Genomic DNA, 69350 nt, shown 5'->3' with positions numbered 1-69350 from the left:
GCTCTCGTTTCAAATGTGAACTGACCAAATGCAGGAAACATTAGATTCAAAGAAAAAGGGGGATTCTGCTTTTTAGCACAAGGACTTTAGAACCACAATTGAGTGTTATTCACAGGTTAAGTTCTTATTGTGGTGCTGTGGTTGGTTGGTTTCTTTTTGCATTCTCTTCTCTTGTAGGGAAATTATACTCATTCCAGATATCAGAATTACTTTCAGAAATAACAAAATATGCTTGTAACATCTTATCTGCTAAGTCTTATAGGAACGAGTGAAATTGGTAGTTCATAAACAGTCGCAAAATTAGTGGATTTGATCCTAGTAAAGCCTTTGTTGCTACTTTATATGTACGAGTTATCCTGCTAACAGTTTCTTCCGCTTGCAGTTCATTGATGTTGGAAACATTGTTTCTCCAACAATTTTGCCTGGCGTGGTTTGTCTTATCTCATGAATGGCATGCCTCAGGAAGCTCTGAACGATGCAACGCAAGCTCAAGTAATTTCCCCAACATGGCACATTGCATCTTATCTTCAGGCTGCTGCCCTTTCTGCCCTTGGAAATGGACAATGAATCACAAGCAGCACTGAAGGAGGGTTCTATGCTTGAAGCCAAAAGGAACTCTGCAGCTGGAAAGAAGTGAAAACCAAGGGTCTGGTACTGAATTTGACACTCTTCAGTTTGGCTCTCAGCACATATAGATGTTGCTCATAAGGTTTCGAACCACGAAAGTCAAAGCTTCACTCAGTTCCATGATATTAAGATTTTGGTCATTTTCCATTAAATGTTTGATTTGATTTCTTGTCCATTAAATGTTTCCAGTATACGAATTACTCTGGAAAAATGGAAAGAAAATAAATGTTGTAAACAACAGTGGGAGGAAAAAAGCCTGTAATTTGTGTACAGAATACATCAAAGATTCCTGGTGTATTATTTCTGAAGAAAAACAGAGGATACCTATTCATAATTGGCTTTCTGCAGAAAATAAAATTCATGGCAACAATTGTTCGGAGAAGTCCTATTCATAATTGCTTACAAACAAGACACACTAACAAATCATTTACCAAGGAAAATTCCCACTACATAAGTGCTCAGAAACAAAGATACAGTAGCAAATCGTTATTAATATTATTTCAAACAAAGCCAATCATTTAAACCAATACTAGAAAACTTGTGCAGATATATCATTGCTTCCATGGCAACTACGCACTCTTCAAGTCAACTGACGCATGGAGGTTGCCTCCGACTCTGAAGATGCTGGAGCTAAAGCTACAAGCAAACAAGCACCCATAAGTTTTGATGAAAACCAAATTAAACAAAAATACCTTAACTCCATACGTTTTGTTTAAAAACAGAAGATTCATGTACTTACAGCTTATCTATTCAGCATATCCTTGACTTGCCGCTTGATCAAAGCTACTCTCACATAAAGCCAATCATTTAAACCATTCAGGAACTTGAAGTATGCGTATCTCCATGACCTCTTGAATATCAAAGTGCCGCAAACTCCCCAAAATCCAGCTGCAAACCCAACCCCCATACTGATGTAAAATCCTAGTGTTATAAGGTCATCCTTATCATCCTCTTGATTCCTCAAGTCAGTTTGCACATGTTGAGCAGCACACATCTTTTTAAGTGGAGCTCCACAGAGTTGAGGATTTCCAGCATAAACAGAGGGATCAAAGCTTTGGAGCTGAGTCCCGATTGGAATTTCGCCAGATAAGTTGTTAAATGACAAGTCCAAGAAACCAAGACGATCTATCCGAGCAAGGCTTGTTGGAATTCGTCCTTCTATCTGGTTTCTTGACAAATCAAGGGCATCCAGTGACTGCAAGTTTCCAATCTCTGGAGTTATTTGACTTGTTAATTGGTTTCTCGACAGGTTTAAAGAAACCAATCCAACAAGATGAGTAATTTCACTTGGAATCTCCCCTGTTAATCTATTACTTGACAAATCAATTGTCTTCACAAGCCTCAAAGTTCTTTTGTATGTCTGCTTTCTTCCCTTCCACATGATGGTTGCATTATCCACATACGGACTTTCCACAGAAGCATAAGCAGCAGGTGGTGAGGCGCCAGTTATTGGGCCGCCAGAGGAGACAGGATGTTCGATGTCCAAACTTGGATTTCCTTTCTGAGCCAGAGTAGCTAAATTGTTGAGGCATTTGGGTATGCTTCCAGAGATGTTGTTCATGGAGAAATCCAAAATTTGAATGTCTGTTAGATGGCATATTTGTGTGGGCAAGCTTCCGTTGAAGTGATTAGACGAAAGCAGCAAGACAACCAAATTCTTTAAGCTAACCCCTAACCATTTAGGTATGGGTCCAGATAATTTATTATCCCCAACATCAACGAGTATTAAACTCCTGCAATTCTTCAACGACGAAGGCAATTGTCCCACAAATCTATTGCTTCTCAATTTGAGTGTTTCAATATGAAATAGGGAGCCTATTGTTGTAGGAATTTTCCCGGACAAAGCATTAAAACTCAAATCAAGCATGACTAAATACTCCACATGTGTCAAGCAATCTGGAACTTGTCCAGAAAAATTGTTGCTTGAGAGGTCAAGAAAGGATAAAGAAATAGCTGCACTTGAACACAAGAACGAAATTGACTCTGAAAGTTTATTATGAGAGAGGTCCAAATATGAGGCTGTTGATAGAACTGAGGGGATTGGACCTTCCAACTTGTTAGAACTCAGACATAGTGCAGGGGAATGTGAAAATTCCAATGTCAAATCTGCAAATGAACCTCTAATTTGGTTGCCTGTGAGATTCATATATTCCACATTACGACACAAACTCCAAAACCAACTTGGAAGGATGTCGGAAATTCCAGCATCAGAAATATCAAGGTATGAGAAATTTTTTTGAGTTTGAAGCCACTTTGGGAAATACGGACCCATCTTGCAAGACGCCAAAATTATACGGTCCAGCTGGAAAGGAGGAATCCAATCAGCATGGATGTCTAAACCTAGTGAGTTAGAAGAGTTTTGAAAAGATAGATCCAAAACCTGTAATTTGGAGAGTTTTGAGAAATGAGTTTCTGAAATCACTCCTTCCAAAGAATTGCTGCCAAAATCAATAGTTGTAAGCTTCGACAATCGCCATATACTTTCAGGTATCCCTCCGCTTAATTTATTGTCATTTAGATTGAAGACTTCCAAAGATGAAAGGTTTGTAAGATCAGGTAATGACCCTGCAAGATCATTCGAAGAGAGATCCAAAAACTGTAATTTGGAGAGTTTTGAGAAATGAGTTTCTGAAATCACTCCTTCCAAAGAATTGCTGCCAAAATCAATAGTTGTAAGCTTCGACAATCGCCATATACTTTCAGGTATCCCTCCGCTTAATTTATTGTCATTTAGATTGAAGACTTCCAAAGATGAAAGGTTTGTAAGATCAGGTAATGACCCTGCAAGATCATTCCAAGAGAGATCCAAAAACTGTAATTTGGAGAGTTTTGAGATATGAGTTCCTGAAATCACTCCTTCCAAAGAATTGCTGCCAAAATCAATAGTTGTAAGCTTCGACAATCGCCATATACTTTCAGGTATCCCTCCGCTTAATTTATTGTCATTTAGATTGAAGACTTCCAAAGATGAAAGGTTTGTAAGATCAGGTAATGACCCTGCAAGATCATTCCAAGAGAGATCCAAAAACTGTAATTTGGAGAGTTTTGAGATATGAGTTCCTGAAATTACTCCGCTGAATTTATTGTCATTTAGATACAAGGCTGCCAAAGATGAAAGGTTTGTAAGATCAGGTAATGACCCTGCAAGATCATTCCCAGAGAGATCCAATGATTGCAAACTACAAAATCTGGAAAAAGAATGCGGGTCCCCTCCTTCAAGTTGGTTGTCCAAGAGATTAAGATGTGCCAGAGAGCTCATGTTTCCCAAAACATCAGGAATTGAACCAGCTAGAAGGTTATTAGAGAGGTCAAGATCAACAAGGCTGGTATTATAGTTGGACAACCATAGAAATATTGAAGAAGTACTCAATTGGTTGGAAGAAAGGTCAACGCTAGCAAGAGATTTAGAAGAGTTTATGTAAGAAATAGTGAAAAAAATTGGAGAAGGAAGATCACAACCAACTAGTGTCAAGTTTGTTAGTTCAGGAAGCTTATTAATGACTTCCGCCCAATTGAAAACATTGTTGAGATTCGTGCCACTCAAGTCCAAATATCTTAATGACGAAAGAAGAGGAAGCCAATCGAGATTTTCTGCATTTGTAAAGTCATTTAAACTCAAGTCCAGATGCTGCAAGTTTGTAAGATTTCCGACCTGACTTGGAAACTTGCCTCCAAAAAGAGTGTTAGACATATCAAGGTATCTTAAATTGGATAGAGAACCAATGAAATCTGGAAATTGTCTCCCATTGAAACTAATCCCACGAAGGTCCAAATGGTGTAAATGCTGCAACTCAATCAGTTTAGGACTAATCATCTTACCTTCCAATAAAGAATTATCCCATGAATGTGCGCCCACAACTTTGTATGAAAGGTCAAGTTGAAGAACATGACCTGTTTGGTTGCTACAAGAGACTCCTATCCATCTGCAACAATCTTGTTTCTGGGCTTCTGAACCCCATGAAGAGAGGAAATTGGACTCATCCACCAGGCCACGTTTGAATGCAAGGAGTGCTTGCCTTTCCTTCTCTATGCACCTCCCGGTCACGTTAGCATCCCTGTGGTTGCGACTAACTTCTCCGCCTTGGACGCACTGTAGCAAAAGCAGCGCAATTGCAAGAAAGAGTTTCAAACACATCCCGTGACCCTGCATGTTAATAGATTCAAATGCGAGATCAACACGATTCAATTAAGAGGCACAACTATTTAGCGTTTATGAATGCAATATTAGGTCGAAGATATAGGGGGAAAAAACGAAGTCTTTCATGACTGGAACTGACTCGAAGTCTTTCAACCCTGTTGCTGTTTGCTTTCGTAGAACGACAAAGCGTGATAAGTGGCTAGAAAACACATGAAAACGTAATAAAGTGGCTCTGGGGGAGCGAAGTCTTCCCTTGACTTGACATGGTGATTAAAAAGCATATCTATAATATTCAGATTTCTTTTAATGTGTCAAGACAGGTGTGTCTATGTCAAACTTTTATCAACATCAGATTTTTAAAAAATGATTTTTTTTTTTTAGTAAAGGATACGATTGAGAGTGTGGGATATTGCAAAAGATGAGCATGTATTAATTTTATTTATGTCTGCCATATTATTATTGGGATGGCTCCTTTTACAGTATGTATCATTTGTACTCTTTCTTACTATTGTTCTAATAAAATTCTCTCTCCTTTTTATAAGATTGAAAAAAAAAACATAGTAAGCTATATAGTCTATGTATAATATTTGAATTGAGGACTAAATGCTTTATTATGTAATTTGTGCATTTCAAATTTTCAATGAGATTTTGACTTGAAAATTCTATAAAAGGAAAGTGCCACCTTAAAATGAAATGATCATACTTATCGATATATCTATATAAAGGCAAAAATAGATAATAGTGAAACATTCAAAATATTAAAAATTGTCCTTGATTAAAGAATTTATTAAGCATTGAAACTTTTCAATAAATAAGAATAATATAGTAAATTAATATTTTTTTTCATGTTAAAAAATTTAAAATCCAAATCAAAATAAGAACATGGGTCTTAATTCAAAATCAAAATAATAATTTTTAATTATTATGCCGTAGTGTAAGTATTGATGACTTGACTTTAAAGACTTGGACTCTTTTTTTCCACCAAAAGCACAGCTTTGAGAAAAAAGAATTGGAATTTTATAATGCAAAATATAAGTGTGTCACCTTGTAATATATCATTCATCTGCTACTTCTAGAAATTAAGATGCAAGTGCCCACTAATTTTCAAGATGCAAGGGCCCACAAATTGACTTGAGACTTCAGTAATTGACTAAATTTTGAAGGTCTTAATTAGATAATCGCATTTTTCTTATTTTATTTTTTATTTTTTATTGGGTATGAATATAAGAAGTTCATTAATTTTGGGATTAATGGACAAGAAGACTTGTGGAAATCAATTTTTATACATGACGAATGAATTTGTGAATGTTATCAGTGGACAAGATTTTGAGACATAAAAATAAGAAAAAGTGATGAATAGCTGAAGATTCAAGTTAATATCAGGCACAATTGTTTGTACCCTAAATGCCCCAAGCAAAGAACACATATTAAGTTTAACAAACAATAAAAAATAAATATTAAAGAGGTTAATATAACACCATTAAGTTTAATAGCTAAGAAAAGGTAGCATGACTGTACACAACTTAAGAGTCAGCAGAAAGAAGTGAATCTTCTAGTGAACTGCAATTTAACTAAGCAAGAAAAAATCATTACGAATTAATGCTTGGAAAATAGCATGAGAAGCCAAAGGGAAAGATCAAATACCCAAATTTAATGTTTTTTTTTTTTTTAAATTTCTACAAGTGTGACTCCAAAGCGAAGCTCGGAACTGTAAATTTCTACAAGTGTGACTCCAAAGCTGTAGGTTTCACTTTTATCTGTAAATTTACTAGATCGGAAATACTCTAAATCCATGTACCCAAAAGTTCCTTGTACTTCTATGGTTAACTGAGTTTTGTCAAGGGGAACTGATTTTGAAGTCCCAAAGTCGGATACTTTAGCACTGTAGTTACGGTCTAGAAGAATGTTAGAAGACTTGAAGATGGGGGATTGAAGATGCAGAGGGCATATATGATACTGCTCTGGCAACTTCACAGGCGATCTTGAAGCGATGTTCCCATGAAAGTGATGGTGTTTCAATGTGCTTCTGCTGGATACAGTATCGCCGTGCGGCTATACTGTATAAACAGAAATTTTAAAAGTATCGCCACGGAATAGAAATTTTAACAGTCGAGCCGCGCGGCTATACTCTATAAATAGAAACTTTTCCCTAAAGCCGGGCAGCTATAATGTATAAATAGAATTTTAGAGTATAGCCGCCCGGCTATACGCTATAAATATAAAAGTAAAGCCGGACGGCGATACCCCATAAACAGAAAATTTTCAAGTAAAGCCGTTATACTCCCTAAATATAATATATTAAGAGTATAGCCGTAAAAATTTTAAAAGTATAACCGCGCGGCTATATACTCTATAAATATAAATTTTACAAATATAACCGCCCGGCTATACACCATAAATAGAAATTATGACAATATAGCCGCCCGACTATACCCGTTAAATACAATATTTTAATAGTGCCGCGCGGCAGTATGCTCTAAATATTTTAAAAGTATATCCGTACAGCTATACTCGTTAAAAGTATAAAATTAGTTTCTTTACTTTTTTCTTTTGCGAGCTTCTGTTATTTAATATATGTAATTTATATTTATTTTTAAATAAAATATCTCCCAACGAAATTTTGTTGGCACAGGTATAAGACTTGCCCCGACGAAATTACCCCTGCCAACGACATTTCATCGTCAGAACTCTAATCCGGCAAATTTTCACCGGGATAGACCTGTGCCGACGAACTTTCGTCAAGAGAGGTTTTCTTGCTTTTATTTATTTTTATTTTTATTTATTTTAAACATGTAAAATTAGTTTTTTTATTTTTATTTTTGGCTAACTTCTTTACCTTAATATATGTAATTAAGTAATATCATAGCCTTTTTTTAATTACTTTAATTGGTAGATATATTTAATTATTATTTCTTTAGTGAATATTTAAATTAAATATTTTGCTCATTTCATAAATTACTTAATGAATAGTAATTAATTATGGACATTGTTTTCACAAAATTAGTTTGGGTAAATCCAAGTCTCGAACCAAAAACCCTAGCTTCCGAAATTGTTCCCAAACCTTTCTTAAGTCTCGAACCCTAACCATAAGCCTACTAAGGAGTATATACTTTCTCTTCTTTTCCAATGTGAGACTCAAGTTCATGTATTTCAATCAAACTCCAACAAGCAGTTGATATTATCGAATCACATTGTGACTTGGATTTAAGTTTCAAGGCTAAAATCCATTTTTGGAATACTAAAATATTTTGGGTACTAAAACTAAATTTCTAGGATTTTTATTAAAATATTTAATGCTAATTATTCACTAAAGAAATAATAATTAAAACGTAATCACTAATGAAGGTATTTAAACAAGGCTAAGATATTATTTAATGAATAAAAAAGAATATTTTAAAAATGATATTTTAATTAGAATATTTAAAAGTATAGCCGCCCGGCTATACCCTTTGAATAGCATAATCTTGATTTCTCTTTTTTAATTACTATTTACTTAGTGAATAATTAATATTTAAATATTTGATTAAATAAAAATAATAATTACTATGTATTAAGTTAATTAAAATATTTAATTATTCACAGAGCCCAGAGTCCCTAAGGCCCAATGCCCATCTTTTGATTAATTAAATATATATTATTTATATATATTAATTAACCATTGACCCAAAGGCCAAATCCACAAACCGCTCAATTGGGCCACTTGCACAGCCCAATCCAACAATTCTAAGAGTATATCTTATAAAGACCTTCAAGGAACTCTAGTTTGCCAATGTGGGACTAATATCAACTCAAACATGTTTTCAATGCCTTACAAAAACCAATAGTAGATATAATGCAGATGTTCCACGCTTACCAAATGAGCACCAATTGGACCAATTAGAGGGCTTTGGAATCTCTAATGATATCTTCACCAAAAGCTGTAACCTGTTTAAACAAAACATTTTCATATTCCTTAAGAACTATAGTTGTTTTTGGTAAAATGGCAGCCTGAGATATAATGCACATGGGCTGCATTTGCATAACTAACACAGAATAGGGTCTGCTGTTTTCTCATGCATCTAAGACCACAAGATCGAGGGTGCCAGGTCTTGTTGGTTTGATTTTGCTGATGCTCCCGATGCTTCATGTCATAATTTTGAATCTAAAAGACCAGCTTGTGATTACACATACATTCAACAAACATAGTATTTAAAATAAGATTAGTTGACAGCCAAATCATCCCCAAAACTTCAAACAACAAGACTTACAAATCTCACCTGCAGACACTGGTTTTTTGGTGTAATTTCCTTGGAAAATAGAGGACTAACTTTATCATTATCTTTGCAGCTGTCACCAACTTCTGAAAATTCAAATGCATCTTTGTGTAACCGTGAAGCATGAGTTTCTACTCTTTCAATTCTCGCAGCTGACATTTCTGGAGGAGACAGTTCATACAATACAGTGGCATTATTTCTGTTGGTAGAATCCAAGGAGTCCCACATAGTTTTTGGCGTAGCCAATTTAGGTTGCTTCTGAGAACTCAAGTTTAAAGTCAACATTGTATTCCACAGTGCCACATGAATCTGCTAGTAAGAATTCTTTTAGATAAAGTATTGTAAGTTAAACACAATGTGAATTGATAACGTTACTGGTTCAAATGCATTCCTAGAAATTAATGAAGTCCTACCAGTGGGGATAACAGACAAGTCCAAATAAGGAAGTGATCTGCCTAAATGAGGGGTTTCTGTTGCCTTAAGATAAGCACTTGATAAAACTTGACCTTCATCTCTTATCAATGCATGGGTTTTTCCTGGTTTACATAGAGTTGCAGCTTCAGAAGAGGAGTCTCTAGTTTCATTACTTTTTCTTAAATGATCCATGCAAAGAACTTCAACATCCATTGCACTTTGAGCACACTGGCCAAGTACTTCTCCAACCTGTTGTAAGGCGTCACTGCCTGTCTTTTCCTCATCATGAAGTTGTTCTTCTTCATGCATCAAACTGTCCCGATGAATGAAGTAAGCAATTAAAATATAAGAAACCAATAAGTTCTGAAGTTAATGTGAACCTACATTTTAGTTCCAGCGGCAGCAGATCCAGCACGAGCATATGTAAAATCAATGATCCGTAGCAAAGAAATTAGATCGGTGATTACAAATTACATATACATAAATGAAGTATCAGGTTAAGAATGCACATAATGGTGGAGTTAGTCAGCCACTCGAGGACAACTAAGCACTAACAATGATGCACCTTTTATTCTGACCTTGTTTTTATAAATATGTATTATTATAGAATACATGTAAATGAGAATGTATTTTCCATGTCGCATTATTTTCTATTTCTCATTTTACATGATTGTGTTTGTGCTCATAGGCAGATACATTATTTCCAAATTGACAAAAGATAGGCTTCAAATTACATACCTCTATGGAGTGCTTCAAATCTGCTTCATGATCTACTGAGCAGTTTTCAAGGGAAGTTTCTTCATAAGAACTGGTATTAGTACAAACAGAATTATTCAATTTGGTTATCAATGAGCAGCTATTTTCCACGGGCAGTGATTTCCTTTGTATATTAGACTCATCCATATCCTTTTTTCTTTTATTCCTTTGGCAGAAAGTAATCAATGGGGTGGTCAACTTGTTTCACGCAAGCTGAATCACCACCTAATTTATCTAACTTATTTCTAGAGAATGAATCAGTGTCTTCTAAGTTTGATGTATTCAATCTTGGCGAGCTACCATCACATTCAGAGCTGCTTTTTCTTTCAAATGCTGCTGCTGCTGATGATGATTTTTATCTTACAAAATCAGCAGTAATTACAGCGGAATTCATCACCAATTGAGAAACTAACCTCCCTCCAACATTATTATCATCAACCAATGCTCCAGCATTAGCATTTGAAGATGAGCCTACTTTCTTGCCACTAGACTTATTCCCATATGCATCCCTTTGGGAAGGAACCTCATCAAGACTTGTCGGAACGGTTTTAATTGGTATTTGTCTTGTGCCAGATACTTCAATGTGTTTGTTGATCGGTTCATAATTGTATATCATTTTGTACCCTTCTAGCTTATGATTTGGTTATGTTATTGAGTTAAACTTGTGCTTTTAATTCATTTTCTATTTTGATAAGTCCATAATTTCATACACTTGCATGCCTTCTTTACTTAGTGATTTTGCTTAGTTTCTCTTTATTTTGAGTCACTTACCTATGTTTGTGTGTTTTGTAGGTTAAGATAGCAAGAGATAACATTTGATGCAATCCATGCATGTTAAGGGCTGATTGGCATATGAGGAATATGAGCTTAAAGACAAACACATTTTGGCTACAACCCCTTTCCAGCCCAATTTCGTAGGTCAACTTCTTGGCCTTGGATCAGCATGCTATGGGGCTCGAATGAGGTGAAGCTCTTCATGAAACTTGTTCCAATGGGTGTCTACTACAACATATCCAATATTCAGCCCAATTGAACATATGTGGAGTCCTTAGCCCGTCCAACACTGAACCATGCTCAGGAGGATTTGCAGCTGCCAGCTTTGAGCCTTGTCTCCTCCTTTAAGCCATGTGCCTCACCCATGCTGCAACTGACTTTGGATCCAACATAATGAGTGAAGTGGGGAGGCATTCCAGCTATGAAATTCTAAAGGAGCAAGTTGGTACATGCTGGAGTTATTATAGAGAAAGCATGTGCATGCATGTAAAGCAAAGAAATGAAATGAAGTCAATTCCAGTCTCTGTTCGGCAGCCAACTTGCAAGGCCAAAAACACACACTTCTAATGCTCCGATGGGAATACTTTCTTCATAGAAGTTGTTCCAATGGGTGTCTAGTATAACATATCCAAATTTGAGCCCCATTGGATACGTTTTGAAACCTCTGGCCTTCCTACACCAAGACTGGTTCAGAAAACTCGTTTTTCAGCAACCAAAAGGCAACCACATGGGTTGGCAGCAAAAGGCAATCACATGGGTTGGCAGCAAAGGGCAGCCACATCTGATCACCTTTGAACCCATGTGAAGAAGCTTAAGGTGCAGCAAAAGATGAAGGATGGTGTGGGAATCCATCATGTTGTTCCTCCCTCTTAGCCCTATAAATAGAGAAGCCTTCAAGCTTCATAAATCACACCCCAAGGGGGGGAGCTCTCAAACACTTCTCTAGAGCTCCCTTCCCTTCTCTCCCTCAAATTCTCTTTGTTTCCTTTCAAATTGTCAATTGTTGTAACAAATTGATTTTACTAAATTTTCTTTCAAGTTTTCTTAGTTCCACTTTACTTTTATTGTAATGTACATTCTTTCTTAAGTATTCAAGTTTAATTAGTTTTCAAGTTTCAATTATGGTTTTTGTTCTTATTCATTATGCTTATAAGTTAATATGCTAGTTTGAATGATTGATCACCATTTAGGCTTGCATGTTAGCTATCTTGGTTTGAATTAAGAGTAGACACCATACTTTAATTCGAATTGAACTATGAATAGGAAGAGTATGTATGGACATTCGACAACAGGGATTAGATACATACTTGGTTGTTTAAAATGTTCTTCTATGCTTAATGGGTTCCTAATGCTTAGTTTTAGGTTAGACAACAAATGATCAAATTAGGGAATTAGGAACACAAGGTTTTGACCAAACACCATGGCTTAATCATACTTTAGCTAGAATCAATCCATTAATCTAATTGAACTTGGGAACTTATTTGCTTGAGTTATTTCTTTTTTTCTTGTTTTATTTATTTTCTTTTTCATTTCTGTTTTATGTAGGGGAAATGAATTGGATCATTCAATCACCAATCCTCGTGGGATCGACCTCGCACTTACATATGCTATACTACCAAACGGCTCGTGCACTTGCGAGTATCACAAGTTGAGGATGCAGCTGAATCTATTTTGGTGCAGCTGAATCGACGCAACAAGTTTTTGGCGCCGTTGCCGGGGATCGGTAACATTGCTTGATTCTATTTGGTTTTCCTATTTTTTTTATTTATAATGTTTAAAGTCTACTTAGTTCTCTATTGTTCATTCCTAATCCTTTTAATTCCATTTCAAGTCTGTGTGTTTGTTTTAGCAATTTATGATAGCTTAATAAAAATGGAGAGAGATGGCAACCTCAATCATAAGAATGGGAAGTGTGGAGCAGTGGGAGAAGTCGACCTCCAAGTGCATCCATGCTCGACCTAATCGCTTCAAGGGGGAGCATTTCAATCCTTTCTCTTCTTTGAATTATGTTTATTTCCGTATTTATTTTTGCCTTTTGGTCCACGTTGAGTTCTTTGTTTCTTTTTTCTTACGAGAATTATATAAAAAAATTATTTTTCATATGAGCTAACTTTTGGTAACTCCACTAAGCACTTCCGTCAATACAGTGTCTAGGAGTTCTTTAGGCGACACCTTCGGTGTCTAAGAAGTTTGGGTTTTAAGCGGGACCATTGTGACCCCTCCAACCTTCCCGGATCCCCTGGCTGTGTTTTCTGAGGCCCTTAACTGGTCATCCGTGAGTTGCTTGTATATTCGTGTGTTTTTAGATTAAGTTTTTTTTTAAATTTTTTTTTTCTTTGTTTTCTTTTCTATTGAGTCTTTGTTTTTGTTTTTGTTTTGTTAAGTTAGTTTATGTATTTATTTACGTGGTATGGTTAGTTAGTTTATTTCTGAGTGTTAAAACACAGTTTTATTTTATTTCAAAACGCTGCTTAAAAACAAAAAAAACAACAACAAAAAAAAAAAAAAAAAAAAAAAACTTCTTCTTCATCTTCATCTTCATCTTCATCATGGCTTGCCTCTATTGTCTTGCACTTGTAGAATCTGCAGCAGCTCTACATGGTCATCATTTTTCCTCTGCAGTGCTTCCACATGCTGAGTGGCACAATAGAGCCGCTTCTGCAAGTCCGCCACCATAGCCTTCATGGCAGCCACCTCAGCCTTCAAGGCAGCCACCTCCTCGCTCAGCGCTGTACACTCCCGTGTCCTTGCCAGTAGGCGCAAGCCCAGATTTGTGGCCGAGACCGCTTGGAGCGCGGTATAAGTGTGGGACTCATCCACTGCCACCTTGTCAGACCTGTGTGCTATATGCCAATGATCTGCCGGTGTGAGCTTGCTGCCAATCATGCCTCCCAGCAGCACTGCTCTGTTCGGCCTTGCCTCAGCAAAGTTCGGTATTGCCTCAGCAAAGTTTGAGGCCGTGCCGTGATGATATGTGGAGTTTGGGAAGACAGAGGTTGGAGGAGCCCTTGTTTGGGCATTCGGAGGTGCAAGTGAGAGCTCAAGGTTTAAATCATCAAGGTGAGTGCATGAGGATGCCATTTGTTTTGCTTCTGAATTTTTTGATGTTTTTCCTTGAGTTTGCAGGAAGAAATGCTGGGTATCATCCGCTTGCAGAGGTGTGGTTTAAATAGACATATGCTGATGAGAGAGAGCCAACACCATTTCGGATTTCCCGGGCATGCTCGACCTAATCGCTTCAAGGGGGAGCACCTTTACTTTCACTTTACTTTTCTTTTTTCCGTGTTTTCTAGTGTTTAATATTTTTGCCTGTTACTTTCATTTTCTAGAGCTTTGTGTTTCTGCTTTTTCCTTTCGGCTATCATCTTTATTTTATTTTAGTTAGGGAACTGTGCTTTCTTTTCCGTTTGTCGTCTTCGTTTGATTTAAGTTTGGGAAGTGTGTTTTCTTTGTCTTTTTCTTTTTCCTTCTGCAACTTTACTTTTTTATTTCTGAAACAAAATAACAAAAACAAAAACAACCAAAAAAATAAAAATAAAAACAACAATTAGCAGTAGAAATCATTTCTTCACAGTGCTCGGTGTCTCGACCATTGGAGCTTTGAGTTTGGCCCTCTGGCTATCCTCTTCCGGGGCTTCACGCACAGCTTCTTGGGGCTCATCACTTGAGCTCCCAAAGATCGCAATCTTAGCTTGAACGTAACTTCTCTCGCGATCTGCCTGCTTGCGTTTACCCGGTCGGTCTAGGTCCTCCAGCTGCTTTCGCATGTCGCGAGAATACAACTCTACCATCTTTGATAGGTTTTTATTCTCGTCCCGCAATACTTCTAGCTGGTGTCGATTCACCTTCACTATCCTTGCCCTCTCCCTTTTCAAGCTTTTTATAGCACTCTGACACTCTTCAACCATACTTCGCTCCGCCGCCAACTGACCCTTTAGCACCTCTACCTCATGGGACTTCGCAAGTAGGCGATGACCCAAACTTGCGACTGTTGCCGTACTCTGCACGCTCAGTGCCAGGGCATCGCTCACGACCCGGTTGTCATCCCTTGTCCCCAGCACACGTATATCTTTAGGAGTCACTAAATTTCTAGCCACTCCAATGGCAACATCGTTGTCCAGGAGTATTGAGTCAGTTACTGTCACAGACCCCCGTGCGGAAGCAAAGTAGGGCATCCATACTGGTGCCGCTGCTTGGCCTCGTGTATGAGTCGGTGGAGCTAGGTTGAGATCCAACGAAAATGGGTAGTTAGAGGCCATTTGATTTCTCAATCTCTTTTCTTCTTTCTTTCTTTTCTGTTTTGTGTGTTTCTGAGTTTGTGTTTTTCACCCGTTCTTTTTACCTTTTTATAGACTTAGTCTGCTAAACCCTAGTCGCTGCGGTTCTGGGTTATGTGCGGCCCTTACGGCTTATCTCTATATATCGCCGCACCCATTTCCCAACCTCCCCTTAATTGCATTTTCACCTTTCACAACCTTCAAAGTGAAAAAGTCGTCCCGCTTCACCCAAGAGGCCAATAATTCTGGCTTGGGGGATGTGAAAGCGGCCTCTGCGCGCCGACACGTCCCTCACCTCTTTTGCCCGTGACCTCACAGGAGCCGAGACATCAGGGACCACACTCTTCCTTTTCAGAAATCCCACTCTTTGCGTTCCAATTCACGTTTCATTAAATTAAAAAAATAAAATAAAATAAAAAACGTGTGGGCTTCGGATTTCATTGTGGGTCGGGTTTTCACCGTTGTATAGGTTTCAAAGTGAGTTAACCTTCTTGTGGGTCGGGTTTTCACCGTTGTTTAGGTTTCAAAGTGGGTTAACCTTCTTTTGGGTTGGGCTTTCAATCGTTTGGGTTTTAGTTTGCGTAAGATTGTTTGTTTAGGACTTTCTGTTTCGAGTGTTTTACTGTTTCGTTTCTTTTATTTGTTTGTTTTGTAATTTTTATTTTGTAATTATTATTTTTTTTTTTTTTTTGTATTTTAATTCTTGTGTGTTTTGTGATTTTTTTTTTTATTTGCTTTAATACCTTCAATTGTTATTTTTGACATTGCTTGTGCCTAAATTTTAAACATTGAGGACAATGTTCATTTCTAGGTTTGGGGGTATTGGAGTTTAGCAAGTAAATTTGGTTTTTCTTTTAAAAAAAAAACAAAAAAAACAACAAATTTAAATTAATTTCTTGCTTGTTTTATTTTGAGTCTTGTTTTGTTTTGAGTCACTTTCCGAACACTTATGATGAGATTGTGATAAATGTTTGCATGACTTAAAATTGGATTTCATTTTATTATTATTATTTAATTATGAAAAAAAATAAAATTTTTAAAAAAATAAAATTTTGGCATCGTTCTAGCATGATATGTTCGTAACCTTCTTTGCACTTGCCATTTGTTTCATAATTTTCCAATTAAAGGATTTGCATGACCCAAAGAATTGTATCAAGCATAAATTAGACTTATATAACCATATAATGTGAGCTTTTGAGCCTTGTGCTTCATTTCATGAGTGTTATACACATACTCTTATTTTCTTGTTATCAAAGTTGTTGTTTGATCTCATTATTCATTGATTTGGTTGAACACTTAAAAGTCATTCATTCTTATGCAATTTGATTTCATGACATTTAAGAAATGATATTAAGGCCCTCTTTGGATCGTTTGTGCCTTTCAAGCTAACCTTATGCATGCTTAAGCATGATTTTCCATTGTTAACCATTTTGAGCCTACATGTAAACCTTTTCTTTCATTTTACCAATTATATTTCCTCGCCTTAGCCCGAAAAACAAATATTTACCTTTCTAAGGAACTCATGAGCTCTAATTCGGATGTGTTTTTCATGCTAAGTTTGGGAAGGGATATTACATCAAGAAAAAAAAAAAAAAAAAAAAAAAAAGAGGAATTCACACAATTGGTGAAAGAAAAGAAAAAAAAAATTGTTGTGATTAAGTGGTGGTTGATTAAAAATTCATTTTTGGGCCTTCAGAATAAATTGGTGTTTGGAAAGGAGTGTGAATCAATGTAAATGAAGGTATAAGGAGTTTTGATCATGTAAAAGAAAAAAATATAATCGTGATGATTCGAAGTCTCGTAAACAATTTTATTTTATGCTCTTACATTTTGAGTTCCTTGGACTTTGTATTATCCATACCTTTCATTTCTTACTCACCTTACACCCTTGGCCCCATTACAACCTATAATAAAGACCTAAATTGATCTTAAATGTCATGTGGTTGAATTGCATGCATTTTCTTACTTTTAAGTGTTTGGCATCCTTCTTGAGATCATATTAATGCAAGTTCTTCATCTTCCTATTTTGAGTTAACTCCTTTATGATTTAACTCTAATCTCATGTTTATAACTGAGTGTTGCATTGTAGCCCTCTTCTGAGTAATTCATTTGTGAGAGGACAACTTTGGTGAGATTTGAAGTTGCATTTGTGCTTGGTATGATTTTTGAAATTGTGTGAAAACTAAGATTGGGGAATTTGTTGCATTTGGCTATCACACTACTACACTTTGAGCATGTTGTGTTTTGAACTTTGCCGCCTTGTAAATAATATCTAAAATTGAGCTTTTATTGTTAAAACTTTTGAGTTATGTGCATGAGTCATCCCTCTTCAGAAAATGTTCGGAAAGATTGTTTTGAGTTTACTTTTTACTTTATTTATTTATTTATTTATTTTGGTTTTGTAATTATTTTTATTTTGGTTTTTGTGTTTATTTTATTTTGCTTAAGGACTAACAAATCTAATAAGTTTTCTAACCACCTTGTTTTGTAGAGTTAGTAAAACGTTTGTGGGTATCGTTTCTGTTAAACCCTCAGGAGACACAACTCCTCCTACTAGGGATGCCTAGAGGTTTAAAGGCTTGTTGCATACACTCAATGCAATCGAGTTACCTACGAAAGTGGTCTAGTTAACTTCTTATTTTGTTTTTAACTTTGTTTTGTGTTGTTTTGCTCGAGGACTAGCAAAATCTAGGTTTGGGGGTATTTGATCGGTTCATAATTGTATATCATTTTGTACCCTTCTAGCTTATGATTTGGTTATGTTATTGAGTTAAACTTGTGCTTTTAATTCATTTTCTATTTTGATAAGTCCATAATTTCATACACTTGCATGCCTTCTTTACTTAGTGATTTTGCTTAGTTTCTCTTTATTTTGAGTCACTTACCTATGTTTGTGTGTTTTGTAGGTTAAGATAGCAAGAGATAACATTTGATGCAATCCATGCATGTTAAGGGCTGATTGGCATATGAGGAATATGAGCTTAAAGACAAACACATTTTGGCTACAACCCCTTTCCAGCCCAATTTCGTAGGTCAACTTCTTGGCCTTGGATCAGCATGCTATGGGGCTCGAATGAGGTGAAGCTCTTCATGAAACTTGTTCCAATGGGTGTCTACTACAACATATCCAAAATTCAGCCCAATTGAACATATGTGGAGTCCTTAGCCCGTCCAACACTGAACCATGCTCAGGAGGATTTGCAGCTGCCAGCTTTGAGCCTTGTCTCCTCCTTTAAGCCATGTGCCTCACCCATGCTGCAACTGACTTTGGATCCAACATAATGAGTGAAGTGGGGAGGCATTCCAGCTATGAAATTCTAAAGGAGCAAGTTGGTACATGCTGGAGTTATTATAGAGAAAGCATGTGCATGCATGTAAAGCAAAGAAATGAAATGAAGTCAATTCCAGTCTCTGTTCGGCAGCCAACTTGCAAGGCCCAAAACACACACTTCTACTGCTCCGATGGGAATACTTTCTTCATAGAAGTTGTTCCAATGGGTGTCTATTATAACATATCCAAATTTGAGCCCCATTGGATACGTTTTGAAACCTCTGGCCTTCCTACACCAAGACTGGTTCAGAAAACTCGTTTTTCAGCAACCAAAAGGCAACCACATGGGTTGGCAGCAAAAGGCAATCACATGGGTTGGCAGCAAAGGGCAGCCACATCTGATCACCTTTGAACCCATGTGAAGAAGCTTAAGGTGCAGCAAAAGATGAAGGATGGTGTGGGAATCCATCATGTTGTTCCTCCCTCTTAGCCCTATAAATAGAGAAGCCTTCAAGCTTCATAAATCACACCCCAAGGGGGGGAGCTCTCAAACACTTCTCTAGAGCTCCCTTCCCTTCTCTCCCTCAAATTCTCTTAGTTTCCTTTCAAGTTGTCAATTGTTGTAACAAATTGATTTTACTAAATTTTCTTTCAAGTTTTCTTAGTTCCACTTTACTTTTATTGTAATGTACATTCTTTCTTAAGTATTCAAGTTTAATTAGTTTTCAAGTTTCAATTATGGTTTTTGTTCTTATTCATTATGCTTATAAGTTAATATGCTAGTTTGAATGATTGATCACCATTTAGGCTTGCATGTTAGCTATCTTGGTTTGAATTAAGAGTAGACACCATACTTTAATTCGAATTGAACTATGAATAGGAAGAGTATGTATGGACATTCGACAACAGGGATTAGATACATACTTGGTTGTTTAAAATGTTCTTCTATGCTTAATGGGTTCCTAATGCTTAGTTTTAGGTTAGACAACAAATGATCAAATTAGGGAATTAGGAACACAAGGTTTTGACCAAACACCATGGCTTAATCATACTTTAGCTAGAATCAATCCATTAATCTAATTGAACTTGGGAACTTATTTGCTTGAGTTATTTCTTTTTTTCTTGTTTTATTTATTTTCTTTTTCATTTCTGTTTTATGTAGGGGAAATGAATTGGATCATTCAATCACCAATCCTCGTGGGATCGACCTCGCACTTACATATGCTATACTACCAAACGGCTCGTGCACTTGCGAGTATCACAAGTTGAGGATGCAGCTGAATCTATTTTGGTGCAGCTGAATCGACGCAACATTTGTTTTCCTTATGGGGCTTATCTAGGCATTGGAGATGATACGACTGAAGGCATTTTCCACAGTGCTTCAGGTTACCCCCAACACAGCACACAAAACATACATGGCATACCTGCAAGAAAAAGAGGCTGGTGAGACAGAATATAGCGATGACCTTAAAAATAAATTAAAGGTCTAAGACAACTAAGAGAAGATCTTCATAGAAACCTAAATGTTCATCTCAACTAGATACGCTTTCAAGGGTCGGTTGAATAGGGCACATTCTGGTGGTATCTGGTAATCCCTTAAAACCTTTTTCTTTTCAGTATATTTTTCAAGAAAAAAATTAATTGAGGAAAAATAGGGAAGGATAGATTTAAACTAAAAAAAATGAACAGGTTCCAACTTTCTAAAATCTCACCGCAGAATTTCTGTTGTAATGTTCTGATGAACGCTTATCAATCAAATGAACTTGCAAGTCTGGTGGTTTGCTTAAAGAAGTATCATCGGGAGCAACAAAAAGTGAATTACGGCACTCATGTCCTTGTATAGGATCTGTTCTTGATTGCCGCTTTCGCTTATACGTTAGCAACACTATGCCTTCCTGACATTTAAGCTTTCAAAAAGAAACCTTGCTGCAATTCCAAACACTTGGACCGCATTTTTCACATGAAATTTGTATTTATTCCACTATGTTCAGTCTCATTTCAACACAGAAAAACCTGCATATGTTAAGGAAGAATATCCAATTATCATGACTCATATAGTTAATACAGTTATGAGTAGCAACACAATGATAGCTGAAGGGCAAAAGACGGATTTCGACTACTCTGAAATAGTGAATCACTATTACGAGGAATGCGGCAAACAAAAATTGTACTAGCATTCTCCATCTAAAACACAGGCGGTCGCTAGGCGGCTAGGCGGCTAGGCGGTCGCTAGGCGGGTGCTAGGCGGCTAGGCGGGTGCTAGGCGGCTAGGTAGTAGCTAGGCGGGCGCCTAGGTGGGTTGGGTCTTTTTTCGGTGCAGAACCCGGAGGACGAAGCAGAGACGGCGAGAGAAAGTTCCGTCCTCTGCAAATGCAAGCTTCGTGTTTGTTCGAATATATTTAAATGGTATAGTCGGTCGGCTATACTTTTCAAATATTCGAATGTCATTAGACAGTATAGCCGTGCGGCTGTACGTTTATAATTTCTATTTATAGAGTCAAGCCTTGCGGCTATAATGCTAAAATATTGTATTTAAAGCTGATCGGCTATACTGTTAACATATTATATTTAGAAAGTATAGCCGCGCGGCTATACTGTTATAATTTCTATTTGTGCATGTGTTAAAATAAATAAATAAAAGGTGTGATACTAATAATAAGATCCAGAAAAATAAATTATTCTTTCTTCATCTTTTTTTTCTGCCTGGATCAACGAAAACTATGAGTGTTCGTCATTCTTAAAATGCTCCAGTCCTTCAAACTTGCGATCAAGTTCAACCTGTTCAACATGTAATAAGTGGTTAACAGTGAAAGCAGAGCATAACACTCCTTACATGATTGACATTGAAGAATTATAAAAAAAATTGAAACTAGTTCATCTTGCTATGATAAACCACATTGGCGGTTGCTCTATAAGAATTTAAATGTCAAAAAAAGATTTTATCCTTTTAGATTATATTTAATATTGCATCCCTTTCAAATTATACCCACATGGTCCTTATAATCCATTTACCTGACACCTTAAGGATCTTCAAAAACTATCCCAATAAGTTCACACATTTCCCAATTGCCACTCACATAGCTAGTATAATTTCGGATGATCGTATTCTTAACTACTCTGCTTAATAGTAACCTATTTCCATTGTTTCTTGAATTATTATTATTATTATTATTTCCCCTTTAGAAAGCCACTGTTTCTATTTTAGACGTGTAAAATCAAACTTCTAATGATTACTGCATCAATACAGATCCTAGTTTTTTAGTACAGTAGTATATTTATTTTTCACTTAAGTCATGTTTTGTTGATAAATTTTATCTTTTTGAACCAGAGCAATATCATTAACTCCAAAACTAAAAACAATATAAGATCGAGAAAAGAAATGGCACATATACTCCAAAGGAAACGTATCATACAAAAGAAGATGGAATATAAACGTATACCAATTTTGAGCTGTTGTTGCTGTGTCCTTTCGAGAATGAACGAATACCTTTGCATGTTAACCTTGCCTGACTGAGTCAACAACCTGGCAGAAAAAATATCAATCAGTTAAATAATCATTCAAATACATACATTACACAAAGGAGAGCCTAAGGAAAAAGAAACCTTCTTGTAGCATATACCATTCTGCAGTTCAATACGCGGGCTGTAAAATTCTGCTCACTAATACATCGGTGATAACTAGAATCAAACAAGAAGAGTCATAAAATTCTGCTCACTAATACATCGGTGATAACTAGAATCAAACAAGAAGAGTCATACTTCTGGATTCACTCTCAGAAACTGTAATTTAAATAGTATAGCCTTTTAAATATTAATGTTTAAAATTCTAAAGTGCATTTTTAGGAATTTGTGCGTAGGATTCTTTTCTGAAAACGAGTTTGAGAGAAGAAATGAATTGGGGGTGTAACTGGTAGGAAAATAGAGTAAAAATACAGATAAAATAGTTCACAAAAACAATAACCTCAGTCTCATTCATGTGGCGTCTCAACATTTCATTGTGTGTTTCAACACTTGAGCATTGAATATAAAAGTGGCTTGCAATTCGACCAATTTCTGTACAATAGAAGTTGCTACTTTTCTCATCAAAGCGCATCATTTTTGCTTTGTCCAGGGCACGTGCAGCATCTGCTATGAGAGCTCTTTGCTTTAAACTCAAGGAAGGATGCAAAATGCAGAAAGGACGCTCTGATACCACTTGATGCAGTTCAAGTATGAACTCGCAGAGCTTGTTACTATTTTTTTCCTTGTGGATTTCCTTACTACTCTGCACCTTGTTTCGTACTTGTTTTGCACTTTAAAGTATGTTGATAATCTCGTTGGCTAAAAATGTATGTGAATAATTTCACAATCTACTGTCTACTAGATCCCTCCACTAGTTTATGAATCTTCGAGGTAATTTATTTCATTAAAAGTAAACTAAAGTCATAATTTCATTTAATATGGAGAAAGAGTACCAGAAGATGCCTTCTGCCATTACTCAGACTATTTTTTTTAAAATTTTTTTGCTGAAGATATGATAGAGATACATGGTCATTTCAGAATCCTCATGGTGGTTTTGGATTATTAAGCATATCTTATTACATGGGCTTCTTCTTGTTCTAGCAATAGTATGCTGATAATATTGCAGAAGCCTCAGGAATATGATTTGATGTGGTAGAAATAGACCAGCTTGACCAAATGAGAAAACAGTATGCTGATTATTTGGCAGATTGGGGACCGAAGGTTGATGTTGTTGTTTTTTGTTTTCTTGACCTTGCTTCAAATTATGGACCCTCAGATTCACTTGCGGAGTGGCTTGAAGCTGGTGAACAGCCTATCTATATTGGATTTGATACCCTTGTGAGTTTGTTGCAGCTTTCTCTACTCATGTTTAATATTCTTTTCCCAGTTCTATCTGTCAAATTTTCCAGGTTAACGGGCCGAGGGCCCACTCCAACAACACCGATACTGTCCCCACTTTACCACCTGCACAATCCTCAGGTGTGGGGTTTTATCACAAAAGGCCTCGGTATCAGTTGGAGTGAGGTAATTCTATTTAAAGTACTCTTTCTCCTTCCCTCTCTCCGATGTGGGACACAATTGGTTTCAACACTCCCCCGCACGTGAGACCCCATTTTGTGGGTCACACGTGGAGATCCACACATCGGCAACCACGTGGAGCCATGTAGGGACTCACCTATCGCGCGGGGCCAAACGGGGACCCACCCATCACGTGGCACCTTTGGCCTACATGGAGCCAAATGGGGACTCACCCATCGCGCGGGGCCAAACGGGGACCCACCCATCACGTGGCAAGTACGGGCCCGCAACCTGGCTCTGATACCATGTCAAATTTTCCAAGTTAACGGGCCGAGGGCCCACTCCAACAACACCGATACTGTCCCCACTTTACCACCTGCACAATCCTCAGGTGTAGGGTTTTATCACAAAAGGCCTCGGTATTAGTTGGAGTGGGGTAATTCTATTTAAAGTACTCTTTCTCCTTCCCTCTCTCCGATGTGGGACACAATTGGTTTTAACACTATCCCAGAGTAGCTCTGTTTGTCCTTACCCTAAAAAAATTACTTGTTCCTTCCCAATTAAAACAATCAACCAAAGCCACAATCTCCGAAGAGTGGCCACCTTCACGTTGGTCCCCAACGAACAGGTTGTGGAGGTCTATTCATGACAGATGACAAATCGACCCTTTGGTTGTTCAATATCTAATTTGACTGTGGCATGTCTAATACATGCAGAGTATACCTCTGAATTGCATAGTTAAGGTTACTTGATTGTACATTTGATTGAAATGGTAAATTGTCTTGCTTGCCAAATTTTTTTAGAATTATAACTAATAATGCATTTTTAGATCATTTTCATTCTAACCAAGTAAAATCTATGAAAACACAAAAAGGAGAAGCACGGGAGACGCACGGGAAGAAGAAGAAGAAGAAAGAAAAAGGAAGAAAAAGTCTGCAGCCATCACATGTGAACAGTAATGAACAGTTATTTTATTTTATTTTTTATTCAGCTACCACGTGTCACTCTCCTATTATCCAACTTTATAAGTTCCTTGAAAATTCATCAGAATTCCGGAAGTTACAACATGCTCGTAGCGAGGTATACTATTTTTCCATCCAAAAATCAATTTCTTGAACGTCCTTTGAAAAATCATTAAATTGAATGTAAGGGCATTTTAGTCCAAATTGATATTAAACACATTTAATCCAATCATTTCCACACCAAATCAACTTCATAAATTGCCCCACACATTTAATTAACCTTGTATGATTTTTTAGAATATTAATAACAAAAAAAATCCATTTTTGAGGTTATTACAACTTTACGTGGTAAAGGTAAAAATATTTGCATATAGTTGTCATCTATACTACCGCAATAAAGGTTACAGAATTACAAGCTACTTGTTAGTTGTTAGGTGTTACCCTTGAGAGCAAAATTTAACAAACAATTAAAAAGAATTAAAAATAAATATTAAAGAGGTTAATATCACACCATTAAGTTTAATAGCTAAGAAAAAGTAGCATGACTGTACACAATGCTAGAGCCTTCTAGATAGTCTGCTTCTCTATTCATTTTGTACCTGTGGTTGTCACTGAACTTCTCAGTTGCATATGTTCTGTTGCAACTGTCTGTTGAGTTTCTTGCCACTTTTATGGATCTTTTAAGTCCTTCTCCTGTGGATATTCCGAATACTGGACCAATATTTTCTCTCCAATGTCAAATCTATCCCAATGAAAAATAAAACAGCCCGGAGGAATATAAATATTAAATATTATAATAGATTAACATTACATAACAACAAGAAACAACTTCATATGGAGCCTTAATCAATCACATTATCCAAATTCACATAAAACTTCTCTACACTTAGGGCTGGTTTGGGGTTGCTTAACTTAAAAAATAAGCAGCTTTAAAAAAAATATTTGGAGCAAAATTTAACAAACAATTAAAAAAATAAAAATAAAAAAATAACACTTTTGTATTATGCCCTTTTTGGTCATTATACACTCTCACAGCACTTCTAAAAAAAAGTTTACCAAACGCTATGACACTGCTTTTTTTACTCACAGCACTTTTACAAATACGAATTACCAAACACCTAGCTGCTTCACTTTACAGCTGTTTATTCTCGCAGCACAGCAGAAGCAGTTTTTTTAAAAAGCACAGCAATACCAAACTAAGCCTTAGACCAATATACCCTTCTGAACACATTATCTCTTCTCCTATCACTGCAAATGACCAAAATACCCTCCCACATCACGCACCTTCACTTCTTTGCATTGTACATAGACTCCACCTTGCCATCATTCCCTCCCAGCAACAAATACTTGTCCTTCCTCGTCAATCCAGTGCGCTCAAACCCCAGCACATTCCCCAACACCTTCTGCACATAATTGGCCACCTCAATCGCCGACTTCCCAGCCTTGCACGACATGTCACTCGGCAACCGGTCCAGAAACGTCGCCTCGTAAGTGGGCCTCGGGTTCATGAAGAAGAAATACGGGTCCCAGAACTTGACCCCGCGCACCGTGGTCCCGTAGAACATGTTCTGCTTGCAGTTGACCGCCACGGGAACGATCCTATCACTCATCTCTGCGAACAGAGCACTGAATCGCAGCAAGAAGGGCTCGCGACACGTTGTGCCCTCAGGGCACACCACGAGGTCGCCCTTTTGGAGAAGCGCTGATAGGCGGGCAGCGTCAGCCTCACGATCGCGGGTCAAAGCAATGGTTGGGATTGGCGATAGAAACCTCGAGAGCCGGCTTACGCTGTACGACACACACGAGACTTTGCGTCCGAGCGCAATGGCGATGATGATTGGGTCGAGCGCTGAACGGTGATTGCACACGTAGAGGTTGCCGGGGGTACCGGGGGAGGGCGGTGGGGGCCGGTTGCCGCGGATCACGAGCTTGATCCCCAGCATTGCGTAGGTGTACGGTACGATGCGCTCGGGGAGAGGGAGGTTGATGTACACACGCATTATACTGAGGATGAAGCCAAATGGCAGCCAGAGATACGTTATGATGGCGTTGAGTGGGTCCGGGCGCTGCACTAGGCGTCCATCATGGAAAATTATTTGGTTTTTGAGACGGTTTTTGGAGACTGGACGGGCTGATTTGCTTGGGTGCACCATGTAGCCCTCCTGCTCAACATTTGATTAGCCACACCACAGTCAGCAAAAATTCACATGAAACAGCTGAATAAATTAAAGGAGCCAATCTTATTTCAAATTAAAAATAAGATATAAATTCCACCAACCAACACAAGGTATTTATGATATAATTTAATTATAATATAATATAATTTTTAAACTTAAAAAGTACTAGCCTCTCTGTACGCGCTTCTGCACTTGCGAGATGCTTTTTTTTTAAAAATTTAAATTTATTTTAGAATTTAAAAAGACAATGGGTAGTTGTGTTCCATAAAAATATGATCCATTATCTGATTTTTCTTTTAATTTTAATTTTTTTAAATATGAAAAAGTGTGAATTTACCATATTATCCTCATTTAATTAATAATTTCAATTCTTAATGTTTGCATTAACCATGGGCATTTTCTGGTATTTTGAATGTTTCACCATTCTCTGCCTTTTGCTTTATATATATATATTATACAGCCGTGACGGATCTTATAACCATAAGAATCAAACTTAACAAGAAAGCTCATATCAGGAGCAGGAAGATGATGAAACCAAATATAAGTATTATTATTCAACTGCCGCTTCTTAGCCTAAGAATTGAAAACCATATTAGCTAATTTATAAATTTGTTAAATAGATATCTGATCATAATTATGGAACAAGTTTCAAATGTCTTAGAATAATTATCCGCAGTGAATTCAACATGGTATATAGGCATACTTGTAACTAGAGTTTTATTATTATTCTTTTTTAGACTTGACGACAAGATTCCTTTGCTTAAAATGTTTCAAGGAGATGTGGTCGGTTATGATCATTTAATGGTTGCATTTCTAAATTATGCATTCACAATAATTGACTTAATGATTTTCTTACCGTCACAATTCCATTGAATGGGCAGCATACATTTTTAGCTGGCAAGTAGTTGGGGAAGTTAAATTATGTGGGTCCCATGCTTTTACTATAACAAATTAGAAAGAAAAAAAAAACAAATAAATGAAATAATTAAGCAAAAATGAGAAGTAGCAGAAGTGCTAGTACTGAACCTTGCAAAGTGACATGTAATCATGGTCGGAGCTCCGATCTCCGATCCCAAGATCCGGAACTTCGTCGCCGAACTCCTTCAGAACCGCCAAACGCTTCAATTTCCCCACTAAAACCCCTGGCTTCTTCACGAACCCGGTAGCCTTCTTCGTCTTGGGGTTCACCTCGATCTCGGTGCCCAGCACCTTATCGCCGCCCAAAAAATCCTTCACGAACGGCTCCACCATCACCGTCGGATTCGCCGTCACCACCACCTTCCTCTTGCACTTGTCGAACACTTCGAAACTCTCCGCCCTCACGTCCGCCGCATAAAACCTGATCAATTCAAAAAATTAAATCAAAAATGTCAAATTTAAATGCTTATATTCAAATGAAATTGTTTTTTATTTGATTTTTGTGTACCGGGGGAGGACGGCGCGGGAGGCGAGCTCGATGTCGCGGATTTTGAGGCCGGAGAAGGAGATGAAGATGAGGATTTGGATGCCGAGAGCTTCGGAGAAGAAGAAGTAGGAGATGATGATGAGAGGGAGGGAGAGGAGGAGGACGAGGCCCCGGAGGAGACTGCCGGCTTCAATGGCGACGAGCATGAAGTAAGGGAACGAGCTCCGGGAGATCAGGAGCGTGCCATCGAGGTCGGCCGCGATCGACTCGTACGACGCAGTTTCGCTCGTGTCGCACGCCGTAATGGACGGGAAGCTCCGCCGTTGCTTCTGCGACGACATCCTTTGGGAAACTGAAGCGTCTCTTTTTCTCTCTCTTTTTTCTGTGTCTGCCTTTTGAGTGAGGGATGGTGTGTGGCGGGGGTTTTAAATGAGGGAGTTGGGGTTGAAATTACTGTGCTGTCCCTGCTTGCTGGGTCTACAAATTAATTAAGGCGGGGGAGTATTTTTCTTGTTTTAGCTGGAAATGTGGTTGGGGTTGAAAATGTGCATGAGAATATTGCACATTTGCTGGCTTTACTGCTCCCATTGATGGTCATGGGTCTACATAAAATGCCCATTTATTTAATTATTTGCATAATTTAATCAACACTACTTGAATTCTTTTTACGTATAAATTACAGTCTAACACATATACGTACGAAAAATACATTTTAAATATAAATATAAAATTGTAATTCGTAAGTACGGAGATTTAGCCAATTAGTTGTTTATTATTTCTGTATGGGTTAAAGATGGTACACCAATTGCTTTCATGTTTTTCATGTGCTAGATGAATCACATGCACTCTATGTTTAGAATGAGACCATATTTAGTAACAAAACAATAATGATATAAGACAGTTCATGTTGACGATCACTTCTCTAAGCGGCCCGTACTCACGTAGTAGCATATACAGGATTTATCTTTATTAGAGAGGGTATCAGTAATGTAAGCAGTAAATGTGGTATAAATAGTAATAATCTAATAACATACGACGTATATATCAGACATTTTAGTGATGGTAATTAGTAATTATTCCAATTGTCGATACAATAACTCACCTACAGCTGACTGCAAGGATGAATTAATTGTTCAAACCAAGCAGGTCGAATTCAAAGTGAGCATTAAATAGTCTCACCAGAAAATGGCCATGAGACTAGATTTGGAATAATTGGGCTGGATTTAATTTGGTTCAATCTTTAACGTGAAAAAAAGAAAAGAAGAGAGTGTGTTATAACTTATATAAAACACATATGCATTAATGTTTGGACTTTGTTATCTGGGTTGATTTTTCAGAAAAACATTCACATGATGTACTCACGTGATGAGAGAGATAAAAACATAATTGTATACCGATAAGGACAAGGAAGTTTTTCTCCATCACTTAGACTTTGTCATTTGAAAATTGCAAGACTGATTTGCGGTGAAGAAAATTGTAGCAAAACTTCAATACATGAAGGCAGGGGACGTTGAGGACTGGTTGGAGGTTAGATCATCTTCCGAGCATAGTAGATAATAATTTCTATGGGGGTTGGTTGGAGTAGGTGAAGCCTTGAAGAGTTAAATGATTTTATCACTGCTTTTATTGGTGGCCATACTTTAATCTGGTGTAGGTCTAGACAATTGCAGCTATCTTATCTAAATTTGTGTTTCAACTTTCAGATTACGTGCAAGAAATTAGTGTTAGGACTTGCTTGGTTGCCTAGAAAACTTCCAATTTTAGATTAGGTATAAGAAAACATTACTTAGCTATCTATTCTATCATTCTATCAATACATCAAACAAACTTAAGATCAGCTGCAATTCTTGGTGGGAATTGATTAAGGCTGATGTCGACAGAACCTAAGTACTCTGACTATAAACAACTCTTTTTTATAGTCCTTTAATATCAAATGCAATTATCACATCTACACCTTAATCATAATCAACCGCGGAGATGACTTTTGAGACCGATTGATGCACACAACAACCCGACAGTTGCACACGTGGCAGCGAGCAACCATTGCTCTCTTGTTGATGCATATAAATTTCACTTTGCATCAACGATTAAAAGTCGTCCACTAGCAAAATCAAAGCATAGAAGCTCTCACAAGTTTATTAGTTAGTTTGTTCTCCTTTAACCATATTCGCCATGCTCAACTGTCGACTGTAAATTCGTTTGACATCATAACGGTTAAAAACAGTAGTTTCTGTCGGGGATTCAGTCTATGAAATGATAGATTTGTTGATAGGATACAGTGGACCACCCTGCAATAAATTTCAAGTCGAATCTTTCAAAGCTGTGACAAAAGATTTTATGGAAGGCTGAGAAGCCTTTTACCTGGAAATGCATACATTCAATAGACGCATTAAATACTAGTTGAATTATGTATGTCATTGCCAGCCAGCCTAGCCATTTAGACCTCATTAAATGAGAGATGTTGGATTGAATTGAACCAACCTCTTGATCACATTGTAAACCACAATATCCACTAGTCATGCATAAAAACTTGTGTGAAACGGTGATAGCAATCATGGAATGTAACAAGTGTTTCTCACTAGCCATGAGCCCTGCTACTATTAGTGATGTGTTCTACATTGTCCTTTATTATATACCTGCACACAAAATCTACTCTTCTAAAAATTGTTTGGTAGCAGTCTGAAACCTGAAGCCTAATGACAATTCAATTGCCATACTGCAACTTGGCTTGGAAAGCAATGGGACTTGAAAAAGTAGACTCATATCAAATCCCTAAACCAAGAGGTTAAACCTTCCAAATCCAAACACTCGCAATATGTATTGTTGAGTAGGGGTTAGGAAAAGAGTTGAACACGCACGACACAGTGTAACCTCCATATAATGCCAATTTCACAAATGTATAGCATTTCTCTAACCTTCGAGAAAAGGGTGCGAAAGAAAAATATTTGAAAAGAATACTTTCAACACACTTGTCTAATACCTGATCAAAAGCTAAAGTCAATATAACAAATCTCGGGAGGCTAACTAACCAAAATTATTATTAAAGGATGGCACATTAAGTTATCAGGAACCTCCTTCCCCTCGGAGTCTGTCCTGCCTCTCGGCTGCATGCTCCTCTTGCAATTTCCTCAAAATTTGCCTAATCCTGGGATTGAAAAAACGGTCGCGAACATACTTCTTTTCCTCAGCTTGTATCTCCTTGACGGCGCTGGGATATGGGTTGGGAGGAGGCTTCTTCCCTTGAAGGCGTGCAATTTTCTTCAAGCGAGAATATGCCATTTTCTTTCCTTTTCTCTCCATACAGTATTCCATCTAGAAGACGACATGAAAAAACAGTTAGAAACAACTTAGAAACGCGAATACAGTCAGGGACAGGAAACGCGAATACATACATCAGCTACTGCCATTGCCTCCTGCTCAGAAACCCCTTGGTCTTTCAACTCAAGCACCCTCAAACCAAATATACGGGCTGGAGGAGGATCAAAAGCAGAAAACCTGTTCAAACATAATTGCTATGTTACTATGTCGTGTGTTTTCTGATAACAAGTTAATATGTCTTTCTGATTCACACAACATATTCAATTCTGAAATACTAATCACATTTGTCTGCCAAGGATAAATTATGAAAACACCCCATTTGTAATGAGACCAGAACTCATTTGCTCACACACTAAGAGACTGATAGCACATGAAATGAAGAGGAACATGAACACCGAGTACTGCAACAAAAAACAAAGATAAACCATACTTGATGGCATCCTCATGTTTGGAATCTGGATGCTTTTTGAAAAACTTCTTTATGTAGACATCCTCTGGGAGTGTGATTTTCTGAATTGCATCTGCTCGAGGAAATGTTACAGGCGGTACCCTGAGAAATTCCCAAAACATTATGTTTTCAAAAATTAAATAAAAAATATAAGAAAATGCATTCCAAGAATCACAGAATGTTGAGAAAGAGAGGGACAAACCGTTCCATGGCTTTGAGCCAAACAGGCTCAGCCTTGGCCAGGCCCTTCACCAGCTTTCTGGTTCTTGTAAGTAAATCTCCTTTCATGAACGACATAGTTGCCTTCCTTCAGTTCTCCAGCTATGATTTATTTCTACCTAGAAACTAGAAAGCAGTAGATGAACTCAGCCATGCACTACGCTGTTTAGTTGACTTAGAAGATTAGGGTTTTTGTTTAGTGTTTCCATATTAAAATTATTTGTATTAACAACCGAAAGAAAAAACACAAACCTCTACTGTAATAGGCGCGCTTTTCCTATAATATGTACATAAAATTATGTAAGGCAATTTATAAAAATTTCTCATAAACCGTTATAAGAGAAAGTATGAGCTCTTCCTAGTGATAGAAACTCAGAAAATGACAAGACAAAAATATTCTGGAATCAAGATAACAACCAAGTATTTGAACAAAAGAAATATTCAAAAGTGTACCAATGCGAATCTGTTGCCCAAAAACAAAAAAAGGAGGAAGATTGCGTGATAATATAAGCAAACGCTTCAGAAGAAAACTGGAGATTGAATTAAAAGCACAACCGAAATATTAAAACAAGAATTCATCTTTGGAACTTGGATGACTTAACAATACTACAGCACAAAGAGACTTCCACGACACACAGCCTTCCATTGTCTAATAAAACCCCATTTAAACTACCCCCGGTATCATCACCAATTCAACTACCCCGGAATCATCATTTTTTTAAAAAAATTACCAAACCACTTGAGAGATATTCCAAAGATAAACTAACTACAAAAACCAGCAAAAACCCATCCAAAATCCATCAATACTCATCCGGATTATTTAGAAAAAACTGGCAGACAATCAATTGATAACAGATTTAATCAAAACCCACTAATCCCACATCCAAAGTTCAAATCTTTCAGTAAATTTTAGGAGAACAGTACCTACCCACTTCACCAAATTGCTCTTAGGAGCTAGCAGATTAAAAAGAAAACATTTTTAAGACTGTAACTCAAGGAAAAATCGAAGCTTTACATGGGTACAATTTACTTATCAGAGAAAGGCATCCCAGCACAAGATCAACAATTATAAAGCAAGGTCCATTTCCGAGAATTGAATATGCATCAGGAAGAATGAAACCAAATGACAGAAACATATAATTACGTTATTAGAAAACCGAGACAGTGAATTTGAAAGGCTGTCGAAGGAGGAGTTGCTATTACCTGCTAGTGGTGGCGTGAGGTTGAGAGATGGAGAAATATCGAACGAGAAAAGTTGCAAACGACTGTCAGTAGGCTAAAGTTCAAGGTGGAGTTTGGAGTTTGGGCTTGGGTCAGCTAAACATCAGAAAATTTGAAAGGCCCACGTTAGGAAAATGAAAACTATTTTAATTTTTTGTTTATATTCTATATACTTTTTCTCATCCTTTCTTCACCCCTTCTAACATTTGCTCTGAATTTCCTCTCCTTTTTTTTTATTCCAAATAAATCCATTTTCAGAAAATTGGGCCAACTTTTGCTCTCTTTTGATTTTTCCTGTCTTTTGTCGATCATTTTATGTACATTTTATAAATTGCCTTACATAATTTTATGTACTTGGTTGTTATCTTGATTCCAGAATATTTTTGTCTTGTCATTTTCTGAGTTTCTATCACTAGGAAGAGCTCATACTTTCTCTTATAACGGTTTATGAGAAATTTTTATAAATTGCCTTACATAACTTTCTCTTATACTTTCTCTTATACCAAAATAATCTGAAACTGGCTTTCCAATATCTTCATTATCCGTTTGCACATATACAAAGATAAGCTGCAAGTAACCACACATAAATTTAAGAGAACATATACATATAAGACTAAAGAATTTGGATTAAATTCTGTCTTCATTATAATACTGCATGTACAAAGATCAGAACAAACAAAACAACGTCACTGGAAATTAATAGACAATGGCAAATCTACTTGAAGGGCAATGTTGCTGAAATAAGACTGCATTTATTTATTTTTCTTATTACTTTTATATGAAACAATATTTCATCAATATGAAGAGCTGAATACAAACTGAAATACAAAAGTTCCAGAGGCACATCCAACCCCCCACCCCCCTTCTCTTCCCTAATGTTGTCAAAAATCTAATATCTGATATGGACAAGTGCGGACAATTTCGCGAACAAGAGAAGAAGGATAATTGATATCATCACAAACAAACCACAAATCATCATAAAACTTAAATTATTACTCAATATCTAACATAAATAATTTCTGTGTGTAAACTACAAATAAAAAAGCAACCACAAATAACAAATAAAACTACCACCAAAAATAACAAATAAAACAACAACTGAAAACCACAAATAAATCAAACAGCAACAAAAAAATCACTTCTGTCCCAAAATCAATTCTATGATCCTAGATATTACCAGAAATTACAACAACACCATAAATAAATCAAACAACAACAGAGTCAGATCAGAGAAATTACCTAGAGCAAGCCAATCGTTTCCTATGATCCCAAAATCGATTCTGTCCACCAAAAATCACAACAAAGTCAGATCAGATAAATAGAATTAACAAAAATTGTCAAATCCCTAAATTTTTTAATTAGGGTTTACACATATTAATACCTCAAACTGAGAGAGCAAGAGAGAGCAGCTGAGAGAGATCGAGTGAGGAAAATCTGGAAAAAAAAAAAGAGGAACTGAGAGGCAGAGGCGAAAGAGACGAGTGATGAAAGAGAGTGGGTGACTGAGAGATCGTGTGAGGAAAAATCAAGTGAGGAAAACTCGAAGAAGAGAGCGTGACAACTGAGAGAGAGTAAGAGTGACAGAGAGAGAGAGCGAAAGAGGGTGCGAGTCACTGAGAGAGAGAGAGCGCGAGATTGGCTGAGAGAGAGAGAGCGAGCGTGACAGAGAGAGAGAGAGCGAGCGGGACAGAGAGAGAGCCACGAAGAAGAAGAGAGGCAAGCGTGGAAGAAGAAGACATGCGAGGGTGGAAGAAGAAGTCGACGATTTGGTTTGGGGAGAGATGGTTGAGTGAGAGGTCGATCTGGTGTTAGGTTAGGGTTTGGCGACTCGAAGAAGAAGACAGACTCGAAGAAGAAGAGAGGAGAGTAGAGAGCGAAGTGAAAAAAAAAATTGAGCGGCTGAAGTGAAATGTTAGGGGCCGTTTGGTTCATGGGAAAGGAGGCATAGGAATGGGAATTCAATTGCTTTCCCATGTTTGGTAAGTCCGGGAATGGGAAACGGATTCCTGACACATGGGAAAGTAGGGGGGAAAGTGATGCCCCCCTCTTAACTTGGGTTTTGCTTTCCCTCCTCATGGGAAAGTTTGGGAAAATGTGCCAACATTCAATGCACAATTTTCATGACTATTTTGTCCCTATGAACAATTTATAATTACAACGTATCATTAAATGCATTATTTTTTTATTTGATTTAATATGGGTATAATTGGAAAATTATACAAATTTTGTTTTCCATTCCTACTCAAAACAAATATGGGAAAGGAAACAAAGTGAAATCTCCCGATTACTTTCCCAACATTACCAAACGTGGGAAAGGAATCTTTCATTCCCATTCCTTGGGAAATGACATGGGAATTGATTTCCCCTCAAATCCATTCCGTGAACCAAACGGGGCCTTAGGGTTTCGCGAGATCGGGTGTGGCAAGGCTTACGGTTGGGATAAAATGGACGAATCAGGCGCTGCCATGTGTATTATTTAAAAAAATAATAATATAATTAAAAAAGTTCGGCCCGGTCCGGTTTTCGCCGATTTGGAGAAAATTAAACCGACTCAACCCGGTTCCTGGCCGGTTCGGCCGGTTTTTTTACCGATTCTTGCATTTTTAACTATAAAAACCGAACCAAACCACTTAAAGCAATCCGGTTCGGGCGGGTTTTCGGTAATAATGCCCACCCCTATGTCTTTGTGTCACATTACAAGTTAACCTTCTGTGTTTTTATTATTTCCCATGATCTAAGATCTTATTCTGATGATTAAACCATTAAAAGGCGAGTTTACAGTGACTAATCTAATTCCAGGGTTGTTTAACATCTTATAAATCAGGAAGCATACAACTTCAAGCTAGCTTGCCCTTCTCTTTCTTTTTTTCTTTTTCTCTGGTCAGCCACCCCGGCTAAACCTTACGGTATCAAGGAGATGAACTTGGTGAAGACTAATTAATGCAACAAGGATTACCACAATGAAAGTATAAATTAAATAAAGCTCTCCATTAATGTAACAAGGCAAATAACTTATGCACAATAACACCCCAAATATTCCACTCTCCACATCTGAACATAGTGAAAGCAATAATATAATCGTTGCTGCATAAGACACAAGGCTGAACGGCGAGACACAAGACAACTTCTCAATCCCTGGTCTTGAATGGGATGGCTCTGATGACTATCTGATGGTAGAGTGCAGCAAGTGCAGCTCCAATGAATGGTCCCACCCAGAAGATCCACTGAAACACAAGAAAATCATCCCAGGTTTAAGACATATAATCTCAACCACACGTTTAGATGTAACTTCAAATGATGTTTAACAGGTTTACTCACATGATCATTCCATGCATGGTCCTTGTTGTAGATGATGGCAGCCCCAAGGCTCCTAGCAGGGTTGATGCCGGTTCCGGTGATGGGGATGGTTGCCAAGTGCACCAAGAACACTGCAAACCCGATGGGAAGTGGAGCCAAGATCTGCATTTTAATTCGTTGGTTTAGTAATCAGCTGCAAAAAATAATACCACTTGCAACTTCATGCAAGAATTTCATTATGCAACATAAAATTAAACTCAAGAAATCACTAGATTGAGGAGGTGTGGATACGATACTAGTTGATCAATATGTATATAGTAAAAATCACAAGAAAGAAGATTTTAACTATCTGATTTTTTTGGAATCATAACAGTTTGTGACCCCAAGTACTCCCACAATCAAGTGTGGGGAGTGTGAATAGTGTCGCACCCCCACAAATCCATAAGGAGGTCAGATTCATGAACCACACTGCATTAGTTTTAAATAGAAACCCACTTTTGACTAAAACTTTAGTGCAAAAGGGCCAACTTGCATACAACTTTCAAACAAGGACTTTGATTGAAAGTAATGATGAAGATTAAGAGTGCACTGAAAGTTTAATCCATAAAAAAGTCAGATTCATCAGGCTTATGACATTAGCTTTAAATAGAAAATACTTTATGTTCTACTAAAAATTCAGTGTAAATGAGTCAACCTGCATTGGACTTTCAACCAAATAAGACTTTAAAATTAACAGTGGCTAAGGGTTATCAAAATGGTTAGTTTTACAATAATCTCGCTCCAATTGGGATTATGCCCAGTACTATAGCATTGCAATGAGAATATACGTAGACAGGTATAAAATTGTATCCATGTCACATAGAATCATAAGAGGACAGTGTCGAAACAAGTGGGTAATCAAAAAACCAGGTAAGAAAAGAAAAGGTGAGGTATACTTACAGGGACATGAGAGTCTCTAGCATTTCTCTTGGCATCAGTGGCAGAGAAAACAGTGTACACAAGAACGAAAGTGCCAACAATCTCAGCACCAAGGCCGTCACCCTTGGTATAGCCATGGTTCACCACATTAGCTCCACCTCCCCGCAACTCATACTGGTTCTTTTGGAACCCCTTCACCACCCCAGCACCAGCAATTGCCCCTAGGGTTTGCATGACTATATAGAATACAGCTCTGGTCAGGGAGAGCTTCCTTGCTAGGAAGAGACCAAATGTCACAGCTGGGTTTATGTGACCACCTGACCAAATGATCAACAAAGCAAGGTTAATATAATCTTATAACGAATATGATAATTAGTGAGGAAACGAGTATGAGGATATATATATATTCCTTATACTGTAAACGAGCATCAAGGGGATCAGGAACAAAGCTTGCACCTTTAACAAATCCCATTTTTTCACTCTACCATTCTCAGTTTTAGCTGTAATCATACTAACCAAACAGGAATTTAGAGAAATAAGCCTCTGAAATTTCAGATGATCACAATATCTAAACACAAGATCACTTCTTTTTTATTTTTTCTCTTTTAGTAAGTGGTTTCTTTATTTTTCATCAGCAAGCATACAAATGTAAAGTATGGCCAGTAAAACTTTCAGTTACCCAACCAAAACAGAAAATCCACACACAAACATGTCTCCTCCTCTATTTGATTCTCTCTCAGAAAGCAAAAGTAAAAGACGAACTTTTTTTCTTTCTCCATTCTTATTTTTCCTTCCCTCACTTTCCTAGGAACCAAACATAAATTTAAAAAACAACTCAAAATCTTTTTTTTTTTTTGTATATATCATCAACTTATTTTTTTGTAAGACAAAAACAATAAAAGAAAGGAAGCCTGCCAAGTACTAGATCAAACCAAAAGAAAGAAAAATATGAGAGAAAAATAAAGAAATATACCTGAGATACCAGCAGTGCAGTAAACAAGGGCAAAGATGCTACCACCAAAGGCCCAAGCAATTCCCTGAATACCCACAGTAGTACACTTGCTGGGAGATCTAGAAACACCCATGACAGTCAAGACAGTGATGTAGAGGAACAAGAAGGTGGCAATGAACTCAGCAATTCCAGCCCTCCAAAAAGACCAGGACTTGAGCTCACCAGGCTCAAACAGAGGTGCTGGTGGTGGCTCCTTGTAGTCCTTGTCTGTCTGTGCAGATGTCCCTATGGGCTGCCTCTCTGAGAATTTGTTGGCTCCCAGCTTCACATCTTCTTCTTTCCCTTCCATTTCTCTGTTTTCTCTCTCTCTCTCTCTCTCTCTCTCTAGAACTCTGGTTTTGGCCTTCTCTCTCTACAAAGTTGAAAGCTTTGGTTTTTGGAGTGATGATTTGGTTGAGTGAGCAATGGAGTGAGGTTTATAAAGGGAAACAAATATTATGAGTGTGAGCTGTTAAAGCATGTTAAAGAAATGATGAAAAAGCATTTTATTTTTAATTAACCTAAAAATAAAATAAAACTCATTTGCACTTTTTGAGTTGTATTTGCAGAATTGATTAATATATATTCCAGCATAAAACAGAAAATCACTGACACGGGCTCTTTGGTTGGTGAATTATTTGGAACTATTCTGTAATTCTCAAAAGTGGAAGCTTAATTCTTAATCTTAACCATTACTTTAATTCCATGGTAAATAAAAATATTAGTGATAATGGAAATTTCTGGGGGTTTAATCAAGAGATGTTTCTGGAAAGTGCAGAAAAGATGAGGACAGTTGCTGTCTGTCACTATGTCAGGGATGGTGGGGTATCTTTATCTTCCTTGCAGACTCTTTTGGATAAATTAATCTTATTCACTCCACCTTTATGTCTCTTTCCTCCTTGGCTTTTAATCCACTTCTTCAATATTTTAAAGTTTTCATTTTTCTTGGTCTGAAGTATTTTAAACCTCAAGTAACAAATCTGTGGTTAAATTGCTGTCTAAACAATACCATATAAGGGCCTTGTACCACAGTTGCTCAAGAGTATTTATCTCAATGTTTTAGGTTTGATTTCCTTTAGTAATACAAAAATATTTGTACTCACCACTTTAATCTAAGGTGTAAGTTCACTATTTTTTTTAATACTTGACATGCGTTCATAGATATATACATGATTAACTTTTTACTTTAATTTATATAACTATAGTTATGTTTATAAACACATGTCAAGTGTTGAGAAATATAGTGAATATACACATTAAATTAAAGTAGTGAGCAAAAATACTCTCAGTATCACTTTGTATTTTAAAAAAATGATACCATGTGTGGCACCCAATTAGGATCAGAGGGTGTGGTGGATAATAATGACAGGTCTAAAAAGAAGCAAAAGTTGAAACCTTTGGCCAAGGCAATTCATTGTTTATAAAGTAAAGGCAACTTCTTCTGGTGCAGTGTGATTGAAGAACACAAACCCAGAGAAAGAAAGAAAAAGAAGAAGTTGTAAAAATTTTAATGGTCAGGACCGTTGAGAAAAGGACGGCAGCCTAAAAAGCATCAAACTTGTGGACGTTTGTCAAGAATGGGTCTAAATAAAGAAATGGAATATCACGCAACAACATGGAGGACAACAACGGCTACATACTTTACTTAACTTTCATGAAATTAAAAAGTTCCATTGTCCTTTTTTATTCTTTTTTTTTTCAGATAAAATTGAAGTGCTATATCCTTTTCCTAAGCAAAACCTCTCTTATCTTAATTGCCTGCGCTATATAAATAAAATTAAAATTTTGAGATAAAGGTTGTCAAAAATATTGGAGATTTTAAAACTATTATCAGAGATATCTAACTTTCAAATTCTAAGTTTTAAACATCGATTATATAATCAATAATTTAATTTCTCGTTTTGAAATAACGATCATATCCTTCTAAGTGATCAACATTTTCCGATCAAAATAAACACTATCCAAACAATTCAAAGGACATCATTCCAACAACACCACTTTGCACCAATTCTTCCTACAATTTTATGTATCCATTTATTTTCTTTTCCCAAAGTTTGATATCTTATACACAAGAATATTAATATGAATTGGTGATTAAGCAAAGGGTTAATCATTGATCAAAATAATTCTTATCTAGATGTATCAACATTACCCATGCCCTAAATATAATACACACGCAAGAAATGATTGCTAGAAAACATTAATAAGTGGGTAGGACCGAGGGGACCTCACCATGACCTACTCATTCCCCACAGAAAACTGAAAAATCCTTTTGTCATGAGAATTGGTCGGTCGTTCAAAATCCAACTCACACAATTGCTTTGCTCTTGTGGTATGGGCCCCATCTCAATCACTTCGAATCTGTACCCTTCATTTTTATAATCTTCAAAGTTTTCAACCACCACACACTTCACATCGAACCGTCCAAGCAACACCCTGGATCCACGCGGCAGCCATCCGATGTCATGCACTCGCATGTTTTCTTCTTCCACCCAACAAAGCTCAGCCGACCAAACACAAAAACATCATCTGTCTGTCTGTCTGTCTAAACCTGTGAAATGGGGAGCAAAAACTATGCAAAGCTGCAAAATATAGATAGATGCCTGCATTTATGGATGAATTGAGAAAACATGGAGGCAACTAAAACTAGCTGAAATATTTTGTGTTTGTCGATTTGAGTTAAAAAGCTTATGGGCTTAACTACACAAATTGGAAACTGGGGTTCTTCATGGCCCAAATGAAATCATAGAACGTGGGTAATACGAACTCATCCACAACCAAATCCCACCGGCAAAGTAGTTGGTTTGAGGCTCGACAGACGATGAGCATAGTTAGCCAACTGTTCATCTATATAGACCTCGTATAGAGTCCATCGCGATAAAATGATCATTAGGTCTCTTTTGGTGGGTTGGTAGGAACAAAATGATTCCAATTAAAGACAACTAGTGTCCTAACCCATGTTTGGTGCACCAATAAGAATTGTGGATTAGACTCGGATGTTGGACTAATCCAATGTCTGAGTACCGAGTACCGACACAAAATAAAATATAAGTTGATCTCAAGTACCAAGAAGAGAAGAAAAAGGTGGGGGAAGTTGGGAGGGAAAGAAGAGTGCCTGATAAGGTAATTGGCGTAAGTATAAAAGAGTTTCAAAATTATAATTTTGAATCCAATTTCTTTTTTCAAAAATCAAAATTGTCCCTAAAAAAGTTTCAATAATTGTGTTTCGACCCCAATTTTGAAAAATCAATTTCAAAATTGCCCATGCTGTGTCTTGACCATGTTAGGGAGTGTCTTGACTGTGTTCAAGTCCGTTTATTATGTCCAACGCATGTCCGACACTCCTAGAGATGGTAGAAATCCTCGTCGGGTTTAAATGTTGTATATCTTAATAACATAGTGCTGATCAACCAGTTTTTTTTTTTTAATTAGGCTACATTTTATTTGTATAGATACATGTTTCTATTTACTCGACTAACATTAAGAACATATTTAGTGTTGTATATGTGAATTGGTTGTTCTACAAATAAATAAGGGATTTGGGATAGGTTTGATAGAGAATCCCTCGACAGGTACATGGATTCCTCAAAAAAAATTATCAGGGATGGGGGCGGTGACGGGACGGGGATGGAGAGCGGGGACAGGGATGGTATTGTCATACCTGACCCCAAACAGGCCCGTTGCTATTCCTAAACATTCTGTCATTTTAACTAATTAAAGTGTCCGTACAACATAGGTGATACATTGTATGTAAGTTTCTTTCTCGTAATACGTTGTATTGTATATAAGCTTTTCTTTCTTGATATGTTACATGTAAGTTTTTCTCTATTGATAGGATTCACTTCAATTAATGGCTTAAAGTTAACTAAACACTTATAAATGAGTATGAGCCGTAGATTAAAAACATGAATAAACAATCAAACATAAATGACAGAGGTCAGGAAACCCTAACGAAGGCTGACGTGTGAGTGGCAGACGTTTGTATTTTGACGCATTTTCAGACACAAATAAAGTTTTTTTTTCTTTTTTTTTCTTTTCAAATGCATAAATTAAATCGCTTTTTATCCATTTTGGGGTTCGCCGACAACCGCCAAATCTCTGCAATTCAAAGCTCTCGCTATCTGCAATCCGTACTTTAAGTATGTCTCCTTTTTGTGTTAATTGGTTTGTCTGTCTTTTTGCTTTGCTATATGTATTGGTTCTTCTATATATACTTGTTTGGTTGCCGAGAAAGTGCAGGAAAAAGAAATTGGTTGAAAATAACAAAAATTGCGATTAACGCATTAATTCGGAGCTCAGTGTACTGAAATCTTCAGTAAAATGAGTCTTCAATCATCTATCAGTTATAATATTTATCATAATCGATAAACTCAGCTCAGGTACCTAAAAATTGTAAGTTTTATCACATGATTTAGGGAAATATAATAATCAACATCCTATTTCGTTAACTTTGGAAATGAAGGAAATAAGTATGAAGTACAGATTTTGTTAAAAAATATTGGAAATGGTTGTTTCATGGCATGTAAGAGCTGTGTTGTTTAATTTGTGTTAGATAAAAATTTGGGCAAGTTTTACACAGAAGGGCTGCTGATGATAATGTTGTTTGACTTGACAGGAAATAACGGTGGACAAGTTAAATTAGTTTGCATATGAGCCTCATTGCTTAAGAAGCATAAAGTTATTTTCTTTTGCCTGATGCACTCCAGTTTTTAAGTCTCAGAACTTGGCTTTGTACAAATGTCAGAAGGTGACATGGCTGTTATTAAACCTGAGGTAGAATAACTCTGTCATTGTGTGTTTTTCCTGCTTCTGTTTGCCCCTCCCCCCCTATTTTCCGATTAAGTTATGTCCTCTTTGTCTAGTGTTTAGTAGATCAATGAATTTTATTTATTTTTCGTTCCAAAAAAAAAAAAAATTTTATTTATTTTCTTCAAGCCATAGTTCTATCAATTGTTTCCTATATATTTTCCCATTTGAATGCTTGTAGCTGCCTTCACTTGTGGGGTGTTAGTTTGTTTTCTTTTTTTGTTTCTTTCTTTGGAGGGGGAGGTGAGGGTGGGCGGGTTGTGTATATGTTTGCTGCTTTTATTTTTCTTTGTAATGTTGAGACTTAAAAGCTATTCTGAAGTCACACTGGTGCCAACTGATTCTCAGATGATGAAGTCTTATATCTGGCTTCAGACTGCTGATGGTTCAATCCAACAAGTGGAACAAGAGGTTGCCATGTTTTGCCCCATGATATGTCAAGAGAATATACAAAAAGGGATGGGATCTTCCAAGAACCATGCAATATCTCTTCCGGAAAGAGTCAATACTTCCATGTTGAGCCTAATTATTGATTACTGCAGGTTTCATCAAGTACCAGGTCGCTCGAACAAGGTTCTACATGTTGTTGGAATGTCATTTTCTTTTTTCCGAGTCTATGTTCTTTCCTTGCTCTTGCCTACGGCTACTGTACATGAATTTGAGCTACTGAAGACAATTATCTTCCACCTGCAGTGGATTAAATGTTTCCTCTGATGCTGGTGTAAAGTTCACATGGTCTTATGACTTGGGGCCATTGGTTTGTGTAGGAATGCAAGGCTTTTGATGAAAAATACATCCGAATGGACACAAAAAAGCTCTGTGAGCTGACTTCAGCTGCTGACAGCCTCCAATTAAAGCCGTTGGTTGATCTTACCAGTCGTGCTCTTGCACGAATAATTGAAGGGAAAACACCTGAGGAGATACGTGAGATATTTCATCTGCCTGATGATCTTACAGAGGTCTCTGGTGCTTGAGATATCTGTGTATGCTTAGAAAAACTTGCTTCTTCTTTGTTGTTTTTAACAAAATTAAGAAATCATCCAGGAAGAGAAGTTGGAGCCTTTGAAAAATTCAACTGACGATCCACGTATCCGGCTTTTGAATCGACTATATGCACGAAAGAGAAGAGAACTTCAGGAAAGAGAGAAATTGAAGGTGAATTTGGTGTTCGATAAATTTGCATTGAAAGGCTTTACGTAATGTAATTGCTGGATTTATACTATGCTAAACAATTCATCCTTCTTGATAGTAGTCATGATTGAACCTTCCATACTTTTCAGAATGCTGAGCTTGAAGAAGAGCGAAGCGATGACCGTTCAGTTGATGATCTCTTGTCCTTCATTAATGGAGAAATTGGAGGTATACTTGAGTAATTGCTTTCTTGTGCCTTCACTGCTTACTTATTGCGTTTCTATTTTTCAATAAATGAGGACATTTTACCACTTTTTGACTAGTTGGAACTAACATTGAACGACCTTGTAGTTCCAAGGTACCCAATTGCACTCCTATGGAGACATACTTGATACTAATATTTTCAGGATTGATTTGCCCACATTATACTGTACTTGGAGTACTTAAGATTCCATTGAAATGGGATTTGAAGTCTAGTGTCTTAGTCGTCTATTTTCTACTTTATTTCCTTTTGAAGGCCTCATTGGAGGTAAGGAAATTCTGTTTCACAGATTCCAAGGGGATTAAAACTTCCAAGAACAAAAAGAAGAATCGTAGAAGAAAAGATCAACAAAAAAACACTTGTCTATATGAGGCTAATGAAATCCATGAGGTTCGAATCACTAATTTTCTCTTCAACTTCTTATGCATTTCCGCTTGAGTTGTTAGGTAGCCGAATTTTTTTATAATTCTTTGTCCTTTCCCCCGAATGTTGTAGGAGTCGAGCAATCTTAAGTTTGCTTGCCCCGGTGATGAAGTCAACAAATTTAGAGCCAGTCCTAGTTTGACATTAAAGCTACAAGATCTAAATGATGACAGCCTGGAGGATATGGTTGAGTTTGATGATGGTGATATTGATGATGAGATTGATCCTGCGTTAAAGGAAAAAATTGATAGGTTTGTCTGCAACTATCTTGGGTTATTAAATGGTTATACCAAAAACAATACTTTTTTCTATTCAAATATCAGTTGATGAAAATTATTACATCGAACAATATGAGGAAAAAAAAAGTACTTAATTGACCTGAGTGGCTATAACTTTGTCAATGCTGAGTTTAGTTAAAGAAAGCTTAAGGAAACGGAATGCTGCAATTCGTTAGACTTATAGTGCAACTTCCTTACATTTTTATGGACACCATGAAGATATGCAATGAGAAGATGAAATTTGATACCTGCGAAATAGTTTCAAATTGTCATCTGTTTTTCAGTGTTCCAAAATTTTCTTAAAAACCAACTAGCTATTAGTCTAGTGGTATTTCTCTCCACTTTGTTGGAAAATATCCCAAGTTTGAATCCTCTCTCACCCAAATAAAAAAAATAAAAAATTTGCTTAAGAAAGTTTCACTGTTAAAGAAATGAGTAAACTTTGTAGACAATGTACTGCATTTTTCTGTTTCTTATATTACTGTTTGTAGATTATTGTAAATGAATTCCTATATATAATGCTGTTCTGAAAAGATCTTGGTTTGTGGGTATCTGAGCATGATAGTTGTGTGGACATTTTAAATATATTTCTGCTACGTTTCTCATAAAAAATTAGCTCTCATTTTGGTTGTCAACATTAAATATATATTTTAGCAGTTGTGAAACATGCTTCAGGACTGCCTGCAAGCCTTTGTCAATATGTCAGTTTTATTTCATGTCCTAAAGAGTAAGTTGTATTAACTGGAAATTTCAAGTTGCGTCTTCCACCATGGTTGTGCATGTAAAACATAGAGCGAAAGAGAGAGAGTTCTGCCTTGTTCCTACTGTTACATATTCTCTTGTATCTTTTGGTTCAGGGAGGTTGAAGATTTTGCTAGGAGATTAAATTCAGACTGGCCTCAAAGGATACAAGAGATTCTTGCTTTGGGTCAGGAAAGGAGGCGGGTACCAGTTTCCATTAACGGAAGGGATTCTATAAGAAGATATGCTTGTATGTTCTGTTTCCTTTTTCACTTTTTTCTCCCTTTTCTGAAGCTTTTACAGTTGTTTTTTCCTCTATATACTCTTGTTACACAAGTAATCAATCTGTGCTAAGATATTTTCCTGCTTTTGTTTTGTTAGTATAAGTTTACAAATGCAATAGTTTTATGTATGTTTGAGACTTACATGTTTATCCTTTCAAATAGCCTTTGAACCTAATGAAACGTTCTCTGGATGAGTGCTGCGGTTCAGTCCCTGGCGGGTTTCTGAAATTTGCACTTACCCAGAAAAAAATTGGTTTTTGTGTTTCATCTTTGTTATATTATAATTATATCTATAAAAGTAAAATAGTTTTGGAGCTGAAAGTTGGAAAAATATTATCTATTTCCTTATTGCCTACATGCTGTTTACCAAATCACTCACGTTTTCTTGGGCTGATGCTTTTTTATAGAATCTCTTTTATCATTCTGGCTGTTCATGTTTGGGAGCTGTTTTTCTGTCAAATCCTAAATGATTGATCAATATTTCAATATGTTTTATAAACTCTCTTTTTTGGAACTCCTGAGTGGATATCTGTTTTATCTGCTTCTGAGTTGTGTGTTCTTCACTGAGTGCATATCTGTTTTAGAGCTGTTACTCATTTAACGTTGTGTTCCGGATAACTCATCTTTTTCCTCTTGTGCATACAGGAGGACATCCAGAGCGGAAATGGTTCTTATAAACAGAATATCCCTATATCGGCCAGTGGCTGGAACAATTTTGACCAGATGCTAACAGGCTTCTAAGAGTTACTATTCTCATTTATTTGGCTCCAAACATGACTTTTTTCTTCGGTTGTTGGGGTAATTAGGCTGCAATTGGATTCTGGGGCAACTGTTTGTACTTTTAGGGGAACAAATAAATCAAAAGTAGTAATTTGTTGTCTTGTCATGAGCTAAATTTGCTCGGTTATCAAAAGCTTGTATGAGGTTATTGGTTGTCTACCCTCGTTGAATAATTATTCTATCTTATTTTATTTTCGCAACAGCTCAGAATAAGTTTTGAGGCATGCCCTCCCTTTAGCATGAGTGAACAGAGATTGTAACTGCATGGATGATGAGCGTGTTCAAGCCAGATGATTATCTTGCAATGCGACATATTTCAGCTCCGGGTTTACTTGCAAACTCTACAGTGTTGATATGTTCATTGCAGTCTTTACCGGAATCTTCTCCTTCACCGCGAAGCAGCTGCTGTTGTACAAGTTTTAACTTGGTCATGAAAAAGAAAACTAGGGTTCTACAAAACTGAATAGCGTAATAACAATGTTGGATGTCATAAGTATTCCCTGTTATATATCAGTTGGTCCTTGAAAAATCATCTTATGAACAACCTTGTAAATGTTTGATGCTCTCCTACAGCTATGACAAGTAAAGAGGTTTTTCTGAGTTACTACTGTACTAACTGCCACACTATTACTTTGTCCTACTACTTCTATTGAGAGGATTGGAGATGGACGTGCGGGCATGGCCTCTCTGGTTCTCCTCTTGTCCACAGAACTTTAAGGTCCCCTCTCATCTGTGCCAAAGTCAGTAGAGTACCTGCAGAATGTAACTAGCTTATGTCATTGCTGCTCACGACGAACGTTTAGTGCAAAACCGAATTCTACGAATGTTCGAGATAGATGTTAGTGCAGATTACAAAAGCTGTTGCATCTTACCGAGTGTGAAGGGAACTATGTACAACAAAGCAGGTTGGCCATGACCGTCCATCAAGTTCAAAGCCACATATGTGATGAGGAGACCTGCAATTGCAAATCGCCAAAGCAAATCATTCATAGGTGAAACACTTATCATTAGTGACAGTGACATGATCTACAAAATAAAATACTTGTTACAGTAGAGCATTAGACTTTCTACATATTAATAGTAGCAATTTCCAACAAGAAAAAAGCATAGCTCTCTTAGCCACTAGGGAGAGGAGACAGTAAAGGGCCTGCTCCCTCAGTGGCCTCCCCCAATTTTACTCAAATTTCTTTTGCAGGCAAGTTAATTTTTCCCTGTGGTGATATATGCTTTAAAATGTAGGTATTCTACACATTGCCAAGGAACAATAATGCCATTTTCTGCTAAAATTATTCCTCCTTTTTCAGGAGATATTTGTCAAATAGGTCATATCATGCGCAAAATCATTGACTCACAGAAAACACGGTGCCTGCATGTGAGCCACACATAAGTTTTTTAAGTCACCTAAAATTCTGAAACTAGCTCAACCAGATGCATTTTCTCGATATAGAAAAAAGAAAAGAAGTGCAAAATGCCCCAAATTTTAGCACATTCATACCTAAACCATAAGCGGTCATTGCCCACACAAAGTAACCAGCTCGAAGCTTCTTATTTGCCAACCAATCATACCTGCAAAATTACCCACAAATTGTCCGATTAATGAACTGTTGAGACAATGCCAATGTTATAAACCCTCATTTGTAGTAATAACTAAAAGTTCAGAGTATCTCAGATGTTGCTGTCATATTGTTATTTGTGAGTCCCATGGTTTTTCTCATTAATTGATCCGAATTTCATGGTTAACAGAGTAACTCCTGAAATACCTAAATGTCAGCATGTTTTCACTTTTATTCTCATGTTATAGAATTCCAAAACAAGCCCTGTAGTACACAAATATTTGGAAACCAATGCACATAACAGAAGCAAAAACACAGTTTCTGAAACAGTGACAGTCCAGGTTCAATTGTAGGGACTTAAAAGGGATTGTCAAAGATATATTTGGCTTCTGCTTTCAGACCTTAGTGAAAAGGCTACAACCAATCCTGGTATGATGATATCACCAAATCCGATGATGCTGTAGCCACCCCAAGGATCAAACAACCGTGGGATTTTCAGTAGCATTGGTATACCATCCTCTCCACTTTTATCACCACGAGCCACCTATACAGAAGAGGAAAGATTAATATCTAAATCTCTCTCACTTGCAGGACAGGTGTAACAACCTCTATATAGGGTGCCAGTAAGGAAGAGAGTTTTTCTGATTTACTCACCACTATCATTACACTCTCATGGAACCACCATTTAGAAACAAATACCCAGAAGATATCATATAAAAAGGCACAACTGAGAAGAATTGTTCCAACCTGATTAGAGAGAGAGAGAGACGGAGAGATTATTGAATAATGAAGAAAGCATATGTTATGAATCAGAGCCAGACATGCTTGGCAAGTGAAATCTCTAGATAAATAAATAAAAAATATTCATGGTGCAATTTTTTTCCCAACTAAATATGTATATGATAAGGATTTAAGCAATGTAATATTATTTAACCCCTAGGATCAGTGTAAACACTAGAAATTCATACTCTGCCCAAAAGTAATCAGAAAAAGGCAGGTTTTGAATTATCACCTTGAGATTCGGTACTCGAACAAGTTGAAGAACTGTGATTATCAGTGCAATACCCTGATTTTTCATGAGCGTAAGTTAGTGTCTACCAAACATTTTACAGATTACAAAAATCACTTTGCACAGCTATTACTATCCAGGGTTGACAAAAGAAAATAGGGAAAATATAATAGCATGATAAAAGTGGGCAGTCCAAATACAGGATCTTTGACAACTCATGAATTCAAGTATAAGGGTTTTATTTTTATTTTTAATCAGAGCATTACCAGCTTGACTCTGGTACTCAAAGTCAAAAACAAAGATGAACCAAAAAAGAGCTGGATTAGGGAGATACAAAAGCAAAGTTGCAATTGATTAGGTTTGGATGTAAAAATTCCAGTGGTACTCTATAGCCACATCAACATTAAGACCAAATAAAAAAAGAATTTATTTCTTACAAGGATATCTTGACCTATCCAAGCAAATGAGACGCGGCGATACACTGCCCAAACAACAGCAAATGCTATGCAGAAGGGAGCAACGGCTAGCGTCAGATATGAAACAGCTCCAAAGAAGGGCACTTTAACATATGATTCTCCAGCATGTTTAAATCGTCTGAAACTATATTTGGTTAATTGTCAGCTTCATATTAGGAGACTTCACCAAAAAGAATATATATATATACACACACACATAAAATTAAAACTTTCAACAAGGGTCTTTTTTTATTTTAAAAAATTATTTAATACTGATCCTTGCAAACATTCTTACCTTACAAATCAGCCCTTATGGAAACAGGGTTAAGCCGCTGAAATTTATATTTAATCAATGCTCACTAGGAAACATGATATTCACTGTCAATTTGGCCAAGCTGCTTTTTAACTATTTTTCCACCCTACTAAATAAATTTCTATATATCCATAAGGAAGGAGATGTATCAAGATCAGAACTTGGTTCTTATTTAACCTTGAATTTTTATTTTCAGGGTGACAATTTATAACAGGACACTATTAACATCACTTGATGCCCAACACGAAATTAGCGGGTCAAGGTTTACCATTATTTGACATAAATCTATAAATGACACAACTTGTGAACGCTAATAATAAACAGATCAGGTTAACTTCAAACACAATAACCGGATTATGACATGGTAAACCTATTTAACCAATAATGTACGAAGAAAATGATTATTGTTTTCTATTTTTCAGTTTCTTGATAATCCTTGTACAATTATAATATTCTGTTTCTTGGTTTAGGCTGCATCTAGATCAGGTAGATGTTTATTTTACGAGTGTATGAGTCATAGCTTTTTAGAACCAAACAGATTCTAATCTTAAGTTCGTAGTTGATATATGGATTGACACGGACACGATACAATTAATAAACAGGTTGCGTTGGGAATTAAGTCCTCTGACATAATTTACTAAATAGGATGGGTTAGGGTTGACAAATACTCAACAGGAATCCAAATTAACATGACATGACTAAATTGCCACCCCTGCTTTTATCTATGATGCATTCCCATAAAATGTCCAAACTAGCATGGCAAAGGAACAATGAAATTCAAACAAAAGTTTCTTGACCAACAGGAAATAGGGTGCATTCCCATAAAATGTCTAACAAAAGGAAGAAAAGAGATATACCATGATAGCAAAGTCACCAAACAAGTCTGCAGGCCCTGTGGACAGAAAGAGAAGGTTCAGCATTAACCTCAAAGGACACATGAATAATAGTGTCTTAATTAAGAAGTTGTAATCATAGTGGCAAAGTCTGCATAGAACAAATGGCAATACCTCTATCCCACCAATGCAGAACAAAACCACCAGAATCTCCACAAACCAGAATGACATAAGTTTGTAAAACATAACCAAGAAGCATGAAGCAATCACAACAAACAGGATTGCTGCTGTGGTGCTAATCTCCACTAAAGCATTGGAACGATCAACTTCCATATGCAAAGAATCATCAGAGGCATCCTGCGCACATAGCACCAAACCATATAGAAATTGATAGAATAAGTGAATTACACAGAAATAATTCAAGCCCCATGACTGCTAAAAGTTACAAAATAGCTGCTGAAAGTACAATATAACCTTTAATAGCTTGTCATGCTCAATAGCTGCTTCTCTTGCACTCCATGCAGACCAATAAGAAGCAAATATGATGGTACCAACAGCCATAAGCCACAAAAACACTTCTGCAATATCGACCACTGGACGCAATGGAGAGTACAGCTGCACAGAAACTGAATAAAGGGATATCAGAGGCAACAGTACAAGCAAAAGAAGACCGCTTAGAAAGAATAAAATAATGTATTTCCACGCAAGAAAACTATTTTTTTAAACAAGAAATAATCCAGAGTATGGTGATGCATGGCCAATTGTTAATATATGCAGAAAAAAAAAACACATACCTTTGGATTTGTTCATTAAATCATTTTCTAAGATTGCACCAACATCTTGAGGAAGCATAACAGCTGGTATGCCTATCTCAACATCAGGTTCATCGTCTTCACAAACCATCTTGAAAAGTTCTGTAAGACAGACAGCAGAATTTTTTGTAACAGCAACTTATTTTCACTTAATCAATCTTCTTAACCACTGGTTTTTTTTAATATAACCTGAGCAGCCATTATAACAATAGAGATCTTTTTATGTACTTGTTATTGTTTTTTCCCGCTTATAACCCGTACAGTTGTACTGAACATTGTTACTCAGGGAGAAAACTAAGAAGAGGACTTTAGGGATGAAGAGCTTTGTAGACCAACAAGAAAAGAAAAAAGTGCATGCAAATACCTGTACGGTTGTTTATAATGAGGATGGCTGAAGCATTAGCAGCTTCAGCATTATTTGCCTTCGCTGTGAAACTGCAATTGCCTCGGTGCACCAAAATGACCTCTTGTGAAAGCTACAAAAGAGCCATACACTCCACAATATGAATCCACAAAATGCATGAGCATATCTTACAACTTTAATAAGGAAGATGCTTATATTTCATGGCTGTGAAACTCTATAATGTAAATTGAGGATATGGAATTGAAAGGTTGAGTGTACCTTATTCTTGGGTTTCATACAAAAGTCAGGGGGGTCCGCGAGAACCACTCTCGTATTGGTGGCATGTTTTTCCTTTGATTCCAAGGTAGGTCCAAATCGAGCACCAACACCAACATACTCATTGTCTTCTACACCATTGACCCAAGTTGGGACCTTAACCTATAAAACAAAATACATTTAAATGTAACACCAAAGCTATATTCAAATTTTATGTTGAAAAAAGTGAAGAAAACAAGGTGCAATGCCTCCACTACAATCTTAGGGTATGTTTAACTGCCAAGTAACTGTGTTAGGTAAAAAGACAAAACAAATTCAAGTATTCCAATATACTATATAAAATAATTAGCTTAATCGAATCCCACAATGAGAGAAATAGATAATAAGTTTTCTTCAGTTATATATTCTCTGATTTTCATTTTTCCACTGTATTTCTGGCAACTAAACAAAGCTTAATAAAAAAAATTAAAGAAAAAGATCTTAAATTACTTCACAAGACAAGACATTCAGAAGAAGCACCAGGAAAAAAATTTCAAATGCTTCATTGTTTGATTGAAGATTAAGACTTTTCCAGGAAGCATTTGAAACAAATAATAATTGCATAGAAAAATTCTTTATTAAATATGAACAAAATGAAAGGTTTTCACATGCTTAAATAAATTTTCCATTTTATGATTGACCGAGTCTGGTATAAGACTTTATTTGATTAACTGAAGTAGAAATTTATAATCTTCAAGGAACCTAGATGATCATTTTGCCCATTTTCTCAGCAACCAGACAAAGAACAAGATAAAACAATATGGAAATTTTAATAACTCAGAGGTATTGCCTAAAGTCTTACTGCCCATCTGGTAGTGTTTATGTTTTTTTTTCCTTTCAAATTAAGGAGAGTCAGACAGATGAGAGAGGGAGATGAGAAAGGGAAAAGAAATGAGAGATGCGAGGAAAATACGAGGAAGAAAACATAGAATTACTTACAAAATAAAAACCAAAAACTAAATCTAGGAACAATTTTTTTCCTGAACTAGGGATTTATAGGCTGCACTGCATGAAAGTGTAACAAGCTTCAGAGAACAAAAGTATGAAATTTGTCAGCTTAGTTTTTCTTTATTTAGAAGTTTAGAACCAATTACATAAATAATGTCTATATCATGTACTGGATCACCATGCCACTCAAATTGAAGCTAAATTCTCATTTCCAACTGCCAAACAGTTGTAAATTCGCAATTAATTTCTTATTCACTAATTTAGCGCAATTTTCTCAATAACTAAACAAAAAGATTGAGCTTCTTAGTCCCGAAATCATCACAAAGTATTGAATTTTAATTTTTCATAAGCAAAAAATTCTATCTTTTCCTTCCCCTCACTCATCTCTTCCTTCTCCAGTTTTCTCAGCACCCAAACAGAAACTCAAGATCAAATAAATAAGGTGAAAAGTAAATTAACTTGGAAAATCAAATTTCAAAAAGTTAGTGAATTTACCAGAACGAAGTTGTTTTCACAACCAGGCCTCTTCGGAGCAATATTATCATGGTGAACAATGTCTCCAGCTGAGCTCAAACTCAGACTCAGCACCAACACACCGACCACTATCCTCACGCCTCTCCAAAAATCCATTTATTCACAGCAAAAAAGGAAAAAAAAAAAAATTCAACCAGGAATTGAAGAAGGGGGTTTAGGGTTTTCAGAGAGGAAAAAGGAGCCAACCAAGAAGTGGAGGAAGAAGATGATGATGAAAAATGTGAATGAATGGGAAAAAGGAGGGAGAGAAATATCGCGGAGTGCATTTTCCTTTTTCTTTCTTCCGCGTTTTACTTTTCGCGCGTTGTCGTTTTGGCCGTGGCTTTGTTGTTGTGTAACCGTTGAACTGGCTTTGCTTTTTGCGCTTGCGGTGTAGAAGTTGGACTTACTTACCGGCACCTTAAACGCGTGTGGAGCACGTCCCTTCTGAGGACTGGCGTAAGTATTTGTAGAACTTTTTTTAGTAAAAGTCGTCAGGTCAGGTCGGCTGGTCAGTGTCTGGATTTAATGTTTTGACTGGGATTGTGTTAGTTTAGGGTTATTTGTTGTAAATGATTTATAATTGAGAGCTTCTAGTTTATATTAAGTTTTTTTAACCCAACAAAATAAGTATATCACATTATTCACTCTCAAAACAAGTGATCATTTGTTTTATGTGATAATAAAGGGAGGCTACATCTATATACCACAAATATAAAGTCACAAGCGATGCATATAATCTTCAATTAGATAAAATCATTAACTGACATGACATGTACACATCACTTACCGTATCATGTAATATGCATTTCCCTGGCATTCTTGATTTTAAATTAAAATTATTTTATTGTCAAACTCTCTGACAACATAAGTATCTTATCTTATGATACCAAATACAAATGGCTTATTGATTAAGTTGATTTTTTTATATATAAACATGTGATTTAAAGTCATTAGGAAAACTTAGGTGGGGACTTATTTGGCACATGAGGACGATTCCCAATTAAAACATACTATTTACTACATAACTAAAATCATAAATATAATATCGTAACACATGTTATGCTTTTCACTCATCTTTGTTGCATGGCATTGAAGTCTCTATTCATTTTTTTTTCTTCTAAATTCACAAAGAAACAATGCACATTTATTGACATCATAAATACAAAAGTAGAAAATTACCCGTTTAAAGAAGCCTTACAAATATAGCATTATCCTTGTTTTAACATGGAAATCTTTCTCCATGTAAAACACCAAAAGTAACAAAAAAATGTAATGTCATACCCATAATTTTGGCAAAATTTTAAATCCAAATCACACACATTCACACCTGACTTTAGGGAAGCGTTTTTTCTTTGGTCTGAATGACTTTAGGGAAGCTTGAAATTTGAAAGACTGGAAAAGCGCGTGGGACAGCATCTGAACTTTTTTTTACAGGTTACCGGCTACTGCCCGAACAGGTTTTACGCTGCCGTATGGACCGTACAGATAAAGACGGCTGAATAAATTATTACCCCCCCTTATGATCACCTACCTGCAAGCTCACGCGAACGGAGAGACGTGTCAGAATGTAAGGGGGCATGTGATCCCAGTCAGCCAAACAATTTTATTCCTTTTGTCCTTTTGGTCATCCAACCCCAATGGCATGGGAACACGTGTGGAGTTACGTGGGCTTCAGCTCACAGGAGCACTGAGTTTCGTTAAACAGACGGCACTAAAGCCATAAAGTAGGGCCCTCACATGGATGCACTTTTCTGTGGTCAGCTATCCACACAAGCAACCGTACTTAATGGGGGAATCACACGTGCAGTTGGAGCAACCTCAGTCACATGTGTGGGGCCCAACTGAAGTTTTAGCTGCATCATGATCGGATGGGCTCTAGCCCAGTGGGCCTGTACTCTGAATCGACCCATTTGATTTGGCGTTTCATGTCTAGAGCAAAGCCGGTGGGTGACTGTCAGTCGTAGATGAGCGTGAATCCGACGGTGGAGACACACTCAGTAACAGCCGATGGTAGTCTAAGCGTCTGATGGGTTCTAGCTGAATGGACCTAAGCATGGAACCCACAACCATGGAGAGTTGATAGTCACCCATAAGCGCGTAGCTACTGTCTAAAAAAACTCTTCATATTTATCATTCCTACCAATGTTTTAAAGTAGAGAGGGATTCCTGATATTTCCAAGGTTTCATCATGTAATTCAAGAATCAATCATCATCTTGCAGTATATTTCATCATCTATGTCAAGCATACTTTATAAAGCATGGGTAAATCATTCAAAGAAGCATGAAAAACAAGTTGGAGCGAATGAGGAAAGTCTTCTGTACATTAATATGGCATGTAAACACATAATTTGTTTGTATGGCCACATAGGTTCAAGGAAGAAACCAACATATCAGAAACAGAAGAAATCTAACTTGGTACATTATACATGGGTGTGAATATATGTATGTAGTTATACATAACTATGTGGAACAAAACTATCCAAACAATTGGATAAGGATATCAATGCTGTTGCAGCCACTCCTGAATTGCAGAACGAAGAGCATGGTTGGGGACAAGATTCTTGTGTTCAAGCTTAAGATTTGTCATGGGTGAAGTATCATGACCACTGTCCAGCCATCCTCTCAAAGCTTCTGCTTCATAAGTAAATCCGTCTGCCGCAACATGCGGATCTTGCATGACTTCCTGCAAGTTTGAAAATAAGAGGAACTTTATTTTAAGGCACTTTCAATTGGGTAAAGCATTCGACCAAAAATTTTTTGAGTAAAGCAGACCTTGGCATAAAGAAAATCTTCACATGAACAAAAACATATATGAAGCTATATTAGATCGATAAAATGCATGTGTGTGCGTGACACAGAAAAACCAGTACACATCAAGTATCCGTCAATGGAGAATGTGGTGACCATGGAAATGTCAATTCAAGATATACAATAAATGATGAACAAAATTTACCTGGAAAATGGGACAAATAAAATAGGAAGGAGGTTGGAAATGCTCTTCAGTACCCAGACGGAATGACGATGAGCATCCACATGAAGCCCTCATAGGTTCAAGTACCCTCCAGACATCCGATACAAGGTCTGCCCTGCACTTCCGGCTCATCTCACAACACCTCATTGCCAAGCGAGCTAACTGTTCAGCCTGAACAAATGGCCAGTCTCCAGCCAAAGGATCCAATAGTGTTTCCAACTTTCCCGAATCTAATGCATATTGCACTTCCTTCGTTATCCCCAAAGCTGGTCTCCCAGTCAGCAGTCGTAGTAGTATAATTCCAAATGAATAAACATCTGACTTTGGTGTAAGCTCTCCTGATAAGACGAACTCAGGATCCATGTATGCAAAAGTTCCCTTTGGGCCAGTTATGCAACAGAGTGTTGTGTTGTTGCTTGAACCCTCCCCACGAGACAATAGCCGACAGATTCCAAAGTCACTAAGTTTGCTAACAAAGTTACCATCAAGGAGAATATTCGCAGGTTTCAAATCACCATGTACTATGCCGTGAGGTTTACTGGAATGGAGAAATATAAGGACAGAGCACAACTCTGTGGCAATGCGTATTCGAGTTTGCCATGACAATGGAGGAGTATTGTCCTTGCAGCTGAGTCGATCTTCAAGGCTTCCATTTGGAAGATACTCATAAATGAGAGTCCAAGATTCTGGACAGGCACCAATGAGTGTGACAAGATTGGAGTGCCTCAACTTACTCAATACATCCACCTGAGATGCAAAAACTAATTTGATAAATGGCAAACATGTCAATTAAATTTCTTCTGGAACAGCTTTTTTTTTCCCAAATTTTTTAGTTTGCAAATAAAATGGTTAAGTTAAAAATATTGCAAACAATGCAACAGCTTCAGCTTCTCCAAGGCCGGAAAATTTAAAAGGTTTCACATAGAAAACTTTCTTTATACTCACTTTTTAATTTCTCAATGCCAACACAGAACTTAAAGGCTGTTAAAGTGTCATGTATGAACATAATAAAAGCATAATAAGAGCTTATTTGGCTTTTGAAATAAAAACTAGAAGCTATTCGAAATTGTTTTTAGTTTTTCGTTCTATGTACCTCCCTCATAATAAATTAATCCTGTAAGCTCAATGCTTCTATGAATCAACGGATTGTTAAAGTGTAAACGATGATCAGGTTATCCTACCTCTTGCTGGAACTCAGAGGGACCTTGCATGCTGTGAGCGTGTAGCAACTTTATAGCCACCTGGGTGTGACGTAATGAGCCTTTAAAAATGCTCCCATATCCCCCTTCTCCAATCTTCAGTGATGGATCAAAGTTACGAGTTGCTTCCTCAATCTCTGTAAATGAGAACTCAGTGAAGAACTGAGGCAAGTGTGAGCTTGAGGCCTCTCCTTGTTTTCTCCTCAGCTCCTCAGCTTCTCTAAGCGCATTGTCACGCTCCACATGCAACTCATCCCGTTCTTTTTTGTAATTTTGTAAAAGTTCCACAGCTGAGATTATCTTCTCCTCCAAGCTCACAACCATCTGATCAGACTCGGCAATTTGGCTCTCAAGTAGTGACTTCTGATCTAGGGCAGCCCTTAATTCTTCCATGACTTCATCTCGTTGCTTCTTCATCTTTTCGAGTTCTTCTCTCTCTCTTGCTAGTGCTTCTTCAATTTCTTTCCTTTGTCTCAACTCCTCATTATATAAGAGCTCCGATGCTTTAGCCTGCAAATGGAGTGATTTCCAATTTTTTGTTTATGGAGTTTTCACCTCAGTGAGAACAAATATTATAGTAGTATGTTTACTTTTTCAAAAAATCTCAAATTACATATTACCAACACCCCCCCCCCCCCCCCCCCCTCCTAAGATTCACCACCATAGAAGAACAGGATTCACAACAAGGTAATTAATAATTTCCATGCAAATGATCTTGTTCATCTTAGATGATCAAGTAATATGATGGTAAATAAACAAATTACTATCTACACTGTCTACTGAAAGTACTGGAGAAAAGAAGAGAGGAAAAATGAAAGATATCATCTCCACAAATGGAGAAGGTAAAATGAAATGCCAACTAGAAACAAATTTTACCCTCCGTATGGCATCAATGGCATCCTTTTCAGCTTTCCCACGCCTGATTCCCTCCTGAAATGCCTCTCGCTTTGCATTTTCAGCCTCTGCCATTGCTTGTTCAAGATGATCATACAGACTATCATCTATATTTCCATCCTGCACCACCAAGGGATTTAAATTCAAACATTTTCAAATAATTTGGCAACTGAATTGACTCAGTTGATTTCTGCTAAGGTGGCAGGTGAAGTGCTAATTAATAATTTCAAAGTCTAAATTCACAACGTAAAACATGCAGAAGGTTCATGAAATAATTATCCGAACCGCACACATGATATTTTTTCACTTACCAATACACTGGGAGGGGATGAATGATTAAGTTCTTTCAAATGAGAAAGAGCAAGTGATTCAGTTGACCCATTTTCACTTCCCTCAATTGTCTCACACTGAACCAGAGCTAAATCGCCCAATGCAGAAGAGCATGATGAATATCCTGAAACACTCCTCCTTGATACCCTATCCCAGTCATCAGGACTCCCTCCTGCTTCGTACCTACTTGGAGTTGACAGCCCTTCAGTACCATCTGAGGAAGTAGCCTCAGTTATGCTCCCTCCATATTTCTCCATATTTGCCGATCTTACCCTGCGGTACAAATCTTGAGCTGGATTGGTGAGTTTTGCTCGATTATTCTGCCCAAGTGTAACAGATCTTGATCTAAAGCGGTGCGGTGATTGTTCAGGATCAGTGTTTGGACTTGGTTGCAGCAATGGAACGTCTGTTTCAACTCCATCTGAATTACCTTCCCTATTTTTTAATGGTATATGCATTAGTAGGCATGATTATCAAAATCAAGTTTGTACAGCAGATCACCAATAAATCATTATTAAACAATTAAAAACCATATGATTGCTTTGAAGCTTAGACAGTTTTCTCTTTGTGGAGTTATTCACATATCTTCCCTATATAAAGAAATAACAGAAGTTTCAAGAAAACCTTTTTCTTTTCTTTTTATATTTTATTTGCAAAGAAGGTTCAAGTAAAACCTGGTGTGTATAAGGTGCCCCTTGCAAATAAATTGTATGTGACAGGAAACAGGTGCTTGTTGGTGCACGTATATGGCTTTCTTTGACTTGAGGTCCATCATTTTCCTGCAAAATTAATCTGTGAGCAAGCAACCTCAGTGCAAAAGATGCCATATAATATACTCATAAAATGAACCCCCCGAAGTGAGAATAACTAACTTGTAACAAACTAAATATTCTCCTTCACGCAGACAAAAGCTGCACAAAAACTAACCTCTTCTATTGGGAACGCCATAAAAAAGATTATATAAAAAAATCATCCGTTGGGAAGGGAACTGGAATGTAATAACCAGCCAATTATTTGATGCGGAGGCATTAGTGAAAGACATTTCAATGAAAAACAGGTCTGTATAATTGCTGGTGCCTTCTCACGTTTTTTACCATACTTTTTCTTTTATTTTTCAGTCAATTAATTATCAAAGTGCCACTATAATATTGTTTCCGATCTCCTTCATGACTGATTATTAGCCCTCTCTGAATTAACAATGTATCCTACAGCATGCACAGTCAGGACCCATGTATCCATGCTGGATGAACAAAGAACCAAAAACAAAAATGATAAACAGGCATATGAGAAGAATACTTATGTAATACCTTGAATGGTATTTGTCTGCTGCTGCTCCCATTACAAGCTTCCTTATTCCATGCTGAGAGATGAGTTCCACAATTCCCTTCTCAATACAGTCCATTTCAATATGTAGTTTTTCAGCCCGAACCTACATTAAACAATCATCAGCCAAATATATCAGAAATCTTAGCAAATTTTATAAAACTTTTCAAAACTTCAAATCCTGTTATCTTGTTATTCACAAAACTTTTAGATAAACTACTTTGTATTGTAAAAGAAAGTTTTTACAAAAACCCAAAAAATAAAAAAGGAACAGAAAGGAAGAAACCGAAGAAGGAACAATACCCCCATTTGACGGCAAATACGAAGGTAATCCTCCAGGATCTTATTCATGTTTTGCCTCTCAATTTCTCGGTATGCTCTGACTTCCTCGTCCTTCAGTGAGCTAGCTGGGAACCACCCCCCCACTGCAAATCATGGAAACAGTGGAATATTAAATCCATTCGGAAGCTCGGAGATGGTAAGGCAGAAAGGCAACTTTGGTATATGAACATCTCAGCTTAAATGTAAGATCGTAAACTTTTCCAGATACACAGTACAATGACTTTGATATCCTAGCCAAATTCATAAAATATTTCATTGGCTAATTTTCCTGAGTTTTCTAAGTATTTACAAACTTCTCTATTTTTCTTCAATGTTTGTCCACATATTATCTGGTTCACGAGTCTGAGTCTGAATTCATATTTATTGAATGGCTCATACTGCCTATCAGATCCTAAAACCATGGTCCTATAGAGGCAAAGCATGATCCAGTTAGTAACTGGAAGTTGAACAAATTTTGTCCACAGGGTAATTCTAATTAATTTTCAATACAAAACACTCAATAATTCAGTTACAAAAGTCATATTACAACATCATAAAATAGAACATGAACTGTGCAAATTTCCTACACACACACACATATGTTGCAGACTTACTGCAGGGAATCTTCTGTGCAGGCTGGTGAACATGAGCTAAGCAAATTTTCTTCCCTCCTGAGTTATGGACTGCCCATACCAGAGTTGATTTGCTGTCTTTGACATCTTTTGCCACTGCAACATATATCATATCTTCAATCATGCGTGCCACAGGCTCTTCCACAATCTCTCCACCATGAGCCATGTTTGGAGAAATAACAGGATACCTTACCCGCTCTACAGGTTGAATTGCAGGCATAGAACTCACTACAGCCATGGAAAAACCTCAAAACCTCATACCAAGCTATCAAATCCTCTCTCTATCTCTCTCCAAAACAGTACATGCTTTCTTCTCTAAAACCCTGTTTTTCCTGAATTTCTTTTAGAACTTGATCAACAAATTCTCACACCAGGCTCTCTCTTTACAACTCAAACTACCAAATTCAACTCACTTTTGCTCCCCTTCAATTAGAAAAACGATTTATCGAGATCACACTCTACCCAATTCAACTTGATTTCTCAAGACATTAAATATAGAAGGGGAAAGCAAACTCAACTCTTAAAACCCACATCTTCAATAAAGAAAATTATCAAAATCTCAGCCAACCCAAGTCAGCTTTTTCCCTCTAGACCTCAAATTCAACAGATTCAACAAATAAATCGCCACCCAATCTAACAAATTGATCTTCCCCAATTGAAAAAGCTCTAGCATCAAACTCTCGCACCCAGAAAAGAAATCAACTTTCTCTCGCTATCTCTTTCTCCCTCTCTCTAACAGACTGTGTTTCCAGCTTTCCAAGACTTTCCACTCCATAAAGTGAATCAAAAAGGACCAGAGAGAAAAGGATGGGCTTGCAAAAAGATGAACGGAAAACCACAAAGGAGGTGATGCTTGAGGTCTCTATAGATATGATTAGGTCGTCTAAAAGAGATTGCTTGTCTTGCGCTTGAATGATTGTAGAGCAGAAACAGACTCTGACTTTATCTTACAGTATATTTTCTATCAAATTCAGGAAGTTACTTAAACAATTCCATGGCGGGCTCCATTTTGCTCAAGTATACTCACTGCCTCGGCTCTAAGCCCTCTCTCTCTCTGTCTGCTGACTCTGCTCGACTAGGTTCCTTGAAGGTGAAGCGGCGTGGGGTCCAGTGTTTAAAATTCTCGTCTTCATCGAAATTACGGGGCAATGGTTTTTTTTTTTTTTTTTTTAAACAAATCATCTTCTTTGTTTTTTGAGATATTATGGGTTTTGCATTTATAATTCAGTCAAAAAAGTCACTAACCATAAAATGTCAATATAATTAATTATAAAGGGTCATTATAATAATGGAGCAATCTAACATTAAATTTAAGACAATTTGATGCCTCTTCTTCACTAACTAAAATTGAAGAAACTCTGACATAGACATTCCAATTAAAATTGCAAACTCAGAACAATAAAAAAAATTAAAAAAACAAAAAAAAACCAAGCCATAAAATAATTAATATTCTAATTCTAAACTACTTTAATATACGTAAAAGTAAGCACACTCTCTCATCAATTTTTATTTGAGCATAATCTTATTTATTCATAATAATAATAAAAATCATTACATCAATTTGTGTAATAAATTAATATCTTTAATATTTTTGTTACACTTTTGTTAGTGGGTTGTGTTGGGGTCATTGTATCAATTTTCTATACAATGTCGATATTAATTATTTGAGCTATAAGGCCTTTCAAAATCAAACTTATAACTTGTAATTACTTATATAATACATATTAAGAAATGTGAAAAATATTATTTTCTTCATCTAATACTAGTTTATTTAGTGAAAATTGGGGTTACTTGTGTTTGATACTAATTTGACCCGTTCATTATTTGTGTTAGCATGCCTTGTCATATAGGGGCCGTTTGGTTCATGGGAAATGAGGCATGGGAATGGGAATTCAATTGCTTCCCATGTTTGGTAAGTCCGGGAATGGGAAATGGATTCCTGGCACATGGGAAACTAGGGGGGAAAGTGATGCCCCCCACTTAACTTGGGTTTTGTTTTCCCTCCTCATGTGAAAGTTTGTGAAAATGAGCCAACATTCAATGCACAATTTTCATGACTATTTTGTCCCTATGAACAATTTATAATTACAACGTATCATTAAATGCATTCTTTTTTTATTTGATTTAATATGGATATAATTGGAAAATTATACAAAGTTTGTTTTCCATTCCTACTCAAAACAAACATGGGAAAGGAAACAAAGTGAAATCTCCCGATTACTTTCCCAACATTACCAAACGTGGGAAAAGAATCTTTCATTCTCATTCCTTGGGAAATGACATGGGAATTGATTTCCCCTCAAATCCATTCCGTGAACCAAACGGGGCCATAGTGTTCATGTTAAGTAATGGCCATATTATACCTGCTTAAATCTTAATATGTCATAAATAATCACCTTAATCTTAGATTTTCTTCCTATAAACTATACGACATATATGAATTGGGACTTCTAATTGCCTTTCCTTATGAAACATAAATATGACATCAAGACGTACATTGATGATTTTGATTTTTAAAAGGAAATAAAAAGAAGAAGAATAATATGTTGATTAAACTGAGAGAGACCTCACGGGAAGCTTCTGTAGAGGTGCCCAGTTTGTAATTTCGCATATTATAAATATGAAAGTCAACATGTACGGAGCAATAGCGGGCCATGCTGCAGTGGAATAGCAATGGAATATCCTGTTGCGGATCTTTTGATCCTCCCTCCCCTTGGAAACGTCCACGCCATTTGGAGCAGCCCAAGATCTTCCCCCCACCCTGCCTTCGATTTCACCGCCATTTTAACTGTCTTCCAGCTCCTCTGTTTTTTATTCTTGTTTATAAAAATATAATTATTCTCACTCATTCTTAGGACCTACGTCATGCTCATGCACCATATTAAAAGATTGAATATAAAAATAAAATATATATAATTGGACGCTACAAATTTTAAAAAAAATATTTCATGGACTGTCCTTATGCAGTTGTTTCTTACCTTGTTCATCTTCATCTTCAAAATAAGAAAGTACATGTTTAGCTGGTGTGTGCCTTATTTGATTCCCAAAACAAGTACAATGAACTCATAACAAACGAAACAAAACATACATATATTTAACTAGTTTGATGGTTACTTGATTATAAAAATAAGAATGTTTGATAAATCGAACATATTACAATACTTGAATTCACAAAAACGAGCTTCCATAACTACACATCGCGTCATATTATGTATTAATATAGGGAATTGTTATTAGTACTCTAAAACAGTCATCGCATGTTCATCATTCACTTTTATTTTTATTTTTTTCATTAGAAAAGAGTGCACGATGACTCTTTAAAGTGCCAATAACAGCTCTCTTAATATATACTTAACTAGTTATTTATAAACTAATGAGAGGTTGTATTGATTTTCTAAAGCTGCCCACTACACTCCAAATAATATGAGAAATTATAGAATAATACGATATTACAACAGGATATATATAGAATCAGTTTGGAATTCAAATGTCAAAGTCAAATTAGTTGATAATTTGGCGAATAACAAGGAAAATGAAAACAGTACCCCCTTGCCATGGTAATTTCTTTTTCATACAAAACGGTCACAAAGAAGATTGGATAGTTTTCTTGTCATTTTGTTTCATTCCAATTAATGAGTTTGAATTTCATGCACTCTCGATACGTTAAGCAAACGCAAGTTTGTACTATCAACAAAAAAGTGAACACCACGTTGTTGACCAATCAATTCGTAGATATGTAAATAGCAGCATTGAACCGAAGAAAAGAGTAACACGTAATTTATATGTAGCGGAAAAATTATACATATATAATATAAGTGATAGTCTAAACTACAATACGAGGGGGAGTTTTTCACACATACGTTACAAATGTATCATAAGAGTTTGATTATGAAACTATTGATTTGTAAATCAAGATAATTTTTCACTGTACTAGATCCCGTTGATAAGAATTCTTAAGTTCGAATCATTTTATAATTTCTAACTTTGTGGCTGATTATTTATGCAACCTCATTTTATAATAACTAACTTTGTGGCTGATTATTTATGCAACCGTAGAGGCGTTCACGAAATATTAATACTACACCATCGGTATCGTATCCGCATCAGAAACTATTTGTCATTATTTGATTATTTGTACGCGGTTTCAGTCAGTCAATTTTAACTTGTAATTCTAATTAAATGCTTTAGGACCAAAATGTTATCGTCACAGCTCACACCAGCGACCTTCATAAATGGAAACAAATAAAATATCTTGGCAAATTTGATTTTGTCGGGGAACGGTACAAGCGATTAGACATAAGAGTTCAATACAAAGCAGACCACTCAAATTGCATAGAAGAAAAGAAAATGGTCATTCAAAAACATTCGATATTTTGTTGGTTAATGGAAATAAGCAGAAGCTAAAGAGAACACCACATGGCATCGACCAGGTTACACAGAAACAGTTCGAAAAAGGACTAGAAATACAAAAGAAATCTAACAACAATGATAAAATTTTGTTTAGGACCTTTATGCACGTAAGAAGAATGAAGTTTTTTTTTATTAAAAAGAAATCCTCCAAATTGATACGTCATTTTTTATAAAGAAATTATATGATTGCATTCATAATTCAGCTAAAAAATCCACTAGCCAAGAGCCAATACAATAACGAAGTGGAATCTGGTGCGCCACTGTGAGAATGTGAAGGTAAAGAGTCCCACATTGAAAAGTTAAGAAACCTAGCAAGGACTTATAAGGAGTTGGGCTACTCCTTCGATTGCCAATTGGTTTATATGTTGAACCTCAACTTTCTTCATGGTATCAGAGCCATATAAAAAGTCCCACATTGAAAAATTGAGAATGTGAAGCTCTCTCAAATAAGATATGAAAAACTTTCACAAAAGGAGAGAGATCCCACTTATTCCGAACATAAAGAAACCGCAAAAAGGATGGTAGTGGAGATTGGACGCCGAAATGTAGGAAGAAGAGAGGGAGGAAAAGATTAGGGGAGGAAGAATAGTACGTAGTTTTCTATCCCCTTAAAGTGAAAACGACTCTAGGAGGATTTTTTTTTAGAGAAAGACGGCTAGAGTTTGGTATTAAGAATGTTCCATACTGATACGTCTAGGACCTTTATTCCACCTGATAATCTAATTAAAATTTGTTTAAATAATAGACTAATAAACCAACTCATGAAAGCAAAAGGAAAAAGATAGAAGGAAAAAGAAAGAAAGAAAAATGCACATGTTCTTGGTCAATTCGTCTAGGGATGATGAACTTAATTAATGACCTTAACTTGTCATTATCATGAAGTTTGGAGTAGAGGTTAAGAAAATGACAAAATGAAGACTAAATTAACCACGAGCCAACTCTTCCTGATGAGATAAACTCTTACTAGAAAACAGTTTAATTAGTCCCAAAAATTTATATATATGCATACTCTATAATATGTAGAGCCCACATATATGCATGCCAATATGATATATCTACGTGCGACGTGATTTATAGATTTTGGTCGTATGAATTCTAAAATGAATCTCACACAAATCAACAGTAATTTAGTGTCGTTTGGCGAAAAACAAAGGGATTGGGAATGCAGATGCAGAATCCACACTTGTATGCAGATTAGCAGAAAGACTAGTCAAATGACCCCGGAAGAGACACATATATTACTGCTGAGAAGTGCCTGCTCCTGCTGCTAGCTAAGCTACGCAGGCCGCACAACAGCTACCCCTCTGTTCCATGGTTGATGGAATCTTCCATGCATATTTGTATGTATCTGCAGATAATATATGAATTCAAAACTTAGTCCTGGGCTCTTTCAAAGTTTCAGTACCTTACAACGTAAGTGATGATGATTGGACAACGTCATCATAGTGCTCATTCAAAAAATAAATATAATTAATCAAAGGCAAATAAATTCAATCCGGGTTTAGAGTTTTAAAATGTGATGATATTGTAGTTGTTTTAAAATCAAGGAGCATTTTTACTCATTACTTTAATTTAATGTGTTCTCAAGACTTGACACATTCCATATATATAATTGTGGTTAATTATGATATTATTATGAGAGAAAAATAATATTGTAATAATATTTTTTTTATTCAGATATTATGAGATTACATTTATAATTAAGCCAAAAAAGTCACTAGCCACAAATGGCTATTACAATAACCGAGGGATTTAACATCAAAATTAAGACAATCTAGGGCTCCTCCGCTAACGATCACACAAGATCGAAGAAACTCTCACATAAGCATCCCAACTAAGAGAGCCAACTCAGAATAACCAAAAATAGATAAAGCTTGAAAAAACCAAATCATAACAATACAAATAAAACTCTGACAAAAGAGAAGTGGAAAACTCTCATAAAGGAGATGTGAAAACTACACAAAAAACTCAAAAAGTCTCTGCAACTTATTCCAAACATAAAAAAACCGTAAAAATGATAGTAGTAAAGATCCCTATGCATTAATAAAATTATTAATGATCATTATAAAATAATATTATCCTATTAAAACATGTTGTGAAGTGAAGTGGCCCCAACCATGCAATTTTCAAAACACATGTATCAAGCATATTGGATGACGTACCCCGAAGGCTGACGATTTTAGAATTTGATACCCATACACATTCGCAGGGACGCAATTATCTCCCCAAAAATGCCAATCTCAACACCAACAAAAAATAATAATTACAATTTGGTATAAGAAAATTGTTTAGAATTATAAAAACAAATACTATTTGAATTATTTATAGATCAGCCCCCACTGCCCTGGCCTGCATGACATGTTGCTGGGGAAAAAGGTTAAGTTGTCACCTTCTTGCGAACATGGACATCGTGTCCTTAGCCTATCAAAATTAAGCCAACCTATTGATTAGTTTGAAATATAGGCTATAGCATCCAATTAATTTTGGATTTTTTTTTTTTTTTTTTTTGGAATTAGCGATAGATACATTGCATTGGGGAGGGAGGCACTTATCCTGAGATTCAAACGGGTGACCAAGAGGGGAAAGGGGGAGGGACCTCACCATTGAGGTAAACCCCTCGGTCAATTAATTTTGGATTTTTGTATCCGATGTTTGAGTATTCATATGATTTCTTAATGAAGTTTTTTTTTGTAATCAACAAGCCAAATATCAATATAATATAGGAAGTTATTTGCTTAAATCTAGTTAAAGATTGCACCACTTAGATTTCAAGTAGTAAACAAAATGCATTTCCAAACGAGTCTTTAGAAGATATTTCAAGTTCTAATCACTCATTTATCGGTGTTCAAAAAATAAAATAGAATTCTCCATGTCTTAGTTTCTTTTGACCATAAAGGGTTTGACTAATGAACGGAATCTTTTTAGTTTTTATATACTTGTAATTGTAAATCAAGCTAAAGAGCTTGAAGAATTATATTGAAAC

The 69350-nt window shown here is 36.6% G+C and overlaps 7 protein-coding genes and 1 long non-coding RNA gene across 16 annotated transcripts in view; 2 read left to right on the top strand and 6 right to left on the bottom strand.

Moving 5' to 3' along the window:
- The window catches only part of LOC148296927 (uncharacterized), a 1384-nt gene extending 434 nt beyond the window's left edge, over positions 1–950 (top strand). Inside the window, exons 2-3 of the long non-coding RNA XR_015833930.1 lie at positions 2–115; positions 383–950. This is a non-coding gene — a long non-coding RNA (uncharacterized LOC148296927). The remainder of the gene's footprint in view (position 1; positions 116–382) is intronic.
- Positions 951–1022: 72 nt separating this feature from the next.
- Positions 1023–5131, bottom strand: LOC110744733 (receptor-like protein EIX2). Of its 2 annotated transcripts, none has more exons than XM_088249255.1 (2): positions 1367–5131; positions 1023–1257 (listed from the first exon to the last, which is right to left on the bottom strand). In XM_088249255.1, the coding sequence occupies exon 1, from the start codon at positions 4775–4777 to the stop codon at positions 1370–1372; it is 3408 nt and encodes a 1135-aa protein (XP_088105381.1). In that variant the 5' UTR covers positions 4778–5131; the 3' UTR covers positions 1023–1257; positions 1367–1369. The 2 variants fall into 2 exon arrangements, with proteins under 2 accessions (XP_088105381.1, XP_021800417.2); XM_021944725.2 differs by having other exon boundaries at positions 1023–1263; positions 1367–5125.
- Positions 5132–25465: 20334 nt separating this feature from the next.
- Positions 25466–28485, bottom strand: LOC110744707 (putative glycerol-3-phosphate acyltransferase 8). Its single transcript, XM_021944696.2, has 3 exons — positions 28095–28485; positions 27695–28007; positions 25466–26653 (listed from the first exon to the last, which is right to left on the bottom strand). The coding sequence occupies exons 1-3, from the start codon at positions 28412–28414 to the stop codon at positions 25778–25780; spliced, it is 1509 nt and encodes a 502-aa protein (XP_021800388.1). The 5' UTR covers positions 28415–28485; the 3' UTR covers positions 25466–25777.
- A 2434-nt stretch (positions 28486–30919) lies between these two features.
- LOC110744665 (uncharacterized) lies at positions 30920–35198 on the bottom strand. Of its 6 annotated transcripts, XM_088249232.1 has the most exons (8): positions 34661–35198; positions 34519–34559; positions 33262–33375; positions 32311–32335; positions 32042–32184; positions 31822–31941; positions 31466–31568; positions 30920–31385 (listed from the first exon to the last, which is right to left on the bottom strand). In XM_088249232.1, exons 5-8 carry the CDS (start codon positions 32134–32136, stop codon positions 31137–31139), a joined length of 567 nt encoding a protein of 188 aa, XP_088105358.1. In that variant the 5' UTR covers positions 32137–32184; positions 32311–32335; positions 33262–33375; positions 34519–34559; positions 34661–35198; the 3' UTR covers positions 30920–31136. The 6 variants fall into 6 exon arrangements, with proteins under 6 accessions (XP_088105358.1, XP_021800360.1, XP_088105359.1 ...); XM_021944668.2 differs by lacking the exon at positions 32311–32335; XM_088249233.1 differs by lacking the exon at positions 32311–32335 and having other exon boundaries at positions 32042–32177.
- A 1033-nt stretch (positions 35199–36231) lies between these two features.
- LOC110744657 (aquaporin PIP1-3) lies at positions 36232–38918 on the bottom strand. The gene is made up of 4 exons (XM_021944645.2): positions 38468–38918; positions 37516–37811; positions 36598–36738; positions 36232–36503 (listed from the first exon to the last, which is right to left on the bottom strand). The coding sequence occupies exons 1-4, from the start codon at positions 38793–38795 to the stop codon at positions 36408–36410; spliced, it is 861 nt and encodes a 286-aa protein (XP_021800337.1). The 5' UTR covers positions 38796–38918; the 3' UTR covers positions 36232–36407.
- Positions 38919–42450: 3532 nt separating this feature from the next.
- LOC110744647 (SKP1-like protein 21) lies at positions 42451–47390 on the top strand. Of its 3 annotated transcripts, XM_021944638.2 has the most exons (10): positions 42453–42624; positions 43101–43258; positions 43640–43864; positions 44059–44250; positions 44336–44446; positions 44572–44650; positions 44974–45074; positions 45180–45358; positions 46243–46376; positions 47056–47390. In XM_021944638.2, coding segments are annotated over exons 2-10 (1059 nt in total). In that variant the 5' UTR covers positions 42453–42624; positions 43101–43222; the 3' UTR covers positions 47058–47390. The 3 variants fall into 3 exon arrangements, with proteins under 3 accessions (XP_088105357.1, XP_021800330.1, XP_088105356.1); XM_088249231.1 differs by lacking the exon at positions 43101–43258 and having other exon boundaries at positions 42451–42624; XM_088249230.1 differs by lacking the exons at positions 42453–42624; positions 43101–43258 and having other exon boundaries at positions 43586–43864.
- Positions 47391–47675: 285 nt separating this feature from the next.
- Positions 47676–54573, bottom strand: SPPL4 (SIGNAL PEPTIDE PEPTIDASE-LIKE 4). The gene is made up of 14 exons (XM_021944630.2): positions 54267–54573; positions 52788–52946; positions 52530–52641; positions 52148–52267; positions 51828–51979; positions 51528–51710; positions 51378–51412; positions 50190–50352; positions 49756–49809; positions 49398–49490; positions 49145–49287; positions 48686–48756; positions 48063–48146; positions 47676–47943 (listed from the first exon to the last, which is right to left on the bottom strand). The coding sequence occupies exons 1-14, from the start codon at positions 54399–54401 to the stop codon at positions 47837–47839; spliced, it is 1611 nt and encodes a 536-aa protein (XP_021800322.1). The 5' UTR covers positions 54402–54573; the 3' UTR covers positions 47676–47836.
- A 2017-nt stretch (positions 54574–56590) lies between these two features.
- Positions 56591–63010, bottom strand: LOC110744628 (U-box domain-containing protein 33). Its single transcript, XM_021944617.2, has 9 exons — positions 61940–63010; positions 61308–61429; positions 60989–61110; positions 60356–60460; positions 59663–60116; positions 59334–59471; positions 58440–58967; positions 57241–58005; positions 56591–56970 (listed from the first exon to the last, which is right to left on the bottom strand). Exons 1-9 carry the CDS (start codon positions 62193–62195, stop codon positions 56788–56790), a joined length of 2673 nt encoding a protein of 890 aa, XP_021800309.1. The 5' UTR covers positions 62196–63010; the 3' UTR covers positions 56591–56787.
- Positions 63011–69350: the final 6340 nt, after the last annotated feature.

Source organism: Prunus avium, chromosome 2 (genome assembly GCF_965620075.1).
Source record: "Prunus avium chromosome 2, drPruAviu1.hap1.1, whole genome shotgun sequence".
Taxonomy (NCBI): Eukaryota; Viridiplantae; Streptophyta; class Magnoliopsida; order Rosales; family Rosaceae; genus Prunus; species Prunus avium.
Note: the sequence above shows the minus strand (reverse complement) of the source record. Positions and strands in the feature narration are given on the sequence as shown.

What these genes read in the sequence shown, in the direction of transcription:
- SPPL4 (XM_021944630.2), bottom strand. Translation starts at nt 54,401, where the DNA reads ATGGATTTTTGGAGAGGCGTGAGGATAGTGGTCGGTGTGTTGGTGCTG. An exon ending in GGATAGGTCAAGATATCCTT is followed by an intron (nt 49,810 to 50,189) that starts GTAAGAAATAAA and finishes ATGAAAAATCAG; the next exon opens with GGTATTGCACTGATAATCAC. An exon ending in ATGAGAGTGTAATGATAGTG is followed by an intron (nt 49,288 to 49,397) that starts GTGAGTAAATCA and finishes TCTTCTGTATAG; the next exon opens with GTGGCTCGTGGTGATAAAAG.
- LOC110744665 (XM_088249232.1), bottom strand. Translation starts at nt 32,136, where the DNA reads ATGTCGTTCATGAAAGGAGATTTACTTACAAGAACCAGAAAGCTGGTG. An exon ending in TGGCTCAAAGCCATGGAACG is followed by an intron (nt 31,942 to 32,041) that starts GTTTGTCCCTCT and finishes GGAATTTCTCAG; the next exon opens with GGTACCGCCTGTAACATTTC. An exon ending in AGGCAATGGCAGTAGCTGAT is followed by an intron (nt 31,386 to 31,465) that starts GTATGTATTCGC and finishes GTCGTCTTCTAG; the next exon opens with ATGGAATACTGTATGGAGAG.
- LOC110744707 (XM_021944696.2), bottom strand. Translation starts at nt 28,414, where the DNA reads ATGTCGTCGCAGAAGCAACGGCGGAGCTTCCCGTCCATTACGGCGTGC. An exon ending in TCCCGCGCCGTCCTCCCCCG is followed by an intron (nt 28,008 to 28,094) that starts GTACACAAAAAT and finishes TGAATTGATCAG; the next exon opens with GTTTTATGCGGCGGACGTGA. An exon ending in ATTACATGTCACTTTGCAAG is followed by an intron (nt 26,654 to 27,694) that starts GTTCAGTACTAG and finishes AATGTTGAGCAG; the next exon opens with GAGGGCTACATGGTGCACCC.
- LOC110744628 (XM_021944617.2), bottom strand. Translation starts at nt 62,195, where the DNA reads ATGGCTGTAGTGAGTTCTATGCCTGCAATTCAACCTGTAGAGCGGGTA. An exon ending in GCAGACAAATACCATTCAAG is followed by an intron (nt 60,461 to 60,988) that starts GTATTACATAAG and finishes TTAATTTTGCAG; the next exon opens with GAAAATGATGGACCTCAAGT. An exon ending in CCTCTGAGTTCCAGCAAGAG is followed by an intron (nt 58,006 to 58,439) that starts GTAGGATAACCT and finishes TTTGCATCTCAG; the next exon opens with GTGGATGTATTGAGTAAGTT.
- LOC110744657 (XM_021944645.2), bottom strand. Translation starts at nt 38,795, where the DNA reads ATGGAAGGGAAAGAAGAAGATGTGAAGCTGGGAGCCAACAAATTCTCA. An exon ending in CTGCACTGCTGGTATCTCAG is followed by an intron (nt 37,812 to 38,467) that starts GTATATTTCTTT and finishes TCATTTGGTCAG; the next exon opens with GTGGTCACATAAACCCAGCT. An exon ending in CTAGAGACTCTCATGTCCCT is followed by an intron (nt 36,739 to 37,515) that starts GTAAGTATACCT and finishes ATTAAAATGCAG; the next exon opens with ATCTTGGCTCCACTTCCCAT.
- LOC110744733 (XM_088249255.1), bottom strand. Translation starts at nt 4,777, where the DNA reads ATGCAGGGTCACGGGATGTGTTTGAAACTCTTTCTTGCAATTGCGCTG.
- LOC110744647 (XM_088249230.1), top strand. Translation starts at nt 43,586, where the DNA reads ATGTTGAGACTTAAAAGCTATTCTGAAGTCACACTGGTGCCAACTGAT. An exon ending in TGCCTGATGATCTTACAGAG is followed by an intron (nt 44,251 to 44,335) that starts GTCTCTGGTGCT and finishes GAAATCATCCAG; the next exon opens with GAAGAGAAGTTGGAGCCTTT. An exon ending in AGGAAAGAGAGAAATTGAAG is followed by an intron (nt 44,447 to 44,571) that starts GTGAATTTGGTG and finishes CATACTTTTCAG; the next exon opens with AATGCTGAGCTTGAAGAAGA.